This window comes from Onychomys torridus, chromosome 4, assembly GCF_903995425.1.
Source record: "Onychomys torridus chromosome 4, mOncTor1.1, whole genome shotgun sequence".
In the NCBI taxonomy this organism is placed as follows: Eukaryota; Metazoa; Chordata; class Mammalia; order Rodentia; family Cricetidae; genus Onychomys; species Onychomys torridus.
This window is the reverse complement of record NC_050446.1, coordinates 103,323,743-103,395,831: the sequence shown is the minus strand read 5'-3', so window position 1 is coordinate 103,395,831 and position 72,089 is coordinate 103,323,743. Positions and strand designations below refer to the sequence as shown.

Below are 72,089 nucleotides of genomic sequence, written 5' to 3'. Positions count from 1 at the left end.
CGTGTTCTGACAAACCAGGATTTCATAGCTGAGTTGCCTCCTCTATCCCCATGATGACCTTGTGAACGGCTGAGCAGAATCGCCCAAAACTCCAGAGGGCTTTTCCCAAGATAAAACTGACCCACACACACCACGCTTTTCCCCCTGCCCTTATTAGCCTGACTTCTTTTTTCTCATCAAAATGTCACTTCCACGAAAGGGAACCCTGTGACCAAGGTGCAACAAGAATAGCAGACACCATTCCCCTATGCTCTAGGCTCGCCTGCTCATCTCTCAGTCTTAGAAATGCAAATAGCTGTCAGGCTCCCCCTCCTCCTTTCTGGTTCTCCATAGTTGTTAGCATGCCAGCCACTCACTGACTTGCCTTCTGTTTCTGTCAGTGTACCAGAAGCATGTCCCAAAGCTGCAAGGCAGGGTGGCAGGGCAGGGTGACACTGGCCACCCAGGTCAGAAGGCTCTGGTAACAAGACAACTACACACGCTTTAAATCCCGCCCGCACTCTTGTCCATGAAGGGACACCTGCGGGAGGTGATTTACTCCAGTTCTGGAGGCTCTAATATACAATCCTAGGCCCACACTGAGAAGCCTGAAGTCATTCTAGGTTTGGATGCTTAAAGTGTCTCATAGGCTTTAAAAAGGCCATTTCCTAAGTTCCCTCTCCATACTAGTTGGGGTTTCTATTGCTGTGATAAAACATCAAAGACCAAGTCAACTTAAAAAAGCAAATGTTTACTGGGTGATGGTGGTGGCACACACCTGTAATCCCAGTACTCGGGAGGCAAAGGCAGGTGGATCTCTGTGAGTTCGAGACCAGCCTGGTCTACAGAACGAGATCCAGGACAGGCACCAAAAACTATACAAAGAAACCCTGTCTTGAAAAACAAAAACAAACAAACAAAAAAAAGCAAAGTGTTTAATTGGCCATATGGCTTCAATGGTTAAGGTTCATGATGGTGGATGAAGGCATGGAGGCAAGAAGCTCAGGGAGTTCACATCCTGATCTATAGTAGGAGGCAGAGAGAACACTGGGAATGCTGGGAAACTTTTGAAACCTCCAGAGTCACTCATAGTGACACACCTCCTCCAAGGCCATGCCTCCTTCCCCTTCCCCAAAAGTTCCACTAACTGGTGACCAAATATTCCAACACATGAGCTTCTGGGGGCATTGTCATTCACACCACCACACTCTTAGCTGCAGACTGCCATGTCCCTCCTCCGTGGCCTTTAGTCACTGCTCTTGAATTCTTGGTCAGTGAGTTCTTAATACCTTCTTTTCACTCACGCCTGCCTTCCTAGCTCCCAACAGGCTGGCCCGTGGTCATCTCTAGAAAAGGTCTCTGCCCTCCACTGCCAGCGCATAGGGCCATCCTGATTTAAAGTCAGGTCGTTGACAAAGCAGATGACATCATACATTTTCAGAAGGCGAGGATACCCTTAATTAAAAAAGTCAAGACAAAAACACCAACAAAGACAGGTGATTTGTGAGTACTAGCTTAGTCTCCTAGTCCACGCCACAGGGCTACTACAGAGCACCACAGATGAAGTGATTTGTAAAGGAAAGGAATTTAACTGGCTCACAGTTCTGGAGGTTGGGGCATATCTGGTGAAGTGAGATAACCAAGGATATCCTCAATTCTTTGTTATTGGGGTCACTTCCAAGTGCATGACAATCTGTCTTGATTCTGGAGTCAGAAAGAACGTAGGAAAGGCTCCACTAAAGAGCCACTAGAAAAACCACACAGCCAACTGTCAGGTCCAACCGACTTTTCAGATGTCGGGCGGGGCTGCTGTTTCCTTGGGGGTGGGGCAAAGATCAAGTTATCAAGAAAAGAAAAGCACAGTTGTTCACAGCAAAGTGTAAAGGCCTTTGGTATAGGATGGTGCGAATGTGTTCAAGTTTGGTATAGAAGGATGGGTGTGAGTGTGTTCAGGTTGAAACATTCAAGGATTCCTGAATTTCCTTTCTTTTTTTTTTTTAAATGAACTATCTTTTATTTATTCTTTGACAATTTTATACATGTAAATAATGGATCATATCCATTCCCAAATGATCATATCCATTCCCAAACATCACCTCCTACTTAGCCCCTAGGTCCCTGGTCCCTATCCCACTTCATGCCTCCTCCCTACTCCCTTTTGGAGACAAGGTCTCACTGTGTAATCCTGCCTAGACTGGGACTCTCTGTAGCCCAGGTTGGCTTTGAACTCAGCTTGTCTCAGCTCCCAAGTGCTGGGATTAAAGGTGTACACCACCATGTCCAGATTCCCGTTTTTTATTTTATGTGTATGAGGGTTTTATCTATCTATATTTCTGTGCATCACATACATGCAGCACCCTAGGGCCAGAAAAGGGCATTAGATCCCCTGGAACTGAAATTACAGATGGTTGTAAACTACCAAATGGGTGTTAGGGTTTGAACCTGGGTCCTCTGGAGGAATAGCCAGTGAGTTTAACTGCTGAGCCATCTCTCCAAACCCCTCTAACAAAAAACAAAAACCAGGAGGGTGGAGAGATGGTTCAGCAGTTAAGAGCACTAGTTGCTCTTCCAGAGGACCTGAGTTCAATTTTCAGCTCCTACATGGCAGCTCCCAACTGTCTGTAACTCCAGTTCCAGGGCATCTGACACACGCAGAATATATACAGGCAAAACACCAGTGCACATTAAATAAATAAGAACCCAAACCAAACAAACAGACGAAACTGAGTCCAATCATGCTGCCTACTGAAATGTTAACAGTTTGTGTTGGCTTGATTTTGTCCTGGTCACCATAGCTTCAGGGAGTCCGTGAGTGCAATGCCCTGTCCAGAAGACAGCATTTTCTAGATCCCCAGCTCTCTATTCTTTCTGCCACCTCTTCCTAAATATTCCCTAGGCCTCGCCGGGGCGTGTTAGTACCGATATCTCCCTTAGGGCTGAACACTCACTTGTCACTTATTCTCAGTACCTTGACCAGATGGGAGTCTTTGCAGTAACTGAGGGGGCAGCTTCCCTGGCCAAGGTTGAGGGAGGGGAGCACAAATTCATTTCTCCCTAGGCTGTCAGCAACCTAACACTTTATCTAAGAACCCTTCAAGAGGCTACATGTCCTTTCTTCTCCCTTGTAAAGCCTGAACACTCACAGAAAGGAAATACACTATTTTGCCTAGACTGAGATTCGAGGATGCCGTGTTTCAGTCTCTGCAAATTTCGGATAAATGGAGCACAAACTCAAAGGGAATCATCATGTCTCTCCTTGCTGTTTCCCTACATTTGGAAGATTGCTGAGGGCTTTGAGGACTCAAGAAATCCACCTGATACCTCTGTGCCTTCTTTTAAAATGATTTAAAGGCAATTAAGGGGATGAGGGGAGGGCTCAGTGGATAGAGCACTTACTGTATGTGGTAGTGTGAAAGAAAATGGCCCCCAAAGGGAGTGGTACTATTATGAGGTGTGGCTTTGTTAGGTATGGTCTTGTTGGGGGAAGTGTGTCACTGTAGAGGTGAGTTTTGAGGTCTCATATATGCTCAAGCCACACCCAGTGTCTCAGACCACTTCCTGTTGCCTGCACAAGATGTAGAACTCTCAGCTACCTCTCCAGCACCATATCTGCCAGCACACCACCACACTTTCAGCTGCCTTGCTCCCCACCATCATGATAATGGACTAGACCTCTGAAACCGTAAGCCACCCCATTAAATGTTTTCCTTTCTAAGAGTTGCCATGGTCTTCACAGAAATCGAAACTCTAAGACACTGTAGAAGAATGAAGATTTAAACTCTATTTCCAGATTAAAAACCTGGGTGTGCAGATGTGTTACACACTTGTAATCCCAGCCCAGGGGAGGCAGAAATGGGCAAATCTTTGGTCAGCTAGCATAGCCTGACCAGGAGGCTCTAGCCCAATGGTAGATTCCATCTCAAAAACCAAAGCGGACAGCTCCCAAAGAACACTTGCCTCCATATGTGTATGAACACACACACACACACACACACACACACACTTAACATCCTCACTGCAGTTTAGAGGCCCAAATGTCAGGAATTCTTGTTCTAAACTTGTAACCAGCTGTTTCCTTTCAGCACCAGAGTGGCAGCCCCTCTCTGCCTTCTGCTCAGATGGACCAGACTGTTCCAGACCATGGCAGTGCACACAGTGAGAGCAGAATCACCCAGATCACACAAGAGATGGCCAAGGAGATGCTCCTGATGGCTCAGAGCTTGAAGAAGAGAGGGCCAGGCCTGGTACTTGGTCTTCAGAGGGTCATGGTGGTGGGCGATCGGGCTTCATGTGGGAAAGTAGTGCCTTGGCCTCCCTGGACAGTGTCAGAAGGAAAGGTCACACCGAAGGTCCAGCCAGTACCCCATCTCTGTAAAACTCACTTCCCTTCCCTCCTCTTGCTGGCATGGCTACTGTGGTTTTAACAATTGTATCTGGGAAGATAATTTTGCCGAATCTGCACTATAGTAAAGTCAGCAAAAATCAAGGAGTCATTCATTCTCCAGAGCAATGAGTCAAGAGTGTTATTTATACCTTTTGAATTGTACTTTAAATTTCAGTATTCCTCTATGTGTGTGCATAAACCATGGAGGGGTGTGCGGTGGCATGCATATGGTGGTCAGAGGACATCTTTGTGGCATGTGTTCTTTCTATTTTTGTGGGTTTCAAGCTCAGATTGCAAAACTTGGGTAGCAAGTACCTTTTCCCTGGAGCCACCTCAGCAGCCCATTATTTATGTCTTTTAGAGCTGATTTTTGGGACACTGTCTCCATCCCCATCAGACCTTTAACTCAGGATCCTTCTACCTCAGTCTCAAGTGCTGGGCTAACAGGTCCCTGTGTTAGCACACCTTACTGCTTTTTAAATCCCCCAAACAGAGTTAATAGAAAGAGCTGAAACCTCTCGAAAGCTAGCCCATTGTGGCTGGCACAGTCTGGAGGAACAGAGCCTCTTTCCCACTAGTTTCTAGAGGCTGGCTTCCACAGTGAGCCTATTCCCACTCTCTCTATCCCTCTTCTTGGTTAAACTAAGGCAGATGTTGTTTGCTATCAACACACCAATATGGAAAATAAAGAAATCCACTTACTTTGTGTATGGACCAAAAGGAAGACACAAAGTGGCAGGTAAAAAAACTTCTAGTGTGGGCCTTCTGGGTACAGAGGGCTCCAAAATCCAAGACTGAGCCACAAAGGACCTGATTTTCCTATCAGGGACAGGACAAAGGGTTCAGAACAGGGAAGAGTAGCCTCTGGCAATATAACTACAAGGTCAAACCCAGAGCCTCCTTCACACCCAGACTCAAACTTTTCATTGTTGGGTTGTTCTTCCCAGCTCCCCCAGCCTGTCAATATCTGGCTGAACCAGTGACCCCCAAGGTCACCAAAACAGGTCTGGCTTCTCAGAGTATATTTCCAAATTGAAGTAAATAGGACTCAGGTGTCTGCAGTGGTGTGTGACTATGGACCTAGGGATTTGTAGCCTCTTGTGTTTCTGGAAAGATGTACATTTTTTTTTTTTTCCGAGACAGGGTTTTAGTGTCTGTCCTGGATCTTGCTCTGTAGACCAGGCTGGTCTCGAACTCACAGAGATCCACCTGGCTCTGCTTCCTGAGTGCTGGGATTGAAGGTGTGTACAACCACTGCTAAGATGTACATTTGAAAGGAAAATCCAAGGACCATTTTAAGAGTGGAGCTTGTTTCTGGTAGGAAGTGGCTGTGCAGGATTCACCTCTGTGTTCCCCAATCTCATATCCTGACTGTAATGCCAATCATTAAAAAAAAAAAAAAAAAGAACTGAAGTATTCTGCTCTTGAATGAAACAGAAAAAAAAAAATCTAGTTAAGACTGGGGTTATTTGGTACAGCTTATTTGGTAGAGCGCTAACGTAGTATGCACAAGGCCCTGGATTTGACCCCAAGCACCATTTAAGCCAGGCACAGTGGTACATGCTTGTAACCCCAGCACTCTCAAGCTGGAGAGAGGCCAGTCAGGAGTCCAAAGCTATCCTCAGCTATATAGTGAGTTTGAGATCAGCCTGGGATACGTGACCCTAGGAAGCTGTGTTTTCTTGCCTTCTGAGGCCCCCATACAAGAAAGGAGATTGTTCCTTGTTCAGTCAGGGTCTTTCTAACCCAAGAGAAAGCCCTTAGAGTTGGCTCAGGAGATGGTGGTTTAATCTAAAATATACTCCTTTCCAGGGGCAGAAGTAAGTTGAGCCAAGCATTGTAATTTATCTCAGGGACACCTATGAAGACAGTGTTTGCCTACTTCTAACATTTTCATCTCTGATATAGACCAAAGATCAGCTCATTGCCTCAGCCAAAAAAATCTCAGCTTCCGGAAAAAACGTCACCAGACTCATTGGCATCATTGCTAAGAACTGCATAGATCAGAGATGTTCCCACGAGCTTCTGTGTATGGTGGAGCAGATTCAAACCATGTGCAGCCAGCTCAGCATCATCTCCAGGTAGGAAGCAGCTTGGGGGAGAATGGCTGAGCTTTTATGAGACCCGGTAGGGATGGAGGGCAAGTTATTTGTATATGTTTAATGATTTACCCTCCTAGAGTTTACACTGGTCCCTTCCCCATTCAGAACACAGGCCCTTACTCTATGGTATTACTTATATGGTATTGTTGTACTTACAATACTTCAGGGGTAGTTAGCCTTTGAAACAAGCGACTGACACCCTTCCTTTGTAACCATTTGTAATTTTGACAGTTAGCCCTCTGTTTTTACTTTAATCATATCTAATGAAAAAGCCAACTATCTTTTCAAACATGGTGCATCGTGATGTGTTGGATGGTGAAAGACTGTGCATATGATGATGGTTCCCAAGATTAATCATGTAACGGCAGCACGGCCATCTTAGTTTGTGAAAGTACACTCTCTGACGCTCACACAATGTCATAGTTCCCAGATGGATGCCTGTCACTGACTCCCGACTGTACATCAATAGCAAGTGACTGGGCTGGGCATGGGGGCACATGCCTGTAATCTACTTGGAAGGTACAGGAGGACCAGGAGTTCAAGGTCTGCCTTGGCTCCATAGTGAGTTCAAGCCTAGTTCAGTCTACTCAAGACCCTGTCTCAGCAAACAAACAAAGATAGTGAGTGAAAACAGAACAATTATCAGCAGGGAACATGTGGTAAGGTTAACTCATTTATAAACTAGGAGTGGCAGTGTACACCTATAATCCTAGCATTCAGGAGGCAAAGGCAGGAACTCAGGGCCTTCCATGGCTACATAGTGAGTTTGGGGTCAGCTTGGGCCACATGAGACTCTGTCACACACCACCACCCCCAAAAAGATCAAGTCATTTCATATGCCTCCGTTCTGGAGCTGAATCAGTTGGATTCATCGCCTTCCTATAACAGCTTTCCTGTTGATATAGATTACACAACATCGTGATAGAACTATAAAAGTTTTATTTTGACTCAAGTCTGTTGGAACCTGCAGCCAGACACTAAGAAACTCCCAGTAGTAACAGTCTTCTATATGGAAAGGCTTGGCTGTTAAGACTACCAGCAATTGTGAGTGAAAGGTCTCAGATATGGTAGAGGACACCCAGACAGACATGGACAGACAGACAGACGGACAACAGCATGGTGGGGACTCTGAGGAGTGTTCAGGTTCTGCCATCAGAGACAGACAGCATGGCAAGGTTTCTGAAGAGAGGAATCAGAAGTTCACATGGCAGGAAGCGGGAAACTCTTCTTACACCTTTCTGAAGGGAGGGAGGTTTCACAGCCTAAGTCTGCAGCCAGGCTGATTCTCAAGCAGGGGCAGGGAAGGGAGTTCAGAGCAGGATGTGTTGTAGCGTGACTCTTAAAAGGTCTTATTAATAAAAACAAATCTGGAACCAGGTATTGGGGTGAATGCTAGAAGATCAGAGAAGCAGAATAAGCCACAGCCACCTCACCTCGCCAATTCCTCAGCTGACCTCATTTCCTCAGATTGGAAGCCTCTGTGTCCTCATCTGAATGGATCTCAGCTGACCTGCTGCTAAAAGCCTAAAAGCTTAACCAGCTCTAGTTCCTAGTCCTCATGCCTTTTATACCTGCTCTGCCATCACTTCCTGGGATTAAAGGCATGAGTCACCATGCCTGGCTGTTTCCAGTATGGCTTTAAACTCACAGAGATCCAGATAGATCTCTGCCTCTGGAATGCTGGGATTAAAGGCGTGTGCTACCACTGCCTAACCTCTATGTTTAATATTATGGCTGTTCTGTTCTCTGACCCCCAGATAAGTTCATTGGGGTGCATAATATATCAACCATAATGTGTGGTGCCAATACCCACTTTGATGTAAACTCATCTCTTTAGTGAGTGATCCAGATCCTAGCACCAGGAAGAGTATTAGCAAGGGACTCATGCAGCAGCTAGACTCTTACATTACATTCTCATGGAGAGAAATAAAAATAACATTGCTAAACTGGGGTGTTTTCACATTTATTTATTTATTTATTGTATACACACACATGTCCATGCCAGAGAACACATTGTGGAAGTCAGAGAACAAATTGTAGGATGGCTCAGTGCTGAAGAGAACTGGCTGTTCTTCCAGAGAACCGAGGTTTGATTCCCAGCATGCACATGGTAGTAGCCCACAACTGTAACTCCAGTTCTTGGTGATCGGCACCTTCTTCTGACCTTCATGGACACCAGGCACACACATGGTAGATGCAGGCAAAACACTCACACACATGAAAATAAATCTTTAAAAATTAATAATAAATGGGGCTGGAGAGATGGCTCAGAGGTTAAGAGCACCAACTGCTCTTCCAGAGGTCCTGAGTTCAATTCCCAGCAACCACATGGTAGCTCACAACCATCTGTAATGAGATCTGGTGCCCTCTTCTGCTTGCAGGCATACATGCTGTATACATAATCAATAAATAAATCTTAAAATAATAATAATAATAATAATAATAATAATAATAATAGTAATAAAAACTTGGCAACTGTTCTCCAGGAAATACCATTTCACATATATGATCATCTCAAGCTTAGCTGCCAATATTTTTACTATTTAATATACAGACATAAAATGACTACCACAAACAAACAAGTATTATAATCGAAAACAAGACCCCCTAGACACAAGAGGTATGGTGCCAAGCAGGGATGGCTACATGAAAAAAACTTCCCTGTGTCAGCTGGCAGAAGGAGCTAGGAGAAACAGGCAAAAGCTGTGGTTCTCCAAGGGACGAAGAGGCCAGGACAAATGCAGAGGCCGAGCATGTGCAGGATTGATTATTTTGAATTTGGAAGGTGTGTCTGCAGATAAGTCATTTGCTCTTTCTAGGAACTGGTGAGCCCTAGAAGAGGCAGTCCCTCCAACCTTAGCCATGTCCTGTGCACAGGATTTGTTCTCTTTCATGTTTTGATGGCAGTTGACATCTTTACTGTGGCCTCTCTTCAGCTGTTTCCATTAACAATATATTCTTTTTTGTTTTCATTGTAGATGCTAGAAGACTCACATTTTTCTCAGCATTAAAATAACATTTCATTGAAAAATGCTAAATTAAGCCCTTATAATAGTCTTCCCCCTTGGGGCTGTGGAAACAACTCGGTTGGTAAAGTGCTTGCCCGACACATGTATGAGACGGACCTGAGTTTGATTCCCATCTAAGTGCTGGGTGCAGTGGCACATAGGTCTGATCCCAGGACTGAGGAATTGAATACGGGCTTCTCCAAGGCTTGCTGCTATAGTCAAACCCATAAGCTCCAGGCTCAGTGAGAGGCACTGTCTCAAAGGGTGGTGAGGGTGAAAATTGAGGAAAATATTTTACCTTGTTTTCACACACACACACACACACACACACACACACACACATCCTCCTCTGAATATTCCTACCAAAGTATCTCAGCTTCCTATATGGGGCTTACTTGTAAATGCTGGTACTTATTGGTGATTGCCTCCTAACCTGGAATAAAGACTCCTTTCTTTCCCAACATCCCCAGTGTAAAGGCCTCCCTAGCAAGAAGCAAGTCCTCTGAAGAGCTCCTTGTGGAAAATGCACAGCGGCTCCTCCAGGCTGTCTCCAAGACAGTGAGGGCCGCAGAAGCCGCCTGTCTTCGGGTAAGTGCCGCAGGGATCTGGTAAATGGCAGGCAGTCACAAGGATATCTTCTCTTAGCTACTCAACTCTGTTCCTTCCATAAACCAGTGACCTCACTTCCTGTGCGTTTTTTATTTGCATGATTTCCATTAGCCTGGCTCTAATTTTATTGATTCTTTAGCAGTATCCAATCTTCAGATGAGACAACCATAGTGTTCTGCACACCATTTGCTGTGTTTTCTTCTGTTTCCAGAATTTCCCTTTGTTTGTTTAGTTAGCTGAATAAAGTTTTGGGTTTTTGAGACAGGGTTTCTCTGTGTAGTTTTGGCTCCTGTCTTGGATCTCACTCTGTAGCCCAGGCTGGCCTCGAACTCACAGAGATCCCCCTGGCTCTGCCTCCTGAGTGCTGGGATTAAAAGTGTGTGCCACCACTGCCCAGCAAAGTTTTGGTTTTTGAGATAAGAGCATAGGTAGCCCGTGTTGGCTTCAAACCCAGCATGTAGCTCAGTCTAACCTTTAACTCAGAATTTTTTTGACTCAGCCTCCGGAATGCTGAGGTTATAAATGTACACCACCACACCTAGATCGATTTCTTCTCTTTTGTAGGTTTTATTATTTACCTGTGCATCTTTGCCCACATTTCAATTACAGTTGTGAAGATATTAATTGTAGGCATATTTACTTTCTTCACTGATAACATGGCTCAGATCTGACTCTAGCTGATTTGGGAGATTTGGTTTTTGCCTTGTTTATTGACGATGGGTTGGGAGTGTTTTCTTTGTATATCTCATGACTTTCCATTGGAAACTTGACATTACATGTAGATTTGTCTTCTGGGCACCTGTGTGGGGGTGAGACAGTATTGCCAGGCATTGACCTGAGTTGGGGTTTTATTGCCTCCGTCACTGTGAGGTCATCAGACTTGTTGGCCTTAACTTGTGTTTAGTTTACTGTCCTTTTCTCAATGGATGGAGGCTCTTATTCAATAACAAGGACAGATATCAGCAGTGATCATGCCTATGTGACAGGGGTTGCTCCTTCCCCAAAGCCTGCATCTCAGAGAGGTGCTCTCAGTCCCTGTTCTGACCTGAGCCTTTCTCACGAGCATCAGGGGAGGTCTTAGAAAACTCTAAGGACACATGGACCTTTCTTGTAGATGGGCACTGTGTTCACACTATTTAATTTGGACATTAGCTATTTGTTAATTTTATTTTTCAGTCCTGGAGGTCAGTCCAGTGCCCTGAAGATACTAGGCAGATACTCTATTACTGAGCTACATCCATAGCCCTGTTAAACACCGCCCGGCCCCACCCCCCTGAACCTTATATTTGATTACATGGCTGCCCTGGCTCCCCCCCAGGCTGTCTTGTGCAAACCAGTCCCATTCCCATCTCTCCTCAGAGATGTCTACTTTCCAATACATCTGAGGCTGGAGAACTTCAAACTTAGCTTCGAATAGATTTGAGAACAGCACAGTTTTGTGCATTGACTGACTTTGTCTCCTTGGGGTGAAAGCAACGCTTTTCTGGTTTCCCATATCTTAAACAACAGCTGGCTGCTGTTAGAATGCCTAAAGGCACAACTCCCTGGGTGTGGTGCTAGGACTCTGGAGCTGGATGCAGGAGGATTGGAAGTTCAAGATTATCTTTAGGTACACAGCAAACTGGAGGCCAGCCTGGGCTACTTGAGACCTCATCTCAAAGCAAAACAAAACCCAAAGCAAAACCAGATTAAATAAATACGTAATAGTTTGCTTAGGGTCTTTCTGTGGGAGGTCTACCTCGGTCTGCATCGCTTCTTCCCAGGCCTGGCTGCTTCTCCTTCAGACCTGAACTTAACTCCCCTGAAGGGACGAGGCACGGCTACTGTATGGATGCCTCTTGACTCCTGATGGAGTTATGCCCCTATAAACCCACCATCAATTGAAAATGTGGTTAAGTAGGGTCATAAATGCATTTCAGGTCAGATGTAACTCAAACCTGTAATCCCAACAGTCAGGAGGCAGAGACAGGAGGACTGGAAGTTAGAGGCCAGCCTGGGCTACACAGTGATGAGACCTTGTCTCAAAAGGGGAAAAGGGGGGGGGGGCTAAACAAACCAAGAATTGAAGACACATTAATAGTTTAACCTAATTTTAAAAATGACTTATTTTTTATGTGTACAAATGCTTTGCCTGCATGTTTGTCTGTACACATGTGTGCAGTGCCCTCAGAGGGCAGAAGGAGGTGTGAGATCCTGCTGGAACTGGTGCTACAGATGACTGGAGCCAGCATGTGGATGCTGGGAATCTAACCCAGGTACTCTAGAAGACCAGCCAGTGCTCTTAACTGCTGGGCCATGTCTCCAAGCCCTCACACCTAATAGCAATAGCTTAAGACATAATCCTATTTCAAAGCTGAAAGACTGTAAATTGGTCATCATAAGTCAGGGACTATCTGTAATGTAGGGTCATCATAAGTCAGGGACTATCTGTAATGTAGGGTCATCATAAGTCAGGGACTATCTGTAATGTAGGGTCATCATAAGTCAGGGACTATCTGTAATGTAGGGTCATCATAAGTCAGGGACTATCTGTAATGTAGACCAAATCAGATCCAGTTGCACTTGTTCTAGTTGTGTATGACAGATGCAAACAGAGGAAGACTTTTCATGTTGTGTGGGTATTTTGGCCTGCATATATGTCTGTGTACACATGTGTGCCTGGTGCCCGAGGAAGCCGGAAGAGAACACTGGATCCCCTGGAACAGGAGTTGGAAGTGGCTGTGAGCTGCCATATGGGTGCTGGGAATTGGATCTGAGTCCTCAGGAAGAGCAGCCCATGTTCTCAACTGCTGAGAGAATTGAAACTTGGCCACATTCTCAGATCATTTCACAGGGATGAATACACACTTTGGTTTACTTTTCATCTCCTTTCAGGGTGGGTGGTCTCTACCCCGCTTCACACATGATACCTTGACGCTGAATAATGAGAACCGTGACACCAGCAAGGCATCCCTAACCCTCTAGAAGGAACCTCACCAGAACAAGCTCCAAACTGATGACCCTGAAAACATGTAGCCAGTGTTCCCAGTACTGAGCTTGATTGTCGTTTTCCTCCTGCAGGGTTTGAGATGGCCTTCTTCAGATCCAGAGGAGCTGGAGGTTGCTGCCTTTTGCTCACAGTGGAAGAGGAAACTCCTACACCACCGCCTTCAAGAAGCCTCAAGCAAAGACTGTGATGAGCTGGGCTTACGAAAAACAAGCACGAGGACCCTCCCCACGCTGGCAGCCCTGGTTCAAGAAGCCTTATAAAAGCTGAGGCATATTCTCCAACGCAGCCTGTGTTGAGCAGTCCTTTGGCAACTTAGCATGCCTCTTGGGTTGAATCCCAGACATAGGTATGTGTGGCCAGGGCTTGTGCTTTACAGAGCTTCCCTGACAGCATTCCTGGTTAAGAACACGGGGCATTGATGGAAATTTAACAGGGGATGTTCTAGTTTCTACGTGATACAAACATAGGGATTTTAAAAAGAGCAGCACAAACAGAAAATGAATGGCATGTACTTTGAAGAGAGTTAGGTCCTTTCCTGTCTGTCTGTCTGTCTCATCCATTCTTTCACTCTGTTCTGTTCACTCTGTTTTTAAAATCACTTTATTAATTCACATATCATAGCATTTATACATCTAAAGTTAATCTTTAATGGTTTTTAATGCTCATAGATTTGTGCAAGCATCAACATAATTAGTTTAGAATATTTTAGTATTCCCTGGGAGAATCCCTTTAGTGGTCTTCTCCTTTTGTCCTAGCCTAGTAGCTATTTTGAGAAATCCACAAAGTCTTCTTAAAGGGCAAAGGGACTTATTAAGAAAGGAAGACTCATAAAACAGAACAGAGGAATTGTCGCAGGGTCCTGGAAAAGATGAGGCACGGTCCACGCTGTTCTTCTGCACCTGAGACTGTCCCAGCATCCAAGTCCCATGAGGGAGCTAAGAGAGTGTACCTCTCAGGTCTTAAGGGTAGCCAAGAGGCCACACCCTGGGGGCATGTACTTCATGGTCATAGGCAGGTAGAGCAGTTACCTGCTTTGTCTCTAGGGCAGGGTCATAGAACAGATATAGGCTAATCCACCGAGTCTATTTAATGAGCAAAGGAATTTATTTGGGGGTTAACTCACAACCACAGGAGATTTATCGTAGGGTCCGGGAAAACTGAACTGTGCCCCACGCTGATCTGCCTGGTCCAAGATCTCAGCATCCAAAATGAGGTAGTCAAGAGAGAATGCGTTAGTGCATCCCAGGTCTTAAGAGTCCCCCAGCAGCCCCAAGGGCATGTACCTCAAGGTCATAGGCAGGTGTAACATTTACCTGCTACCTCACTAGGAGCAGTGCTTATGGGCATGGCTCAAACAATCATCCAGTACAATCCACTACAAGTAGCTGTTAATTACTTTCTGTATTTTGTGGTGGGTATTGTGTTCCCTGAAATATTGTGTGTTCCCTGAAATAAACATATCTGGGGTCAGAGAACAGACAGCCACTAGAACAAAGCCAAAAATGGTGGCTAGAAAATGGGTCAGAGCAAGCCATAACAGAAGTTGGGTGGTGGTAGCACACACCTTTAATCCCAGCACTTGGGAGGCAGAGCCAGGTGGATCTCTGTGTGCTCAAGGCCACTTTAGAAACAGCTAAGCATGGTGACTCCGAGCCTTTAGTCCCAGCAACCCAACCTTTAATCCCAGGGAGTGGGGGCAGAAAGAGAAAGGTATATAAGGCGTGAGGACCAGGAACTAAGTGAGTAAAGCATGTAGTTAGTTAAGCATTTGGTTGATTAAGCGTTCAGGCTTTGGAGCAACACAGTTCAGCTGAGATTCATGTGGAGGAGGACTCAGAAGCTTCCAGCCTGAGGAAACAGGATCACCTGAGGAACTAGCAAGGTGAGATAGCCGTGGCTTGTTCTGCTTCTCTGATCTTCCAGCATTCACCCCAATAACTGGCCTCGGGTTTGAGTTTCATTAATAAGAACTTTTAAGATTCCTGCTATAGTATTTTTTTATAGGTTTTCCTAAACTGGACACTTCCTGTAAATAGACTAATATAAGTGGTTCTTTGTGACTGGCTTACATTGATTTCATTGAAAGTCCATTTGTATTGGTACTTCATTTCTTCCTGCCAAATATTTCCCTTGTGTAGACATAGCACACCTTACTTAACTGTTCACCAATGACTGGATGTTGGGGCTCTTTCCAGTTTTAACTATTCTGAAGAAAACTGGTATTGAGCTTATTGGAATGATGTTGTGAATAATACTTTTGTATTATATATATTTGTCACACCTTTCAGTTTCTGTACAGTTTATTTGTGCACTGATTCCCTCCCCCCATTATTATGGCTAGTGATTCATTGGTTTTATTAAACTTCTCAAAAACCATATTTTAGCTTTGTAGATTTTCTTGTATTGTTTTTATTTCCTGCTTCACTCATAGCTGTTTAAGGCAGAGGATAAACCTTGTTACGTCATTACAATCAGACAGAATTGGGTGGCTTGATGTGTAGGTAAAGAGAGTGCAGAACTGAGGCTAAACACAACGGGAGGAAAGTTATCGACTATCACACCCGCCTGCAGATCCTGTGTGCTCCAATACTGATCACCTGGCATGGTTTACCCACTGCTGCAGTAGTGACATGAATGTTCTGGGGGTGACCAATCTTTCCTGACTGGATTTGAGGACTGTTCCACAGGATGGAGAATGTGCCTCCATTGCAGACCTGGGCAAAACTTTTGTCTATGTGGGACACAGGCCCTATAAGGAATGTGCTACTGATGTTTTGCCAACTTGTAGCTAAATTGCCTTATAAATACTTTTGTTTACACCCATAGACTAGTGCAGTTCTTAGCCTTTGTCAGAGAAGCCTATTTTGGCAGTGGGCAATGGTCAAAGCGGGGACTCATAACTTGCTAACTCATAACTAACTCATAGTTAGGGACTCATAACTAGTGTTGGAAATAAGTGACTGTTGATTTCTTGGCCCTAAGGGGGACATCTGTGTCACCTTCTCTGAGGCTCAAGGACACGAAGCAAGATGGGGTAGAAGGACTATAGAAACCAAGCATGGGGAAGTACGGTAGGGTACTGAATGAGTGTTCTGAATATAACACGGCCATTACATCAATTCAGCAAGGCCAACTGACCAGTGAGCTCCGGGGATCCTCCTGCCTCCTTCTCCCTGGTGCTAGGATTATAGGGGTGTACCATCATGCCTCATTTTTCACATGAGTGCTGTGGATTTGAACTCAGGTTCCCACACCTGTACAGCAAGTATTGAGTCCCTCAATTGTTCTTGAGCAAATGACTTTGCATCTTGTAGATGTGGCATGTGATACTCAGTTAAAGTCTGAATGATACTGCTCATCCAGGAGAGGCACCAGGACTAGACTATGCTGGCTCTCAATGCAGCAGTCTCTGATGATTAGACTAATTGCCCAACAATTAAATCCAGTAATCTTGTAGGCTCCCATAAGGCAATGGGCACTTGACTACCGAACAGACTAGGACAGAAACCAGAAAGCATCCTATGATGTTCCCTGACCTTGAAGGTCAATGAGCATCTGCTGCAATGAGATCCCATTTTGACCCTAATGAGTTCCTTCAGCTCATTTTCCAGCAACCTGTCAGATTCACATATTCTAGGCAGAGTCAACCTACAGCCCCTGTGTTCCTCATATCCCAGAGTAGCTATGAATGTAGCCCAAACAAAACCATCAGCTTAACTACCACGTCGTTTCTGGTTATATAGTCCCCCAGTGCAAACTCTGTAGATGGTATGATGTCACAGTATCAAAAGAATGCATGTGCCTGAAAGCTAATGTAAGAGAGGCTTCCTAGAATGAAAACAGAGCTGGGAAACAGGGCCTTACACGCTGCTAGTCTATACAGTTAGATAAGGCATAATTTTTCTGAACAAAGGATTTGCTGAAGGACAGTGTTCCTTTTTAAGGAAGCCTTGGGATGATCTCCATTTACAAACTCTTGTGTGTGCACAAGGCTCCTCTGCCTTGAAATGCTGAAATAAGAGCAAAACACTTTTAATTTAAATTTAATAGAGATTACAGAAAAAAATACTAGAGAAACTTGCAACAGCACCACTGCTGAGAATTTCACTCAGAAAATTAATTAGTAAATTAAAAAAACCCAACATCATACACCTTTTTCCAGGTGATTTGTTAGCTCTTAATGTTACAGTTGACCAATTCAACAAAGTACACTCTTGGTTGTACTCTCCCGACAAATTAACTAGTTAGTTAATCCAGTACACTGGTGTATATAAACCTTCCAAGGTGAAATAGTGAGGAGAATTTCCCAAAAATTTGACATACAATTTGGGGAAATAAAATAACAACCCTGGAAATGTCAAACCAAATACTTGATCCTGAGTAGGTATGACCTGGATTTTAGCCCAGAGAGATGGTGCCGGTGGGTCTGAGGGCAAACAGACCACCAAGTCTGGATACCTTGCTCCCTACAGCAGTCCTGGGGCACAGGGGCCACCAGATGCCGTAGCTTATGCAAGCACTTCAGCCCTCTGTAATCCCGAACCTCAGATCTATGCTGAGCCCCTTTCTGAGTGAGGTGGCTGGGGCGTCATGTGTAGCATAAACAATGTCAAAATGTTTTAAATTTTGTAAGTCAATATACAAATGATAACTTCTTGACTGTCATTTTTATATGTGAGGAACTATACTGTTTCTTGAAAAAAAAATCTATTTTAACTTCCCTTCTAAGCACCTGGAGGTATGAGACAAGCCCTTACCTGAAATGAATGGGTGATCACAGTCTCCTCTGTGTTGACTTAAGAAGCATGTAAAATGTGAAAGTGCATCACTGACAATCCCAAGACATGATGACAATGGAGGTCCAGGGAAAAACTGTTACTGTTTAAAAATTCAGTCTCTATCTTTATTTCTTTATAATAAATTGTTATGGATCAAACCTCTTTGACAAGATACTGTTTTAGGGTTTTTATTGCATTGAAGAGACACCATGACCTCGGCAACTCTTTTTTTTTTTTTTTTTTTTTTTAAGATTTTATTTATTTATTATGTATATAGAAGAGGGCACCAGATCTCATTACAGATGGTTGTGAGCCACCATGTGGTTGCTGGGAATTGAACTCAGGACCTCTGGAAGAGCAGTCAGTGCTCTTAACCTCTGAGCCATCTCTCCAGCCCTCGGCAACTCTTATAAGGAAATTTTTAATTGAGAGGGCTTACAGTTTCAGAGGTTCAGTCAACTATCATCATGATGGAGTGCGGCAGCACACAGGCAGACATAGTGCTGGAGACAGCTAAGAGTCCTACATCATGCAGGCGACAGGAAACTGACTGACACACTGGGCGGTGTCCTAAGCATAGGAAACCTCAAAGCCCACCCCTACAGTGACACACTTCCTCCAACAAGGCCACACCCACTCCAACAAAGCCACACCTCCTAAGAGTGCCATTCCTTCTCAGATTATGGGGTTACATTCAAACTACCACACTAACAAAACGCAAATTGTACTACTCCTTCCAACCTTAATATCCTTATACCTAAATCCACAGTGAAGGGCTGGGAAGGGTAGTTCAATGGTAGTTTTTGCCTGGTATGCTGAGGTGCTAGGTTCCATCTCTACCACTGTAAGAAAACAAAAGTTGTTTGTATAAAATCAGAAGTATGAGGCCTGATTACTTGAAGAGCTGATATTTTCAATGCATTAGTAGTACATTTTCATTCCTTCTTACACATTTTACATTTAAAACATGAACTACTCATGATTAAACAGTGTGGTCACATGCCCACCTGAACCAGTACCTCTGTTGTTTCTAAAAACCAATGGCTTTTATACTGAATAGATGTCCACCCCACCCTCACATGCTATTCCAGCAGACATACAACATGGCCCAGCGGCAAAGCAACTGGTGGCTTCTGTCAGCATCCATCCTGTATGAATTGGGCGAGTCAGATCCTTATGACAAACTATAAGCCAAACACTTTTGTGGTTAAAGAAAAAGTTCTGGCCGGGCGGTGGTGGCGCATGCCTGTAATCCCAGCACTCGGGAGGCAGAGGCAGGTGGATCTCTGTGAGTTTGAGGCCAGCCTGGTCTACAAAGCGAGTTCCAGGACAGCCTCCAAAGCTACAGAGAAACCCTGTCTCGAAAAACAAAACAAAACAAAACAAAAAAAAAAAAAAAAAAAAAAAAAAAGAAGAAGAAGAAAAAGGGAAAAAGAAAAAGTTCTGTAATTCTTACATACTAACACTTAAAAACTTGCTAACCTGGTGGGTTAATACTCTCTGAAACAACTTCTTCTCTTATGATTTCCATGCACATGTAAAGCTTTATAAAATTGGTAACCACAGGTCACTCCTGGTTGTTCTGGATCAACCATGAATAACTTAATAACCCAACAGGAATGTAGGAATTGTATCTGTGATGTACAGAAAGCGAGTTTGTATTTACAAGTACACCACAAAAACAATTCCCTCCCTACCTCAAGCCTATGAACAGTTGAAATGATTTATACATCACAGATAAGAAACTAGATGTTGAGATAAGCTCAGAAGTCAATTTAGAACAAGAATATGAATTCCTTTGTCCTTAAACTTTAAGATCTTCGAAAGGTCTCTGTTCTTCCAGCTCTGTAACTGTTCAGTTTACACAAGACTTAACTACTTGACTCTTTCTCTCTCTCTCTCCCTCCCTCCCTCCCTCTCTCCCTCTCTCTCTCTCTCTCTCTCTCTCTCTCTCTCTCTCTCTCTCTCTCTCTCCCTCCCTCCCTCCCTTCCTCCCTCTCTCTCCTCCCCTCTCTCTCTTTTTTTGGTTTTTTGAGACAGTTTCTCTGTGTAGTATTGGAGGCTTTCCTGGAACTCACTGGCCTCGAACTCACAGAGATCCATCTGCCTCTGCCTCCTGAGTGCTGGGATTACAGGCGTGCACCACCACTGCCCGGCTTCTCCCACTCTTAAACAGGACTAGCAGGAACACTAAGGTCTGGGATACTAAGGCAAGTTAGAAGACAAAACCCAAGCACACATCATTGCATAATGAGTTTTTTTTCATGCGGTCCAGTTCCAGGGGTTTCCAGCACAGGGTGGAAACATGGAGATTCCACATGGAAATGGGACCAAATACCTAAGAGTAAAACCATTTCAACATTGGTTCAGATACAGGAAAACAGTTGACAAATCTAGATTTTTATGATCTACGATTCCATTTTTGGTCGATTCATACTCTACTCAACCAGAGTAAATAGGTATGAATTCTGAGACCCAGCATGAAGGTTCAATCACAAGAGATGAGCTCATGCAGTCTTTTCAGACACCAACTGTCTCTGTCTCTGTAAATGTGAAGCTTCTAAGAATAGGACTTAACTTAGTTTCACTGTGATAGTATACACCAAGTTCCATGAATATTAAAAATACCAGCAATATTAGCTACTTTCCTGTTGTTGCAACGAAATCCCATGGTAAAGCAATGTACAGAAAGAGTAGTTTATTTTGGCTCGTACAAGAGCCCATTGTGGCAAGGTGGCACTAAAGCGGGTAGGCATGGTTGCAGAAGCCAGAGAGCTCACATCTTCAAAGACAAGCCAAAAATGGGCAAACTGGAAGTACATTGAGTCTTTTTTACTCTCAAAGCCAGCCACAAGAGACACACTTCCTCCAACCAGGTCACATTGCCTAAACCTCCCTCAAACAATGGCTCCAACTGGGTCCAAGTATTCAAATATCTAAGCCTATGGGGAAAGTTCTTTTTAAATCCCTGTGCAACCCACTTTAAAAAAGGGCTTAACTCACTGAGAGGTATTTGTTACATTTGTGTGTGTGTGTGTGTGTGTGTGTGTGTAAAAATAAGAAATGGGGATTAAGCAATTCTATATTGACAAGCTCTATACACCCTAAGTGAATATTTCAATCTCAAAGAATGGTGTAAGTTAAAAGCACTATTTTAAACATAAAGTACTTGCATATAAACTGTATAGTCAAACTTGAAACTAAGATCAAGTTTGCTTGTAAAATAGCCTTTAGGGCACTAGCTAATAATATAATAGACATCCAAGAATGAGTGTGAAGGTTTGAATAGTAATGGCCCCCATAGGCTCATATATTTGAATACTTACTCATCAGGTGGTGGCACTACTTAAGAAGGATTAGGAGGTGTGGCCTTGTTGGAGGAAGTGTGTCACCAGGAGCAGCCTTTGAGGTTTCAAAAGCCCGTGCCAAGCCCACTTTCTCTCTCTTGGCCAGCAGACCTGCTATTGTTCAGCTATTGTTCCAGCACCCTAAGTGCTGCCATGTTCCACCATCGTTCCTGCTGTGATGACACTGGTTCTGGACTAAACCTCTGAAACTGCAAGCAAGCCTCCTGTTAAATGTTTTCTTTTGTAAGAGAAGTCTTGGCCATGGTGTCTCTTCACAACAATGGAACAGTGACTAAGAAAATGAAATGAGCCAGGCGGCAGCGGCACACGCCTTTAATCCCAGCACTCAGGAGGCAGAGCCAGGTGGATCTCTGTGAGTTTGAGGTCAGCCTGGGCTACAGAGTGAGTTCCAGGAAAGGCGCAAAGCTACACAGAGAAACCCTGTCTCAAAAAACCAAAAAAAAAAAAAAAAAGAAAAAAAAGAAAAGAAAATGAAATGAGTAAACAAATATTCCACTGTTGGAACTAATAACTTTTATATTTTACTTTAAAATTTTTCATCTAATTTCCTTTTCAGTAATTTTAAAAAAGTTTCATGTTTAACAAGCCAAATAATCCTCTTTTGTATATTCAGAATTATTAATAATTCAACAATAAGGATAAATGCATGAGTTGAACTAACATTTGTTACAATTTTTGATTCACTAAAATTTAGGTATTTTATTGATTTTTTTAAAAAATTTTTTCAATAAAAGAGGAAATTGTACTTCTCTGGGATACATTTTTTTTTTGTCAGTTTTATCTATTTTATTGACTTTTCAATTAACAGTACAGTTCATTTGAACAGACGTCAAAAAATGGTTTCTATGGTGGCTCTAAACAGCATCTTTCAGCCTACCCTGTTATCCAGAGCCATTTTAGACCACAAACAGAAACAAACCATTTGCTGTGAACTGTGAAAATTGCTTCTGTAGGAGCGTTCTCTAAGGACTGGAGTTATGACCTCCTTGTCTCATAAAAAATTCTCCTTTCCAAGTGGTTTACTGGGGCCATCGCAGCAAACATTGCCATACACCAGCAGTTAAAGAGACCATGCCAGTGTGACACTGTGAGTTATGACTTATATCAGAAAACACAGGTGCCAGTGCCTATACACGTCAATGAATACAATGGATGAATACAATTTACTTTTCATAAAATACAATTTCTAATCAATTTAGAGTTCTAAGCTATGAAGACGTTAAATAATTAAAACACAGGTGATCTCTGTCGTAGAACCAGTCATGTGAGATCTAAAGACTGTTTATTGGTACCATATACAGTGGAATATACCTGCCATCTCAGTGGGAGTTTTTGCTATGCAAGAAAAAATACAGAATCTAGACATTAAAAACATTATCAGCTTCATATCTACTAGTCTCATTTGGAAAATTCTGTTAAAAATTGCCACAGTCAAGATGAGCACAATTATTGCAGTTACATCATTTGAAAGACATAAAAATTATGCTGCTAAAGACAAAACACTGAAATACATAATTATCACAATGTGACAGCAATAAACTCATAACTATTTAATATGAAAAATTAAAATATTAAAGTTCTGTTAGAGAACTTGGAAATTTTTTACTGTAGCAAAACATTTTATTTATATTCCTTCAGCTTCTATGATACAATGTACAATAAAATACTTTAAAAGATACACCATTCAAGTGCTTCATGTACACAAACAGTGTTGCCAGTGCTAATAAAGTGATGCCTTAAACATGAGCTAAGCTAATTATGGTTTTCAATGTTTTCACCTTGCATTTTACTTAGCAGTTGGCGCTACACACTAATCAGTTTTGTGCTGACAGAGGATCCTAATTAAAATACTGATTCTCAAAATTAATGTATATCATATTGCTTGAAACTAAACAACCATATAAAAGTGGTAATTGTTAACCTAAACAATGATTACGAAATACAACTGGCATATACTTGGGTTGAGTGTTGAGTTCATGATGGTTCACTTACAATAAAAGTACTTTCACTAATGCTAACATGATATGTATTTCTATACTATCTCTTGAAGTTATAAAAATATTATATAAAACACCACAGACTTTAGAGGATATAAGTTCATGTGGTTCTGATACTAGCAGCTGAAAAATGTTTATAATTTAAAAAATAAATAAACTATCGAAGTAAACCAGTTACAAAACTGCAGAGAACTGTGACAGCGTGAGAACAGCATAATTACACAACAGCTAACAAAATGGTGATGCGGTTGGATCAAATGTCTTAAAAACCTCTTTCAGAGATTTGTCATCTGTTTCTCTACTTGGATCCTCATCTGGGCTTGGGCTTGCCTGTCCTGGCTCTCTTGCCTGCCTTGGATCACTGTATGGAGGTCTCACTAGACCTGTTAAGGCCTGAATAGGAAGACTGTGCACGGCGGGGACCTGGACGGTATCATCACTCCTCAGAGGATCTGCCTGCATGTCGACTGGCCCCTCAACAGGGACTTCCATGTCCACAGGAGTGTTCTGTAGCATCACTTCTCCAGGGGAAGGCTCATTTTTATCACTATTTTTTAAACCACTTTTTTCCTGGTTCTCGGCATTTTCTTCTGAAGAATTGCTTGCTAGCTCTAATGAAGACATTGAATGCTTCTCCCTAGGATCATACAAACTAATGCCACTAAGAACTGAACTTGAAGTTCCCAGTGGAAGGCCAGCTGAAGAAGAGAGTTTGGGGGCATATGGAGGAAGAGCCACAGGGCCAGCATTGGTAGATAATGCTGTTGAGGGTTGTGACAAAGCAGGGTTTGATCTGGCTAAGTTTGGGGCATTCTTTGATACATGTGAGTCCTTTATAGTCACTTGATGTGACTCTGCATTGGGCAGTCTGTGAAGCCTAGGATCAAAATTCTTTTGCAGCCTAGGGTCTCCTAATTTACTTCCTGAACTATGTAAGTCTCCACATTGTTCTAAGTAGCCCTCTCTCTGTGTTACATTAATTTTGGCTTTGGCTGCTGATTTTGGATCAAGGGACAGGGCACTTTGATGGTCACTTTTTGTATTCCATAACCTACTGAGCCTCTGGTCAGCTATAAGTGGAGGCAGAGGTAAATTGATTGAAGATACCGGGTCGGGTTTAGGTAAAGGGACCGGAAGTAAGTCTTCTGGAGCCCACACGATGTGTTTTGCGAAGTTGGGTTTGGAGAGGATAATATCCATTTTAATGTGACTGAACTGTCTTAACTGTGACCTTGGATCCTGGAGTACTGCTCCAGGTAAAGAATCCAAAGGTATTAAGAATGCTTTTTCTCTCAGTTCTCTTTCTGTACCTTCTTCATCATCGTCGTCCCTTCTCTTGAGTTTGCGATTTGCCCCAGTGTTTACATGATGTAAGTCAAACTTTGCTCCACCAGCAGAAGAGCCTCCAGAAGCACTTCCATTCCCTCTTAATTTCCTGGGATCCCACGCAAGTCTAAGATCCACAGGGACAGACTCATGCGGCTTCCTAATGTCTTGCCTTGGGACAGTCCGAAGCCTTGGATCAACCACTTGACTTCCTTTCCTCTTCTCTCTGGCAAGTCTTGGATCAGTAGGAATGCCAAGCTCTGTGGGAGGGTGTTGCTGACTTCTTAGAGGTCCTGTTTGTTTCTGTAATGTTCTCAGTATTGACCTGACACCACTTCCTTCTTCCTCTTCACTACTGGAGTACCAGTTAACTGGATCATCTAAATACAGACAGAAGCTTGTGGTTAAAAATAAAGCATTCATATTTGACCTTAATTAACACTAAAAGCAATACTATTTCTGAACTTAGTATAATCACTAAAAGGGATTCCCACCTACTTGGCTACATGTACTCTTGCCTCTGAACAATAGTGCTGATTCCTCTACTTGTAGTAACAATCAAATTTAGACAGCTTCTAGCCAAGTGTATTCTCAATGTTTAATAGGAAAAATAGAAGGGCTGATCCTACATCAGCTGGTTTTAGGTACATGCACAGTAAGGCAAATTGTGACTTCAAGTAAGCTTTTAGGAAGGATACTCTTATCCGCCATCCTTTTTATGCTTGTACAGAACTATAACCTTTGCAACTGTTAGTTAAAGCCTGTCACCAAAGCAAGAAGCAGTTCTAAGACGAGGGCTACAAGGTAAACTGGAGGGACGGTGCAGAGGAACTCATTTTCACATCTTAACCTATTTCAAAAGGTAAGAAGCTATTCAACCTTCTTCCTTGCTTGATGCTCTCTGAGGCTGGCTGCCAGCTGGTTCTTCATCTTCTTGGTATCTCTGAGTCAGTCGGATGAAAAGAGCTCTCTGCACTGCAGGAGGGAGCCCCGAAGCAGGCAGAGGGCAGTGACCAGGCACACTGCTGCTGGGGTCAGGCCCAGTCCCAGCCTTAGGTGAGTCATGAGCCGTGGGAGGCTGCTGCTGCTGTTGCGCAAACTCTTCATGCCACATCTCATCTACAGACACACCAGAAGAGACACTGTGAGCTCAAACTCCACCTAAGTGTGAGAGACTGAATCTCTCCTAATCACCACACTGGATTCCTAAGTTGTTGTATAATTAAATATTTTTAAAAATTTAAATTCTAAGGGACTGGAGAGATGGCTCAGAGGTTAAGAGCACTGACTGCTCTTCCAGAGGTCCTGAGTTCAATTCCCAGCAACCACATGGTGGCTCACAACCATCTTTAATAAGGTCTGGTGCCCTCTTCTGGTCATACATGCTGTATACATAATAAATAAATAAATCTTTAAAAAAAATTAAATTCTATTGTTTTAAATTTTGTGTTTTTAAATATTATCAAAAAATCTATTGCATCAAAGGTTATCTAAAGTTTTGTTTCTATAGTTTTGAAGAACTCAAAAACATTTCAAAGTTTCAATTTCATCAATTCTACTTAACTTAAAAATGCATGTTTTTAATGAAACACAAGTCTTAATATTTTAAAATAGAAATGAGTTGCTTCCAACTTACCAGCACAGTTATCAGGGGGTTGAAAATTCTGTGCAGCCTGCTGTGAGTAGTAATCATCGTAAAACTCAGCTGGGACTTGCATGGACTCAGAGTCGGTGTTAAGCTGCATCTCTCCAGGCATTTGCTGGTACAGTGAAGCTGGAGAGCAGTGATTCTCTCTAGGGACTTTCATCACATGTCCTGGAAAGCTTGGGGAATGATAAGCTCCACCCACAGCTGGTAGTGTGTCCAGCTGAATAAGCCCTCCAGCTTGACTATGAGGGCCTATACTTTCAGACGGACCATGTGGCAAAGGTGGGCTCTCTTGCATTGGTGGACCAGGAGGTCCCACACATGGGTGATGGCCAGGGGAGCCTGGGTGCCTCACAGGACTATCGCATCCTTGAGGCACATTAGGTCCTGGGCCTGGACTTGACTCAGAACTATACATATGCTGTGGACAGGGACTGCCTTCCTGAAACTGTGGTCCTGGTGGTGAGGCACTGTTGTAAAATGCTGGTGGTCTGTATATAAAAACAAAACAAAATAAAAACAAAAAACAGTATTTCAGTTCAAAGCAAAGAGACAACAAAAATGTTATACTCTCAAATAGACACTAGCTAAAAATGATCTTTTATGTCATATTAGAATCCCGTGTATTTAAGGGATTACTTATTCCATATCATTGGCAGGTTAAAAACACGTGTATCTTGCTTTTGTTTCAGATACGGTTTTCTTTTTTCCTTTCTTTCTTTCTTTTTCTTTCTTTTTTGGTTTTTCAAGACAAGGTTTCTCCGTGTAGTTTTGGTGCCTTGCCTGGAACTCACTTTGTAGACCAGGCTGGCCTCGAACTCAGAGATCTGCCTGGCTCTGCCTCCCGAGTGCTGGGATTAAAGGCCACCACTGCCTGGCTGCAGATATGGTTTTCTTAATTGCTGCTCACTACCAACTGTTTGGAAAATACAGAAAACTGCAAAGATAAATAAAAGACACCTTGAAACCCAGCACTAGGATACATTTCTCTTTTGTTTTTACAATCCTACTAACTAAACTTATGGCTGTGACAGTGATTTCCAATGGAAGGTTATTATGTTGATAGCATACAAAAGACTTCATTTTTAATGCTGACTTTATCATTTCTAATAGTTTTGTCAGTTCATTTTTTGGAGAGAAACTGCCCAGTGATGAGTCTCCCATATACTTCTAATCTTGACGTATTTGTATCTTTCCTTCACTTCATTGCTTATGATATATAACACTGGCAAAATGGTAGGTGTTCTTACCCTTTTTAAACTTGAGGCAAAGACTCACTACATGGCCTTTAGCAGCGACTTTAAACTCATAACCCGCCTCCTTCATATCCTACCCTAGTTCGCTTCCATCTCTGTGATGAACCTGGGAAAGAAAGGGCTCACTTCATCTGATAGCTCAGTCCATCATGAAGAGAAGCTGGAGCAGGGAGGGACTCAAGACAGGAACTGAATCAGACCACGGAGAACATCACCAACTACTGACTTGCCCCATAGCTTCCTCAGTCTGCTTTCTTGTACAACTCAGGTCCACATGCCCAAGAGAGTATCATCCTCAGTGGGCTGTATCACCCCACATAATCAAGAAAATGTCCCTTCAGTCTTGCCTAAAGGCCAATGTGACAATGGCATCTTCTCTAAGGTTTCCTGTTCCAGATGACTCCAGCTTGTGTCAAGCTGGCCAAAAACAACATACTTCAAAACTCCCAAGTTCTGACATTACAAGCACATTTACCACCATGTTGGTTTTCTTCTTAACTTTAAATGAAATACTCTTACTGGCTCACATTAGTTGTGATGTTTACTCTAGTTTCTTATTCGTCTGCTGAGATGTCATTGCCTTCCTGGGTATTCAGGATTAAAAGAGTAATAAAAGCAGGGCCTGGGTATACATTCACTAAAGGATAGGAATCAGGACTGTAATGGCCTTGCTAGAAAATGAAAATTGGACGTGGCTTATCCCGGGTCTTTCCTCTAATATCCTAAGGAAATACTTTCAGAAAGAACCAAATGTACTGGAGACACAGTATCAACCATTTGAAAATGCAGGCTCATCCCCAGGTAGAAGGAATGCCAAATCCATCCTGGCAGTGCCCCTCGGGGGTTACTATACAGCAAAGCTTCTCAAGTTGTGCAGGAATTCTGCAGAGAAAATCACTAGGGCAGGAAAGAAGGGTAAAGGCAAAGAGAAAAGGGAAACAGCAACCCCCAACCAGGTCAGGTAACTGCTTCTCTGCCAAGTCCAACCATGCGAGTGACCTGGAATACTCCTTGGTATCTTAATGTGGAGCTTTAGGGGGAAATGCTGCCTTATTGATGGTTTTAACTTACTTTTTCCCAATTTTATGTGCTAAATCCACAGTAGGTTTTACAACTATTTCAAAAAGAGATGGAATTTTCCTCAAATCATCAGGAAGATCTGTCTCAAAATCGTCTTCAGGGTCAGAAAAGGGGAAGTGCTCCGATGGGGTTGGCAGAAGGCCGACTCCTGGGGGCGGTTTGGGGAGAGGAGTGATGCCACGCTTCCTAAGTTCTTCTAATTCTCTTTTGTCTTCATTTATAAGTTCTTCATCAGCATTCAACACCTGGACAATTTATGAAGTTAGTACGTCAGAACAAGCTTTAAAACTGAAGACCTTAGTAAGCTACTTTTGTTAAAAGAAAAAAATTAACATTAACATTAAAGTTTCAATGGATCAGAGATTTTCTATGTAACTATTTTCAATATACAGAATGAGGTTCAAAATGGTTTAAAGCAGTCAAACATAGAAGGTAATTTAGTCTGGAAACCTCTGGTTTTTGGACACATCAGACACAGACACACAGATAGACAGACAGACACACAGACAGTCTACACACCTCTTTATACAATGCACTTGGAAGCCTAGTTACTTTACCTGCATGTACAATACATACACAACCCCTCTCCAAATAATGTACCTAGCAACCTCAGAACCCCCTAGTATGCCCACATGCTTGGCTACATATACTCTGAACAATAGTACAGATTTCTCCACTCCAATTAACAAATTCAAACACCTTTTATTCAAGTATATTATCAATGTTTAATATGAAAAATAAAAGTGCTGATCTTGCATCAGCTGGTTTTAGGTACATGCTTAGTAAGACAAACTATGTCTTTCAAGTAAACTTTAGGGATAACTATTTACCATCTTATTTATGCTTATGCATAATTGAGTATGTATATGATTAAAATCAGGTGTATTATAGGAAGAGACATGAGCAATAAAAAACTATTATATGACTAAACTACCAATCAAAATAGAGAACTAGGGGCTGGAGCAATGGCCTAGTGGTTAAGAACACTGGCTGCTCTTCCAAAGAATCCAGGTTCTGTTCCCTGCCTCCACAGGGCAGCTCACAACTGTCTGTAACTCTAGTTACAGAGGATCTTGACACCAATTTCCTGGCCTCCAATGACACCAAGCACACCTATTGTGTATTTATGCAAAACACTCATACAATAAGAAGATAATAATAACAATTTAAAAACCAGAGAACTACCATGTGCTACATCTGGCTCCTCTTGAGCCCCACTCATGTAACTCACTGTTAGTCCTGACAAGTGCCCTCTCCAATTCAATTCTGCTCCCAACAAAGTTATCTTGCTACTCTGGCAACTTTGTATGTGCCCTTATTTCCTTTTTCTCTTTTTAATTAATTTATTTATTTATTCTTCTCTCATATATTATACCTCAACCACTGTTTCCCCTTCCTCCTCTCCTCCAGTCCCCCCGCTTCTCCTCCAGATTTACTTCTCTGTTTCCCTTCAGAAAAGAGCAGGCCCAGCAGGGATATTAACCAAACATGATACAACAAATTACAGTAAGACTAGACCCCTTATTTTCAATCTTTAGATAAAAGGCCAAGAATCTAGAAAAACCTGATCCCTAGCAAGTTTGTGGAGTATTGCTCAAAGTAAAATTATTTCTTAGTGTCAGAATAGGGATCACATTAAAAAATTCTCAAATTTCTAGACCAATAATTCTATTTTCTGACAAATGATATTAATAGAACAAAACCTACAAGAGTTCCTCAATTTCTTAGCAACTTTATAAAATACTCCTTATAAGTTATGATTCAAATAAAATCTGACAAAAGATCTAGCAAGCAATCAATGCAAAAGCACTACTCACTTTGTCCAGAAGTTTCTTTGTCTCTTTGGTCAGATCATCATGGGAAAACTTACAGTTGTCTCCTTGGTAGCACTTTGCTCCACTATGATAGAACTTGCAAGGAAATTCACGTAAACAAAAATATTAAGGAACAGACCAAGTAAAAGCAAGGGTAATTGTGTGTGTGCTGATCTGTTCGTGCACATGTGCACACACACGTGCCTGCATACATACATACACACACACATCATATATATATATGGCAGAGGTCAACATTGTGTGTCTTCTTCTATCATTCTCAACCTTCACCTCTGAGACAGTTTGTCACAGAACCTGGAGATCACCATTCAGCTACACTGACCGCTGGGGATTTGTCTGTCTCATCCACCCTCCAGCACTACGTATACATGCCACTGCTGGAGATATGAACTCAGCTCCTCATACTCGAATAGTAAGCACTTTACTGAGCCATCATCTCAGGTTCAAGGTCTAGTCTTTTTCATTTGAAAAAGTAACTGATATATAGATGATTCATTTCCAGATATCTGCTGTATAACATTGTACCTATAATCAACATTTATGTTATACCTTCTTAAAAATTGTTAAGAGACTCTATCTTATATTAAGTCTTCTTTTTTAAATTTATTTATTTTCATTTTATGTGCATTGGTGTTTTGCCTACACATATGTCTGTGTGAGGGTGGGTCCCCTGGAACTGGAGTTACAGACAGTTGCGAGCTGCCACGTGGATGCTGGGAATTGAACCCTGGTCCTCTGGAAGAGCAGTCAGTCCTCTTAACCGCTGAGTCATTTCTCCAGCCCCATATTAAGTCTTCTTACCACAATAAAAAATTCTAAATCAGGGGCTGGAGAGATGGCTCAGAGGTTAAGAGCACTGAATGCTCTTCCAGAGGTCCTGAGTTCAATTCCCAGCACCCATATGGTGGCTCACAACCATCTGCAATGAGATCTGGCACCCTCTTCTGTATACATAATAAGTAAATCTTTAAAAAAATGCTAAATCAATACAAACTTGCTAGTATTTGCTATACTGAAGGACTTGTAATCACTTCTAATAATATACTTTAGATCAATATTTTAATAATGTAGAAACATTAAAAAATTAAATTCTTATTCTACAATTACAAATGTACTTTTTTCATTTTTAAAGATATTTTTATTTTATAATTAATTTAATTTAACATATCAGCCACAGATTCCCTTGTCCTCCCTCCTCCCATTCCCCAACTCCCCCCCCCCAATCCACCCCCCATTCCCACCTCCTCCAAGGCAAGGTCTCCCCTGGGGAGTCAGCCCAGCCTGGTAGATTCAGTTGAGGCAGGTCCAGTCCCCTCCTCCCTGCACCAAGGCTGAGCAAAGTGTCTCAGCATAGGCCCTAGGTTCCAAAAATCCAGCTCATGCACCAAGAATAGGTCCCTGTTCCACTGCCTGGGGGCCTCCTGCACAGTTCAAGCTGTCTCACTTAACCCGAGGGCCTGGTCCAGTTCTATGGAGGCTCCTCAGCTATTGGTTCACAGTTCATGTTTTCCCACTAGTTTGGCTATTTGTCCCTGTGCTTCACTGGATCAGAGTTCTATCATGACAGTTAGGGTGTTCGGCCATCCGATCACCAGAATAGGTCAGCGCAGGCACCCTCTCGACCACTGCCAGTAGTCTACAGTGGAGGTATCTTTGTGGATTCTTGAGGAACTCTCTAGCACTCTGCTTCTTCCTATTCCCATGGGGTTCTTCATTTATCATGGTCTCTCTTTTCTTGTTCTCCCATTCTTGATCCAGCTGGGACTCCCGATCCCCTAAGCTCTCTTTCCCCCTACCCTTGCCCTCCATTATCCCCCTCACTCCCAGTATCCTCATGTAGATCTCATCCATTTCTCTGTCACTGGGTGATCCCTATGTCTTTCTTAGGGTTCTCTTTACTAGGCAGCCTCCCTGGAGTTGTGAGTTGCAGTCTGGTTATCCTTTGCTTTACATCTAGAATCCACTTATGAGTGAGTACATACCATGTTTGTCCTTCTGGGTTTGGGTTACCTCACTCAGGATGATATTTTCTAGTTCCATCCATTTGCCTGCAAACCTCATGATGTCATTGTTTCTCACTGCTGAGTAGTACTCCATTGTGTATATGTGCCACATTTTATTTATCCATTCTTCAGTTGATGGGCATCTAGGTTGTTTCCAGGTTCTGGCTATTACAAATAATGCTGCTATGAACATAGTTGAGCATGTGTCCTTGTGGTATGATTGAGCATTCCTTGGTATATGCCCAAGAGTGGTATTCCCAATTTTCTAAGAAAGTGCCATAATGATTTCCAAAGTGGCTGTACAAGTTTACATTCCCACCAACAGTGGAGGAGTGCTTTGAAAATTCCATTCAGAATGTTTTGATAATATTCATCCCTCAACTCCCCTCAGATACATTCCTCTCTCTATCCATCCAACTTTGTGCTCTGCCCCTGCCCCAAATCATAAACATCAAGTCTAATTTGTGCTGTCCATATATTTTTGGGAGTGTGAGCATAGTCACACTACAGGAGCATAGTCAGCCTACCCAAAGAAACACTTTTAAAGGAAACTGACCCTTCCTCTCCCAGCTGCTTTCAACCGCCCATAGCTCCTAAGTTAGGAGTGGGCTTCCTGTCTACCTCCCCTCTCCATGCTGGGATTCTGTCACACTGTCCTAAGGTCATACATGCAACAGTCCTGCTATGTCTGGAAGACACATTTCCTCGAATCATCTACTGCCTTTGACTCTTACTATTATTCTGTGTTGTGGGATAATCTTTTTGTACAATGTGAAGATGTGTCTTTGCCAAGGCACCTTCTGATTGGTTTAATAAAAAGCTAAATGACCATTAGCTAGGCAGGAGGTTTAAGCTGGACAGCCAGACACAGGATGCTGGGAAGAAAAAAGGCGGCCAAATGAGACACAAAATGAGCAGCATGAGTGCTACGGAGATGAGGTAATAAAGTCATGAGGCAGAAAGTAAATTAATAGAAATGGGTTAATTTAAGTTATAAGGGCTAGTTTGAAGCAAGTCTAAGCTATCAGCCAATCTTTTATAATAATAAGTATCATGATTTGGGAGATCTGTCTACAGTTCTGCCCATTCTTACAAAACTTATCTGAGCCTTGGGTGAGGAGGTGACATACATGTTCCATTCAGGCCTAGCATGTCAGTCTCTTATTCTCTGCACCTGGACTGGTTGTGGGTCTCTGTGCTAACCACCATCTACTGAAAATAGAAGCTTCCTTGTTAAGTGTTAAGAGTTGTACTAATACAAATGAACTTTTAAAAGGAAAACATTTTAACAGTTATAGAAAATAGTATTGATTTTTAATATATAGGTACCATCCCTTTCCAATAATTAAATATTATAGAGAACAAAAAATTGCATAAGAACTTTTTTTAATCTGTGAAGGAAATAAAGGGATTTTGATATGTCATATTAAAAATAAAAATCCTGGGGTTGGGGATTTAGCTCAGTGGTAGACCACTGCCTAGCAAGCACAGGGCCCTGGGTTTAGTCCTCAGCTCCGAGGGAGGAAAAATCCCAACAATTAAAGCCACAGACTAGTTTTACTTGAATTTTTAGAGACTAATTTCTAAAGAAAATACAAAATTTATTGTATAGAGAAAATGTACTATTTGGGAGGCATGCATTTGGGGAATACCTTGTGGCTTTAAAGCCATCTGACATGTTTGGCATGGTGGTGCACACCTTTCATCCAAGTCCTTGGGTGGCAGAGATAGGTGGGTCTTTGTGAGTTCAAGGCTGGAATAGTCTACATCCTCTTGAGCTCTAGGGCAATGCAATGTCTCAAAAACAACAACAACAAAACCCAAAACAAAACAGAATGAAAAACTCATGGGAGAATAATCATATGACTAATTCTGGCTAAAGCAAAAAACATTGCTAAAATCAAAACCTTCTTTAAAATTAATAAAAATCTTAGTAAAATATACTTATTTTGATTTTTAAAAAATATATGTTAACACAAATATTATGTTTGCCTCAATCACTATTAACATTACTGAAAATGTATACTGACTATAATTAAAATTATAAAAGTCATGGTGGCAAACATTTGTAATCTCAAAAGGCCAAGAGAATTTAAGACCACCTTGGGCAATACAGTGAGTGTAAAGACAGTCTGGGCTAAACAGTGAAACTCTGTCTCAAAAACAGAAAACAAACAAACAAACAAAAACCCCAGAACAACCACAAAGTATAATGAAATATAATGAAAGTGAATGAAATAAAATATCATTTATTTACAAATGAAATGAGACCCTAAGAACATAGAAACTCAGATTTTGCTATCTGGTTTCTAAAGAATGCTATCGAATTTGAAAACAATATACTTGTATTTTCTTGACTAAAACAAATTATATTTTAACAAAAAATGAGGTGTATTTGCCAGATTAAATATCAAATACACTCTTTTGTGGGGGAGGGGGTACGAGACAGGGTTTCTTCGTGTATCCTGGCTGTCCTTGAACTCACTCTGTAGACCAGGCTGGTCTCAAACTCACAGAGATCTGCCTGCCTCTGCCTCCAGGTTGCTGGGATTAAAGGCGTGTGCTGCCAAAACCAGCTCAAATACACTCTTTTGGAGGACAAACAGCACAATAGATAAAGGTGTGCCACCGTGACCTCATCAAAAAAATTCTAGTGTCTCTCTCTCTCAAAGCCTTGCTAATAACAAATGGGGTTTTTGTATATCTGATGGCTGTTAGCTTGCTATGGCTTTAATTATATTCCTCTTAGTATGACCAAGATAAAGCATCTTTCCATTTGATTTTTCACCATTTATGTTTCTTTCCTGTGAATTATCTTTCTCTCCTTCTCCCAATCTTCTCAATTTTTAGGAAACTCTTATAGAAGTTACAGAACTTTTACATATTTATTTATATAAGTTATATAAATAATTGCCATGTTTTAATGTGTTTACTTAGCTTGTAGGTTTTGTTGTCGAATTTTTAGTCTTTTCTCTTAGTGATTCTGGATTTGAGCCACAATAAGGTTTTCCATTCTCCTGGGTTATAAAGAAATGCATTCCTGAGCACTTTGCCTGAAATATCAGTGTGATGGTTGATACACAGTTTCTATGAAGGATATCATGCATATAAATGCAATTCTCTCCTTTGGTACAATATCCCTGTAAATAGTATTTGCAGATCTCCTTTTTCTTCTCCAATTCTGCATCATGATCAAATTTACAGTGATCTCCCTGTTTAAACAGAAGGAAGCAAAAGAAAGAATTCAGGTATGCTCTCTCCGTGTGTCCCGGTAGGGCTCTAGTCATCATCCTTAGTGTGAGATACTGAGCTACTAATGATGCAGACAATCCCTCTGAAGTCCTGCCCAAGCAGTGTATGTGGCCTCAGGATTCTGCCAGTGTCCCACCAGCACCCACCATTTCTAGATGTAGCATGGGAACTTACTTAACCTCTTGGTGTCATGTCTAAATCAGAGCTAATAGCAACAAGGAAGCAGTGCATCTGTGAGATGCAACCACCGTGCACTAGTTAGACCAGTATGCTTTCTTTCCACTTCACTGTCAGACAGCCACAATTGTATGTGTCACAAACGTTAACACATCTGCAAGTGCAATCTGTTTCCTACCCATTGTTGCTGTCCCAGAATGTAATTAAATAAGTTTGGATACATATAGTAATTTCATGCAAGGTACCTTTTTAAAAAAATCTAGCGTTATTGCAACTATATGAGTAATGAAAGAAAATAACCACTCCTCAAAGGACTAAATTCTAAAGTTTACGTTGAAAGTTAGAATGATCTGTCATACCCTTCACAGGAACATTTACCTTAATACACCTCCCTTCCAGGAAGTATTTACAGATCTGTTTTCCTTTGTGCTCCACTGTGTGCTGGTTAATAAACTCCTGAGTCATAACTTTCCACTTTTTCCCTGGTTTACTGTACTGCAAGAAAAAAATTGCCATGAATGTAAGATATGAAATATCAATACAGGTTAAGACATACTTACATGGAGCTAGAAAGCAGTATAACTTGACTACTAATAGTAATCAAGATTAGCCATGCTGAGTCTATTCATTTAACTGGAGAGAATTGCTTCTGGTGGTCTTGTTTATTGCTCCTACTGGCTGCAAGGAGGCCTTTTGTCTTTTAAAGGTCTATTTTAAAATAACAGTATAAAAGGCCTGAAACTTTATAATAATACTCAGGTTTGGTAAAGGTGCTATAAAATATAAACTCTCGTGAACTGCTGACAGATACAGGATAAGCAACTTTAAAACATCCACCCTGATGCCAAGGCTGCAGCTCGGCATGTCAGTATTTGCCTAGCACTGCACAAGGTCCAATTCAATCCCCAGCACCACAAAAATAAACAAACATGTAAGTGTTAAACACAGAATTTTGACTTTTCAGAATTAGTCTAAGAATGGGGAAGCACACACAAAACTTTATTTACAGTAATTACTGCAAAATTACTTAAACCTGAAAACACTGGCCACACACAACGAGGATACAATAAATGATGGCACGCTGCACTAAGGTGGCAGGATATTATGCAGTGAATAATGAAATCAAGTTACAGAAAAACAACTTTAGGAAAAAGAATGCTCACAATCCTTATGGGACGAAACCTGACCTAATTTACAATAAGATGCCAAAGGTAATGACGAAAGCGGTCTCTCTTCCCACTGGTGCATGTTTCCAGACGGTGGGGATGACAGGCTTTGTACAGTGTGGTTTCTGTGCACTTTCTCAGAGAAGAAAGAACAGAAGTCACAACTTAAGGTGAGAGAAAGAAGTACGTTAAGTGAAGAAGAAACTTCACAGCCCTACTTCTTTCCATAGTTCCCACCTATTCAACTTTGGCCCTACGTATCAGAAGGAATAAGGAGGCAGAATACATCATTGAAGCAGGCTAACTGTAATGACTTACATTCACAAGTTTTATATAAATAAATAATCTTTTTCAAGCATGAACACAATATGAATCCAGTAACTATTTATTCTTTCTAATTGGATTAGTTTGCCTTTTCCCTTGGGTGTTATGTGATATATATATATATATGGTTTTTTGAGACAGGGTTTCTCTGTAGCTTTGGAGGCTGTCCCGGAACTTGCTTTGTAGACTAGGTTGGCCTCGAACTCACAGAGATCTGCCTGCCTCTGCCTCCCGAGTGCTGGGATTAAAGTCGTGCATCACCACGTTATGTGATATTTTGATTGTGTTCTGACAAATAAAGCTTGCTTGGAGTCAGAGGGCAGGGCTAGTCACTAGGTGACCATAGAAGTTTGGAGGACTGTAGAGAGAGGAGACAAGAAGTGGTAAGGCAAGGCTTTTGGACTAAGTAACTGAAGAGGTAGGAAGCAACTGGTGGCTGCTCCTGGTTCTCTGATCTTTCAGATTCTTACCCCAATAATTGACTCCTGATTTTTTTATTGGTAAGATTAATTAGATTTACGCTTTCATTTGGGCTCTTGCATCCTAAGTATCTCTGGGCTGGGGAGGTGCTCAGTCAGCAAAGAGAATGGGGCACAGGCCCCATAACCTGTGTAAAAAAGTCAGACGTAGTGGCTTGTGCCTGTAATCCCAGTGTTGGGAAGGTAGACAAAGACAGATAGATTCTTGGGGTCCCTAGCCAGCCTGCCAGCCTAATCAAGGGGCTCCTGGCCAAATGAGAAACCCTGTCTCAAAGAAGGTGCCCAGATCCTGAAGAACACATACAAGGTGCTGTCTGGTCTTCACATGCATACACATGTGCATCATATATAAACACACACTAACACATACTTGCATACATACAAAATTTCTCTCATTACAGCCAATTAACTGACACATGATAATGTATTTTTATCTTGACTGTCCTACTAAATAATAATGAGACTGAGTTAGTGCCTGTATCTAGAGGCATTTAAATGTTAGTATTTGTAGGCTTCCTCAAGAGTTAACACCATACACCTTCATTTTACAGATTCAAGTATAAACAGACAGTAAGCTGCTTGAAGGCACTTTTTTGAGAACTAATTATTTTTAGGCCTATTGTATAAGCATCAGGAATGGAGCAAACTTACTTAAGTTTACCTTACTTAAAAGCAAGGCATTCTAGAAATCTCTTACGTCTAAGAAAATGAACAAATATAACAGTGAAAACTATAATAAGAAAGCTCTTATCCATGGAACAGGAGAAGCTCAGTAAACATTAGGTGAGGAAAGGAGGAGGAGGCTGAGAACGATGGAGGAACAGAGTAAAAGAGGCCTCTTTATGCCTAATCTGCTCACCACTTTTCATACATGAAATGCTGGCTTATATCCCCTAAAGCAGGATGGTATTACTGCATCTTACAAATGAATCTAGATATGAACTTTAAAATTTTCACATTAACTTATTTTTATGTATGACTGTTTTGTCTGTATGTCTGTATGTATACCATACTTACAGTGTCTGATGCCCAATGTCAGATGAGGGTGTCAGATGCCCTGGAACTGGATTTTTGAATGGTTGTGAGCTATTGTGTGGGTGCTAGGAACCAAACCAAGGTCTCTGCAAAGACAAGTACTCTTAACCACTGAGCCATCTCTTCAGCCTGAACTTTTAATTTTTTAAACTTTATATAAAAATCTTGCAAGTAGGGCTGGAGAGATGGCTCAGCGGTTAAAACCACTGGCTGCTGTTACAGAGGACATGAGTTCAATTCCCAGCAACCACATGGTGGCTCACAATTGTCTATAATGAGATTTGGTGTCCTCTTCTGGTGTACAGGCACAACACTGTATACAAAATAAATAAATCTTTAAAAAAAACTTGCAAATAAAATCACACACTGAAATTAACCAGACCTAGTCTTCACTATAGTGAATAAAGTAGCAATAAATATGGGGGTGCAAATATCTCTATGGCATATTTTATTTTTAGATCAAACTTGTGAATATATCCTTAAATAGTATTCTAAGTAGTATACATTAAGAAACCTCTGAGCCAGGCGATGGTGATGCACGCCTTTAACCCTAGCACTCAGAAGGCAGAGCCAGGCAGATCTCTGTGAGACCAGCCTGGGCTACAGAGTGAGTTCCAGGAAAGGCGCAAAGCTACACAGAGAAACAAAAACAAAAACAAAACAAACAAAAAAACCTCTGCCCATTATCTAAATACCCACCAGAAAATCAAGCATGTTCATTTCTTTTTAAAGATGTATTTATTTTTATTTCACGTGTATGAGTGTCCTGCCTACAGTATGTATGTACATCATGTGTGTGTCTGGTGCCTGAAGAGGCCAGCAGAGGATGTCAGGTCCCCTAGAACTGGAGTTATAGGTGGCTGTGAACTGCCATGTGGATGCTGGGAATTGAATCTGTGTCCTCTGAAAAACAGTAAGTGCTCTTAACTGCTAAGGCTTCTCTCTAGCCCCAAACCAAGCATTTTCAAACTACAGCCATGTAGTGTACTCAAGGTTGCTGTTTTTAAAGTCAACTCGAGGGCCTATGAGATGGCCTGCTGGTGGAGACACCTGCACCAAACCCCAGGACCTATGGGATCCACCTGGTTGTCTTCTGACCTCCATGTGTGCTGTCCCTACATAATCACACATGAGCACAAAATTCATAAAATGTAATGAGGATATTTAAAAGTCCACTCTTGCCTCTGTGTGACTGAATCAAAGCTAGAAATAGGACAGAATACAGGAACTCAATAACTCCAGGTCAGAGCTGCTGAAACGTACAGTTCAGAATGCAGCTCAACTGAACATGCATTTGCTGAATAACTTAGATAAAAAGTATTTAAGTTCATCTCTCTGGCCATTTATATTCCCTTTCCACCATTTCAGTGCTTTCAGCTCTGATAAATAAATAAACTTACCAGCACCTTCCTTCTTGGCCCACTGAGCTATATCACCCTGTTATTGCTGTGTGCACTGGGGAGAAAGGCCTCTAGGAGAGGAGAACACAATGAAGGAGGAATAGGCGATATGGTTTTGCTTAGAAACAGATCAATTTTATTTTGAGGCTTTTCATATACACCTTATTTTATTTCTAAATCTCTTAAATGTGTAGCTATATACTAATATCATGACTAACTTGAAATTTTCTTTGGAGAGGATTTTATTTATATTCATTGGATCTTAGTGGTAAATTTTTCATTTATTCAGACAGTAACATTACAATCACGATGTATTCTTTGCAACCAAATGATTTAAAAAATGAAAAAAGGCCTTCCCCTCCTTACACATAAGTTCTCAGTACCTCTTGAAAGTCATCCATTCCTGAAAAGACACTAGGCCCTTTAGTGACTCTTGCCCCACGGTGTTCTTTTCTTTTGATTTTCTTCGGCAAAACACGTCCATGACTAGTATTAAAATTTTTAATCCGGTATTCAGAACCTAAAAAGTTAAAATGTGCTTTAAATATTACAGAAAAAGCAATATAACTAACATCAATTAGCTTACAAATACCAATATATTTTTAACAGTCTACAGTAAATCATCCTTCTTTCTCCTAAGAGCCAGTGAGAAAGTTAACCCATCTCCACCTTTTGAGTACTGCTTCTTTCTCAAAAGATGGAGGTGTTAGCTACATAGGACACAAGGCTTAAGAGTCTAGAGAAGCCACTTGTCTCCCCATCCCCATCTTGGGATAAGATGATTAACAAGCCTCTGTTTTTTAAGAGAACTAATCATTACAGTTATATTTTAAGAAAGATACAGGTAACAGTAGTTCATCTGTAGCAAGCCAGATTTCTCATAATAATGTTGTTTCCATATATCTTCATTGGTTGTTTGTTTTTGAAAACACTGGTATTTTATTTTATTTATTTATTTTTGGTTTTTTCGAGACAGGGTTTCTCTGTGTAGCTTTGCGCCTTTCCTGGGACTCACTTGGTAGCCCAGGCTGGCCTCGAACTCACAGGATCCACCTGTCTCTGCCTCCCGAGTGCTGGGATTAAAGGTGTGTGCCACCACCGCCCGGCCAAAAACACTGGTATTTTAAAGTGCCTCCCTAGCACTGCAGAGGCTGAGGTAGGAGGAACACATGTTTGAGACTACACTGGGCTACATGGCAAGATGCTGTACCCAACAGAAGTATCTAAAAGGGTGCTCCAGGGATACAGCTCAGTGGTAGAGTGTTTGCCTGGCATACATGAGACCCTGGGTTCAATCTTCAGCACCGGAAAAAAAAAATCTGAAAAGATATCCAATTTAAAAAATTGTATGTTGGAACTTGGGAGGCATAGGCAAGAGGATTACCCTGAGTTCCAGGACGGGTAGGATTACATACTGAGACTATCTCAAAATAAACAACACAAACAGGATACTGAATTACAATACAATGCAATTGTTACTTTTTATCAAAGTTATACAAAATAAGCTTTTTTAATGACCTATGAAACAACCAATGAATATGTGAAAAGTTTCACTTTACTACAGGAAATCAAGAGGGCTACAGAAATGGCTCAGCAGTTAAGACCACACACTGCTCTTGCACCCACATTAGGCAACTCACAACCATCTTTAACTCCAGCTCTAAAGGATCTGATGCCTTCTTCTGGACTCTGTGGGCACCTGAATTCCTGTGCACATACCCACATGCAGATACACACATACACACACACACACTTAAAAATAACAAATCTAAAAATAAAGAAATTAAATAGCAAAAAGAGAACACACTAATATCCATCTCAAAAAATGTAAAAAATGGTGCGGATAGGAATCTAGAGGATGTTACACTTTTAAATGCTGAGGAAGTACAGTTATAAAGACTGGTATATCATATTTTCAGATGTCAACCTGGCATACAGATAAAAATGTATGTGTGTGGCTATGTCTTTAAATTGTGGAAGTTTGTTTTTCATAATGAACTATTTTCATCTATCTTTGTTTTGAGGTAGGGTTTCACCCTGTCGCCCAGGCTGGCCTAGAACTCCCAGTGGTCTTCCCATCTCAGCTTCTCAAGTGCTGGGATTATAAGCATGAGCCACATCATCTGGTTCATAATTCATTTTGTTTTGTTTTGCTTTGCTTTATTTTGAGACTGGATCTCTATGTGGTCCTGGCTGAGCTAGAGCTCACTATGTAGATCAAGCTGGCATTGAATTCACATATATTCTCCTGCCTCTACCTCCCTGGTGCTGGGATTAAAGGCATGCACAACCACACCCCTTTTAAAAGCTACACCTTTTTTAAAAATTAGATTTACTCTAATTTAAAGGAACTAAGAAATTCATTATTGTAAACCTATATGGTTCTCACATTTTAAGATAGACTAACTTTAAACTCACCTGGCGGGCTTCCTTTAGTTCTCTGTTTTTTCCCTGAGGATTCCTGAGATTGTCTATAATATTTCAGCTGACTGGAAAAGTCATCTTCTTCCTCGTGGTTATAATTACCAAAGTTGTCATCACTGTAGTTACCAAAGTTATCATCACTGTAGAAACTAGACTCAGCATATTCTTTACTGTTGTATTTTTTGTTATGTTGACTCTTCTTTGATGTCATGTAACTTCCTGATATATGTCCATGCTAGGTAAAAATGGACAATCATTATCAGAAATGTTCAACTAATAATAGCAATTGATAGTAACACAGAGTATCTTTCCCCCCTGAAAGTTGGGAGAACAAAAGATAAAAGACAGTTATTAGTTCTGACTACATTAGTATTTCCTTATTACCATATTTAACACTAAATGCAGTACACTAAATGCCACTTACATTATTAAACACTGTACTTTTATTCTTAGCTTTTATTTTCCATGTTCTGTGTCTCAATAGTCATAGGCATACAAATATTTTAAAATTCATGCCAACATATGTAAATTCCTTTTCCAAAGAAAAAGGCATGCAAGTGACCAGGACCCACCCCTGAGGATCTCCAACTGTCAGGCTCCACCCACAGAACCAGCCCCTCCAGACACAGGCAGCTAAGCTCTTCCCTTTGTATCCAAACATATGCTAGCATGACAGATTTTCAAGTATCCCCCTCCCCCCCAAAAAAAACCATGCAACTTAAACTTGTATTTGACACCTTTAAAAGACAATGCGAAAAACCACAACATGAATGCCACTTAAACACCCCTTTTCTACTTCCCACGGCCAGTGAAAACAGAAAAGAACAAGCCCTCAGCAAGGACACCAAGAAGATGCCTCAAGCATATTCCTGATGGAAAGGTAAAATAGGACAGTCTGTGAAAATGGCTTGCTGGTTCCTCAGAAAGTTAAAAAGGAGAACCAAGGGTTGGGGATTTAGCTCAGTGATAGAGTGCTTGCCTAGCAAGCACAAGGCCCTGGGTTCGAGCCTCAGCTCCACAAAAAAAAAAAAAAAAGCACCAATAATTTCACTATTAGGCATATGCTCCAAGGAAATGAATGAAAGGTTTTGAAGACAATTTTACACCCATTTTAATAAATTGGACTATTCACAACAGGCAAAAATGCAAACAACCCAAAGGTCCCTCAACAGATAAATGGATAAGCAAAAATGGAGCATATACAAGAATGGAGTGTAAACACGTTGAGTGACACAGGTCAGGTCCTAAAGGACAAAAGCACAACAGAGCCCAGAAGAGGCCGCTTCATAGACAAAAGAGAGGCAGCAGTTAAGAGGAGTGAGGCGCAGGGCTGGTCCCCAGGTACAGGAGATCTGTTTCAAAAGAATAAGAAGTTCTGGAGATGGAGGGCAGTGATGATAAATACTGCAGATATATTTAATGCCACTAAATCATACTCTGAAAGGCAGTTACATGGTATATTTTATGCTGCACATGTTTTATCATAATAAAAAAGACAATACCTGAGAAAATGGAATGTCATAATCCCTGTAGAAGCTCGTTCTTCTCTTATAGGAACTTTCCATATGTTCAACATCTGAATCCAGGCTGTAGTCAGAACTGTCATCACCAGATGGAGAGTTACGCTGAAAGGAAACAAAGAAGCATGTGACATTCACAAGAAGGAAACTAGTTCATCACCACAGAAGCTTGTTTCAACCAGTGGTGTTAACCAGTAGGGTATGTTATTCCATAGACCCTTGAGTGATATGGACAAATTCTTGCTCTAGGCTGGAGAGATGGCTCAGCTATCGAATGACTTACAGCTCTGGGTTACATGAGACACTGTCTCAAACAAGTGAGCAAGCAAACAACAAAAAGGAATGGAAAGCTGATGTTAGCTTAACTAACCTTATGTTTCTCGTGTTTTCTCCTTTTGGATTTTTTCTTTTCTCTTTCTTTCTTGTGTTTTTTTCTTGATTTTCTGTAGGCTTTCTCATCTTTCTGCTTTTCATTCTCTTTTGCTTCCTGATCTTGTGTTTCTTCAAATCCTGCATCATCTATCTCACCATCCTCTAATTCACCATCTTCTCTGTAAAAAATAAAAATTTTACACTTCAAATGTCAGTTCTAAAACAAATTTAAAAAATTAGAAAAAAAAAAACCGAATGTGTCAAGAACTTAAATTACATTCATATAGATAAGAGACTAGATTTCTCAATATGGGGCTAGCAAGTAAGTATTTTACTTTGTAAGGAATATTTTGGTGGTTGGGGATTTAGCTCAATGGTAGAGCACTTGCCTAGCAAGCGCAAGGCCCAGGGTTTGAGCCTCAGCTCCAAAAAAAAAAAAAAAGAATATCTGTTACAAATTCTCCCCTTAATAAAAATGAAAATATGGGCTGAAGAGATGGCTCAGTGGTTAAGAGCACTGGCTGCTCTTCCAGAGGACCTGAGTTCAATTCCCAGCAACCACATGGTGGCTCACAATCATCTGTAATGAGATCTGATGCCCTCTGCTGGCCTGCAGGCATACATGCAGGTAGAACATGGTATATATAATAAATAAATAAATCTTTTAAAAAATGTAACAATCATTCTCAGCAACGAAAGTTTGTCAATCTCTAATTTACATTCAGATCACTGGTTCTCCCAATGTATGAATGAATATAATGTTATCACAAACTATTACAATTATTAGTGACTACACTACTTAGGAAGAAAAACTAAATTATTTAAGAAAACTCTCTAGTTACAAGAAAGTCTTTTTAATTTGTGGCCTGTAGGTAGCTTTAATTGGCTTTAAAATAAAAGCAACCTATAGTATTTTTTTTTACCATCATAGTAAACTTCAGTAAGTAGACGGATTTAATAAAAAGATGACAAAATCCAAGCCACAAAAGATTTACAAATTCCTCAACTTTCATTTATAAAATATATAAAATTATACATCTAATCCACTTTCCAGTGTTTATTGTCTTTGCTATTATCAAAGTTAAATCCTAGAAACTAACTTTTAATTCTGTCACATTTTTAGTTATAGAAGTCAAAGTTTTAATTCTATTTTAAAATTCAAACCAAATGATAAGCACCAAATTATGATGTGAGCATCTTAAAGACAAGGTGGAATTACTAGGAATGTTTAATGTATAAAATATAAATTGTTCATGTCATTTTCCTGTTAAAAATCTTCAATAGTCGGGCGGAGGTGGCGCACACCTTTAATCCCAGCACTCAGGAGGCAGAGGCAGGTGGATCTCTGTGAGTTCGAGGCCAGACTGGTCTACAAAGTGAGTTCCAGGAAAGGCACAAAGCTACACAGAGAAGAAACCCTGTCTCGAAAAACCAAAAAAAAAAAAAAAAAGAAAAAGAAAAAAAAAACAACCTTCAATAATAATATAGTAACTCAAAAGTTTATCTCCTTTTGAGAGAGGAAGTGATCTTCTCAAGAGGACTGTGAATTGGTAGTTAATGAAACTGGTTTTTATATATTCAAAGTCGTCTTTAATAAACAGTCTTCAGTGGCTCCCTTCTGGCCTGAGGCTGATATCAAATCTCCTTGATATTTATTATTCAAAGGCTTTTAAAAGTTGAACCCCCACTTGGTCAGCTAATTTTAGTATCTGAAAATGTCATCTAAAATTTCTCATTAACTTACTCACCTCTATGACAATTTTCACTGTCACAGAGATAATTTCAATTTGAAGAGATAATTTCAATATTTAGAATACAAATTAGATGCCATTTCTCCAAGATGCCTCCTCTTCCTAACTCTAGTTTAGAGATACTCCAAGTACTACCCTGTTTGTTCTATTATTGCATTTTTAACATTATGTTCTGATCACTTGTTCATTGCTTGGTGAGTAAAGAGTCTGTCTTTCATTTATGTATCTTTAGCATCTAGCATAGTACCTACTATTACTCAACCACTGAACATGTAATTCCCATACAGAACAAGTATAGGACACCATCCTAAATGGTCATTGTTATTTCCCCCCCAGCTCTATTATAAAAAATTGAAATGGTATAGTATTTGAATGAGAATGGTCACCCTCCCACCCCCCACCCCCGCTGCCCCAGCTCATATATTTGAATGCTTATTCACCCAATGACCCAGGCTCATGTATTTGAATGCTTGTTCAACAGTTGGTAGAATTGTTTGGGAAAGATTAAGAGGTGTGGCCCTGTTGGAGGAAATACGTCACTGAGGATGGGCTTTGAGTTCTAAAGGCCCATGCCATTCCCAGTGAGCTCCTCTGTCTTTCTGTACCTTTCTACCCCTCTCCTTTCCTCCCTCCCTTCCTTCCTCCCTCTCTCTTTCTGCCATACACCTCACTGTAACAGCCATGGACTCACCATCTGAAACTGTAAGCAAGCCCCAATTAAATGCTTCCTTTTCTAAGTTCCCTTGGTCATGGTGTCTCTTCACAGCAATAGAAAAGTGACTAAGATAATGGTGTATTTGCACTAACATGAACTTAAAACTTTCTATGAGACAGGCTTGGCATTCTATCTTAATGATGATGATGATGGCAATGATAATGGATTTATTATTGTTATGTGTGTGCATGATACAAAGGGGAGAACATTATGCTGCAGCACGCATGGAGAGATCAGAAACCACTTTGTAGACTCAATTCTGTCCTTCCACTTTTGAGTGGGTTCCAGTATCAAGCTCATAGCTTCACAGCAACTACTTTGCATACTGAGCCATATAACTGGCCCCATTCTGTTCAAATTAATTTTTCTGCATTTGAAAACAACTATAGAATTCTTTGGCCCAAGAAAATTAGTAAATATATTAACTAAAAGGCAAGTATAAAAACGTTTTAAATAACTTTAGTCATAAAAAATAAAAACCTGGGCTGGAGAGATGGCTCAGAGGTTAAGAGCACCAACTGTTCTTCTAGAGGTCCTGAGTTCAATTCCCAGCAACTACATGGTGGCTCACAACCATCTGTAATGAGATCTGGCACCCTCTTCTGTATACATAATAAATAAATAAATCTTTTAAAAAAATAAAATAAAAAATAAAAACCTGCAAACACATAAATCTCTACATGTGAACCAATATATAAATTGATTTATGTAATACAATAAAGAAAAAATTGCTGATAGAAAACAATATGACTGGATCTTGTAGACATAATGATTAATCAAACAAGCCTGACACAACACTACTGTGTCATTCCATTTATATGTATTTCAAGAACAGACAAAATCTGTAGTGACAGAAGCCACAATAGTTCTTCTAAAGGGGTATACATGACAAAGGGGCTACGTCAGGGTCCTGCAATAGTCAGAATACTCATTAGTTCTGTGATCACTGCATGGAAGTGTAAACATATGTGTGTGTACGTATGTATGTATGTATATATATATATATACACATATATATATATATGTATGTATATATAAATTTACCACATTGTGTACTTGACAATTGTGTACTTCATTTTAAAATAATCCCTCAACTCTGTGGGTATGTATCCCTTTTTTGCTATCTTTCTATTCCAATTTGAGCTCTCTAAAGCATCAAAATTTGTATATGTAGAATTCAGTAACTCATCTGGCATTTTGACTACAGCTACTTAAAAACATAAAGTAAACAAGCTGAAAATGCTATATGAGTCTGTTCCCTTTTTTACACAAATTCTATACCTGTGAAATATCGGATATTTGCTGTAGGATATCTTTCTGTATGCTGTGAATATTTTATTATCATTTATTAATAAAGAAGCTGCTTTGACCTATAGCAAGACAGGATAGAGCCAGGTGGGAAATCCAAGCAGAGATACAGGGAGAAGGGCAGAGTTGGGGCAGATGCCAACCAGCCGCCAGAGGAGCAAGATGTGTTAGAATACAGGTAAAGCCACAAGACACGTGACAAAATATAGATTAATAGAAATGGGTTAATTTAAATTGTAAGAGCTAGTTAGTAACAAGCCTGAGCAATAAGCCAAACAGTTTGTAATTAGTATTATGCCTCTGAGTGATTATTTGGAAACAGCTGCAGGATGGGGCAGGACAGAGAAAGTCTCTGTTTACAGATACTGGAATCACTGAAAGTTTTTCTCTCTCTCTGCTCCTTTAGCCTATTTATGATTTCAGCTTTCACATAAAAACAGATAAAAATTTGTACAGTTCTGTTTGGTTATAAAAATGAGAGAAAGGGGGAATAATTCACATTCCTATGAACTGCTTCCAAATACTTTAAGAAGTCATCAATGGACACATATGAAAAATGTGTGGCATAATGTAAAGAGGAGAGGCTTAATGGGAGGAAAGCTAGATTCCTCCACTGTGATAGAAATAAAGCTTTCCTGACTGAGCACCAAGTAATATATCAGACACTATCCTGTTTCCATGGTCTTGAGAAAACCAACAGTTGAAAACAGAAGTAACTAAGAGTGTGTGACATTCTCTAGATCTTGAACTATGTCAACACTTGTATTAGAGCTGGTTTGTTTACTAAATGCAAGATAGCTTTAAATCTTGAATCAGCATAATAACCCTAAGGGGCAGCAGTGACACACATCCCTTAGTGGTGACAACCAACTCCTCTCCAATGTAAGGCCCGCTCAACAAGAGGGAAACCATGCCTAGTACTAGAAACCTAGCCAACTACTCAGTGCTGGCAAAGTCATGGATCTTAGAAAAGGACCAACAACTAGCATTTCACTAAACCAGCATAATCCCTAAATACATCTAAATATTTGTCCTTATACTCAAAGGTAAGTGTAGTCCTCATCAAGAAAACTTCTCTGCAACAGATAGATACCATTAGAGAAAACCACAACCAATCCAAGTGCAGAGGTGTAGAGCCCCACTCAAATGGATACATCTACAAAACACCTTGGGGACACTGCCGAGGGGGGGTGTAGATTATTATAAGAGCCAGAGAATCTGGGAGTTTGCTGTGAGACTGTGTCTCCTATTAATGTCAGATGTTACATCATAATGTCTCACCAACATGACTGCCTAAACATGAGCTGAAGAAGGGCAACAAGAGACCTGCTGAAAGGCCATGAGGCCTCAGTCCTGCACAAAGAACTACAGCAACTACAAAATGCTGAGAGTGGGAGCCAGTTTTCCTCAGGAAAGAGCACACCAACTGGTTACCCAATACCAAATTGTCAGTCCTGGAAACATATATTTGAGTAACATTACACAGACAGAGCAGGTTACATTTAGAAACATTTATGTATATACATATACATACATGCATGTAACAATTAATGAGAAAAAGATGTAAATCTTGACAGAGGGAAAAGGAGGAGTATAATGGGAAGAGTTGGAGGGAGGAAAGGGAAGGGAAAAATAATGTAAATATATTATAATCTCAAGAATAAAATAAAAAAGATATTCTTAAAAATTAATATATAGTGATTTATTAATATGGAAGCATTAGCATGATAAATGTTATTTTCACCAAAATGGCATGTTTATGTACAAAAGCTTGGTAAATAGCTGTCCAATCTTTAAGAATTTGTCTTTTAGGCAAATCCACAAGGACAAAAAATAAGAATAGGGATTGCCAGGTAGATTAGAAGGGAAAATAAAGAGTAATTATCAGTAGGCCTCAAGTTTCTCCATGGAATGATAAAAATGTTCTGAAATGACATAGTAGTGCTGGTTATACAGCCCTGAATATACTTAAAACCAGTATGTATACTTAAGATACTAAACTGTATCTCAATAAAGGTATTTTTAGAAGACTAAGTATTTTGTAGATCTGGTGTGCCATACACCTTTCCTGGTTAAGTGTAGCTGCTACCCCTCATCAAAGAAACTTCTCTTTACGGCTGCTGGAGGCCATCACAGAAGACTACATCTGGACATATGCAGAGATCAATGGATCATAGGAGCCCTGCCCCAACAGACACATCTACAGCTCCTGAATTTATGGCTCAGAGAATATCCCAGAAGAGCAGATGGAAAGGGGGTAAAAGATCGTAAGAGCCAATCTGGGTGTGAAAGAGTCTCTTCTAGAAATGGCTTCATAAACATTTGTGCATATATATATGTGTGTGTGTGTGTGTGTGTGTGTGTGTGTGTGTGTATGTGTGTGTGTGTATGTATGTATGTACATATATATGTATATGTTGTGGAATAATCTTTTTGTACATTGTAAAGATGTGTCTCTGCCTAAGGCGCCTTCTGATTGGTTTAATAAAGAGTTGAATGTCCAACAGACAGGCAGGAGAGAACAGGGGGAGAGAGAGAGGAACTCTGGGAAGAGGAGAAACAGGAGATGCCAGGGAGATATGGAACAAATCCGATATACAGAATGGGAGAGAGGTATAAGCCACGTGGCAGGATGTAGATCAATAGCAATAGGTTAATGTAAGTTATAAGAGCCAAGCTTTTATAATTAGTCTCTATATCATTATTTGTGAGTTAGTGGCCCAAAGGGAAGTCCAACTACACATACTTCTGTAGTATGTATGTAATGATAATAATCAAAGAAAAAGAGGCTAACAATTTGAGAGTGGGGGACACTGAAAGGGCACTGAGGGAATATCTGGGAGGAACTGGAGAGAGGAAATGCAAGAGGGGAAGTGATGGAATTCTATCTTAACTAAGAGTGCATTAAAACTCAAACAGTATTTCTTTAGACTTAGATGTCTAAGATCTGGGAACATATCTGTAACTGGGAACTTTCCCAGCATGTACAAAGTTTTGGAATCGATTCCCAATACCACCAAGGTGAGATGTTTAAATATCTAAACTGTAAACTAGTGGAGAAAAATCATAATAAACCATCGCATAAATTAAAGACTTAGGTCTTCTATGTTCTCATTCTGAATGTAACTGTTCAGGAACTGGATATGATGATGCATGCCAATAATCCTGACACTTGGGCAGCTAAGGCAAATGAATTATATATTTAAGGCCAGCCTAGGTTATACATTTATATCTTACTTCAAAAAAAAAAAAAAAGTTATGTCCAGGCGGTGGTGGTGCGCACCTCTAATCCCAGCACCTGGGAGACAGAGGCAGATAGATCTCTGTGAGTTCAAGGCCAGACTGGTCTATAGAATTAGTTCCAGGACAGCCAAGAAACCCTATCTCAAAAACCAGTTATGTCTCATGCCTCAATAAACTTTACTTTCTTCCATTCTGACATTTTTACTACTAGGATAAAGTAACCTGAATCATTTTGCCTTAACTCCACAGACAGTTTCTGTCTTTATGATGTTTAAAGGCTCATTCATGGGGTTGGGGATTTAGCTCAGTGGTAGAGCGCTTGCTAGCAAGTACAAGGCCCTGGGTTTGGTCCTCAGCTCTGAGAGAAAAAAAAAAAGGCTTGTTCATTACAAGTAAGATTAGAAATTGAGTATTCTGAAAGAAACAAAATCCTCAATAAAACACTAGCTAAGCACTCCTAACAGGCATTACCAACATTACTCAAGACTCCACACATTCGTTGATATAAACACCACAAACATTCCTTAAATGAACTAAATGACTGCCAGGATGTCTTCACAGTGTACAAGCAGAGACAAAGGCTGGATCTTCCCTGAACCCCATCCCCCAACAATGGGAATCTTCTCGAGACTTGACACTTCCACTTAACCAACATTTATCTTTCCCGCTTTGTATTAATCCATGCTGTCATTTCTCCCTACCCTGAATGAGAAGGTAGGACACTGCTCTGTGCTGGTGTCGTTGACCTTCCGTGTCTTCAGAGACTATGACACAAGAAAGGCTGAACTATAGGAAGCCTGAACTTCAACAGCATGTCCTGTGATCCCCTAAAATATGGAAAGACAGGCAGTGTTGGGAGATGATGCCAGAGAGCTTTTTCTCATCCACCTCCAGTTTTGAGGGAAGTTCCTATGAGGCAGTTTCTTAGCTACCTTCCAAGGTCCAATCAGGTTTAATTTATTACCTTCCCTGCTCCTTAGATTGTAGCTTCAGGTTAAAGAAAAATTGCTTAGCACAATATTCAAACAGTTACTCAGCTACAACATGCCTGCCCCACCCCCAGTGCTGTTTCCCATCAGGCTCCTTCTGTCTCAGTGCTATCCTGGGGACAAGGGGCATGAGCACAATCAGCTGATTCTACCAAGGACAGAATCTGTCAGCAGGCTTGGCACACTCCTTTGTGTCTAAATGCTTTTCTCAGGCCTACTCTCACCTTTTGTCTCAGCCTAGACAAACTTCGGATTAAGTTGTGGATTAGCCCCCTGAATTACACACCTAGATCAGTTCTTTCCACTCAGGCAAAACCACTTGACTGGTCATCCTGAAGCTGCTGTTACCAGGCCTTATATTGTATAATCCTAGATTTGGACCTTAGAAGTTTATATCCTGGATAGTTCATCTTTTAAGTTACTTTTTAAAAGGCAGATTTAATTATTTACTTATTTATTTAAGAGAGAATCTTACTACGTAGCTTTGGCTGTCCTGGAACTCACTCGTAGACCAGGCTGGCCTTGAACTCCACAGAGATCTATCTACCTCTGCCTCCTGAGTGCTGGGATTAAAGGGGTAGCTTTTTTGAAAATTAGGTGTTTGTATGGGAGTTAATGCATATTTTAAGTGCAGGTGCTGTGAGTCCAGAAGAGGATGTCAGGCCAAACTTGTGTCCTCTACAACAGAAGGATATACTCTGAACTACTGAGCCATCTTTCCAGCTCTTATTTTCTTAAAAACAATAAGAAAAAAAAAAACCAACAGTTAAAAAAAAATGATTTTGTGTATGTATGTGTGCTAGTGCAAGGAGGTTAGAAGACACTTTTCAGGAGTTGGCCAGTTCCCTCCTTCCACCAACTGGGTTGCAATTATCAAATTTCTCTTTACAAATTAGCATAGGTAAAATCTGGTGAACACCTACAACCTGTCCATCCTTATCCTTTATCCAATGTATTCTTATACCTTTTCAAAGTCATTTAGTTTTCAGGAACTCCCTTTACCACCTTTTGTTTGTTTTTGTTTTTTTGTTTTTTGAGACAGGATTTCTCTGTGTAGCCCTGGCTATCCTGGAACTCATTTTGTAGGTCAGGCTGGACTCAAACACAGTGATCTGCCTGCCTCTGCTTCCTGAGTAATGAGGTTAAAGGCGTGTGCCACAAACACCTGTTTTATGTTGTTGTATTTAATTTTTTATGTATGAGTGCTCTATCTGCATGTCCACCTGCATGGCAGAAGAGGGCATCCAATGCCATTATAGTTAGTTGTGAGCCACCATGTGGTTTCTGGGAATTGAACTCAGGACCTCTGGAAGAGCAGACAGTACTCTTAACCACTGAGCCATCTCACCAGCGCCCTTTTACCACATTTAAAACTATGTCTATGGAGTTTTTAATTTAAATTTTTAAATTTACGATTTAATTTTATTTTATGTGTAGAGATGTTTTGCCTGAATGTATCTATGTGCACATGTAAGGTCTGGTGCCCACCGAGAGCAGAAGAGGGTGTTTCTCCTATAGAACTAGAGTTACAGTCAGTTGTGAGCTCTTAGATGGGTGCTGCCAACTCTACAGTGCCCTGGGGCAATTTTTATGTTTTTCTTTTTTTTTACTTTATTGTTTATTTTACTCCTCAAGCTAATCTCAGAATCTGTTAAAGCCTACGAGTGGAACTTAGTACAGAAACACGACCACAAAATGAATTTTCATTAATCCTAAGCTCCATAGTCCTAGGACAACCTTTGAAAACTTCACTTAACTCTATGTAAAAGTATTTCTATACCACAGATAACTGAGAATTCCTTTCTTGTGTTACAAATAATAATTTTTACTTGCTCAGTCAGTAACATACTTACTTACTCAACACCTAACCTGTACAGTAATTGTTAAATAAAAACACTATGTAACAATTCAATAATTGTTATCCACCCATGGTTCTGGACCTCTTTGAGGGTCATATATCAGCTATCCTACATATCAGATATTCATATTACAATTCCTAACAGTAGCAAATGTATACTTATGAAGTAGCAATGAAATAATTTTATGGTTGGCAGGGGTCACCACAACATTAAAGTCTATTAAAGGGTCATAGCATTAGGATGGCTGAGAACCACTAAATGAGACCATTTTAAATTATTTCCTTCTCAACTCAGAAAACCATGTTTTTCTGGGAGTATCTGAAAGGACATTTATCTTTTTGGATGGGTCGTGTAACTTGAAAAACTTTATTAACTAAAACCTTACTGACTAAAAGTGTAAACAGAATTGTGAAGCACTAGAAACACAACAGACCAATCTGAAGTAACTGATCTAATGCTTACAGGAAACAGTGCAGCCCTAGGGCTCTTGCTGCCCGCAGAGGAAAATCTGCAATGCAGCTAGCGCTCTCTGCTGTGTAGCTTAACAACACAGGGAAGGTTACCAGTGGATGGTCAAACCAAAGGAAAAGACAGCATGCCTATCAAAAGCAGACCAAATTCTGACACCTGACCTGTGCTCAAGATGGGAAATCTTGGTTGGGGATTTAGCTCAGTGGTAGAGCGCTTGCCTAGCAAGCGCAAGGCCCTGGGTTCAATCCTCAACTCCAAAAAAAAAGATGGGAAATCTTCCTTTGGTCATCCATGATATTTGTAGTTCTTTTTAGTATTTGTTAATTTTTATTATCTCTCTATATGTGTAATTGTGTAAAAGTATGTGGGGTGCCTGTGGAGATCAGAAGAGGGTGTCAGACCCCAGCTGTGACCCAAACTCTGGTCCTCTGCAAGAGCAGCCAGCACTCTTAACTGCTGAGCATCTCCCCAGCCCACTCATGGTTATTTTTGTCTTATAGTTTGGCAATCCCTGCTCTCCAGAGTCACATACGCTACCGTAAGCTGTTATTTAATTTATGATACAAAAAAATGTTTTGCAGAAGATATGGCTCATCAGTTTAGAGCACTGACTGCTCTTCCAGGGGAATAGGGTTCAATTCCCAGCATTCAAATGGCAGCTAACAACTATCTGTAACTCCAGTCCCAAAGTGACCAGGCACCTTCTTTTGGACTGAGAATACTGCACACATATGGTATACAGACACACATGCTAACAACACACACACACACACACACACACACACACACAATGAAACTGATAAGTAACACTGAGAAAGTTGCTTCCTAATATAAGGAAACAAAAAGGCTGGGGCTCACCAGTCAAGACTCTAAAAGCAAGGCTTCTTAAGTCAGAATTCCTACAAAGGTTCTAAGTCATAAAACAGCAGGTGTGTAAGTTTCTTTTCTTTATCTGTATGGCTGAGGATCAAAGGGGTTGAAACTATTCAAACCAAGTTCTAATGTATATACCTCAGATCTCTTTGTTAAGCCAATCTTGTGATTTTTCAAAATAAACTGGAAAAAAAAAAAAGACAATGTTGTAATCCCTAAGTGAACCAACTTGAATTTTAATACCTAGACTCCCTTTTGGTATGAAATACATTTTATTTTTCTATTTCTAACTTCAATGTGGAGAGACACACTGAATTTGTTTTACTATTTTATTTTTTATTAAAGCTCTAATGACATTTGTATTATTGCCAGAAACGTATTTATAAAGTCAGAGTTAAAACTCCAAAGTTTAAGATAAGACTAAACAAGTTTACTGTACACTGAGGCTAAGTAGTAAGGTTAATTATCTGGGCCTGATAGTATAGACCTGTAATCCCAGGTACTCACACAACTGAGGCAGTTTTGCAAATTTAGTGCCTGCCAGAACTGGATTTAATTCAAGAATGGTTTGGTCAAAGTTGGGCGGTGGTGGTGTACACCCTTAATCCCAGCACGCCAGAGGCAGGTAAATCTCTGTGAGTTCAAACCTGGCCTGGTCCACTGAGTGAGTTCCCGGACAGGCGCTAAAGTTACACAGAGAAACCCTGTCTCTAAAAAAAAAAAAAAAGCCTTGGTCAGGTAACAAAACCTGACAACAACAACAACAACTAAGTTTCAGCTGTAAATTCAACCCTGAGCTTCAGAAAATAAGATCAAGCATAAGATAGCAATGCTTCCAGGACTGAAGTGGGGTGGGGGTAGGGTGGGAAGGATCCAGGATCCACTTCTTTCTTTTTCTGAGAATAAGATCAAAGAGAAATTTTACCTGAGATAGTGGACAATACCCAATACAATGGACACTGTCTTCAAAGGTTTCATAAAACTAGCATGACAGCTTATTGCTTACAGCATCATATTCCAGTCTGAACAAGAACAAGATGCCAAATTCAATTAAGTAAAAGCAATTACATTGGGAATCAAAGTAAACTGTCTAAGTATACAACTGTCTAATAGTTGGATTTAATCAGGGATGAAATGTACATCTGGAGCAACAATTCTTAAAAACTATATAACATTTTTTTCCTCTCCAGCTTAAAAAAAACAAAAACAAAAAATTTTCAATCATTTAACGTGTACTTATCTAGCACCTTCCAGTAGAACTACAACAGAAAGCAAGATGCAGGTTTCTTTTTCTGCTCTGGAAGGTGTGTGTGTGTGTGTGTGTGTGTGTGTGTGTGTGTGTGTGTGAGAGAGAGAGAGGAGAGAGAGAGAGAGAGAGAGAGAGAGAGAGAGAGAGAGATAGATTGTGGAGATCAAAGACTGGCATCAGGTGTCTTCTTCCATGACTTTTTTCCTTAAATGTTGAGGCAAGGTCTAACTTAAATCCAGATTCAGCTAGCCAAAAGCTCTGAGGATCCCATCTCTGCCTCTCAAGTGTAGATATTACATGTAGGTGGCTAGGCCCACTGGGCATTTTCTTGGATGCTGGGGAGCCCAAGTATGGTCCTCATACTTACATGGCAAGCATTTTATCCAACCCTCCTCATAAAGTTTTTAATTTACTGACAGGTGAGACAGGCAATTAAAAAAACCACACAATAGATAAAACTATCTGAGTATATGGAGGAAGTAAACAGTGCTGTAAGCGTGTGTGCTCTTATAGGGTAAAGCCATCTGTCAGGGCAGTCTGGATGGCATTGTAGGAAGTTGTGAAAAGTGTTAGCCTGAGAGATGGGCATAGTAAGGATCTCTGCAGACAGAGAACAAGTAAAATTTCTGTGGAGAGAGACCATATAATGGAACTGAAGCCAGCTTAGTGTCACTGGGTCATACATATCCTTTCCTCAAGTGTTTGAATATTTTAGTGTTTATCAGGAAATGCCTCCAAGGTAGACCCCTTGGGCTAAAAAAAGACTGAGTTATAAAAGCCTATGGAATTTTCTTTTTTATTTATTTTCATTTATTGTGATTGCTCTGAAATATACATATCTGAATAGAAAATATTATGTTAGACTATATGTATTTTCACAAAAAGAAATTAAGAGAAGTTATAAATTCAAGCAGCAAGGATTCTAACAAAAAATTTCCCTTGTTTTCCTTCTGAAAATAATGAAGTTATCTGGAATAGATAAAGCAGCAATGAAGCTGAGACACACCAAGCTCAGAGTCTTTGCCTGAAGATATTTCTATTTTATTCTATACAACCTCAGCAGCAGTCTGTCTGAATGACTATCTTCCCAGAGTCTCCCCAAAGTAACCAAACAGAAGATAAAGTGTTCATCAGAATTATAAGGATGTTTACAAAGACCCAAAGAAACTAAAAGAGATGAAAGTATCTTCAGTAAAACAGGAAAGGAAGGCACACATTTTATTCAGAGTTCTTTCAATGTGTCAAAAAAATGGCTTCTGGATAACAAAGTATCTGTTAATGCCAAATTCTCAAGTGTTATTCCTCAGGCACCATCTACCTTTTCTTTTGGAGACAGGGTGTCACTGGTCTAGAACTCACCAAGTAGGCAGGCTGGTTAGCAAGCCATCCCTATCTCTGTATCCACAGCACTAGGATTACAAACATGTTATCATATCCATTATGTCCCTGGCCCTATCTTCTGTGGTTTTTATTGTTATTTTGATTTGTTTGTTTGTTTGTTTGTTAAAGCCTATGTACCCTAGCTGCCCTGGAATTTGCTATGTTGTTCAGTCTAGCCTCAAACATATAGTAATCCTCTTGCCTCTGCTGTGTGCTGGGATTACAGTTTTGTGCCACCATACCTAACAAGCCTTTAAATATATACTTAAGCTCAAATCTTTAACATCATGAAGGAATACAGTTACATTCCTCAAATATTTTTTGAAATAAGCAGAAACAGGGTAGTATATGAATAAATCAAAAATTTTAATTGCCTTGCTAAGTTCTTTGAGACTTAATAGTTTTATATATAAAACATAAAATATCTATAAAAATACACATTGTGTTTTTATATTTAACTAGATATACAATTAAACTAGATTTGTTTTCATTCTCCATTTTATCGTTTTCATTAGACTTGATGAAAAATGCAGAAATCCACAGAAAATATTCATCAAATAATATTCCCAATTTTCACACAGCAATTCTTCAGAAATCTTTTTTGGATAGCTTTAACAATGAACCAGGGTGAACTACCTGTCATCTGGTAACATACCCAAAGGGCGTTAGTTCTATAAGTATCCAATACCCCAATCCACCATCTGCTATTAGACTGCAAATTTGAGGTGCTGAGACTATAGGATCTGAAGGTGTGATAAGAATGCTTTTTTGTTTGTTTGTTTAAGGAAATGTTCTACTTTATTATACTTTGGCCCAAGTTTTCAACTAAAATGTACTTTTTTCTAATTCTGCTTTGGTCAAGTCATTTCTTATATTCCTGGATGTCACATGATCAGAAACTGCCTGAGCATTTTACTATTTTAACTAATCAGTATAGTAAGGTAAATCTATACATATGCATGACATTTAGATCTGCTGTACATATGTGAATATTCCAAATTAAGAAGGTGTTTTAGGTACAAGTTGGAAGGAAAATCTGTCTTATTTATTGAAATTTTACCAATTAGATGAAGTATAAATGTATATTAATGAATGTGGAAAATGTTACAAGTAATATTTACGAAAGCTATTTTGTGTAAAAAGAAACTAACCACTAGATAATGATTTTGCCTCTTCCTCAAAATTTCATAAGGAAACTTCTAAAGTTTTGTTTAACCCAATAGTTTCTGTTCTGTGTCTAGATGACTAGGTAGAGAAACAAGTTCTTCCAACTGTCTGGTGTCCTACTACCTCAAGTGAAAGTGACCCTAGTGTATGAATTAAAGCAACAACTAGACTAATCTAGCAATGAGCAGTGCTGAAAAATATCATTACTGTACTGTAATGACTTACTGTTACTGAGACCACTAAAACTTGTAACAAGGACTTCAAGTGTAACTGTTCCTACTTTTTTACATATGCTGGAGGTTTGTTCAGATGATGATGATGATGACATTGGCTTTGGCTCCTGCTTTGGTTGGCTGTTGTTTTTCAGACTAGGCCATTTGACATTCAGAAAAAAAGTAAAGAGGCATTTGGTACAACATATGCACAACCAAACCATGAAGGTGTTTCTTATAACAGTGGAGTATGCATTTGCACTTGATTTGCTTATACAAAATAAAAATTTAAGATAGAATTAATTATATATCTTAAAGTCATAGCAATCAAGTCACAACCTAGAACTCAAAGCTCCACAGAAGTACAAGTGTTCCAAGACATTTCTCAACTGTCTGTAGAGATTAAAAACTTAAGCTAAAGGAGAATTAGGGATCTTTGTGCATCAATTAATTCCCTTAAGAAACTGAAATGTATATGAAAGAGCAGAATTTCTATTTTCTATAGCTAAAAATGCAGCTTTGTTGGCTGACTTTCTTTAAAATGTAATATGAACATAAATAGTCCAAGTAACTGGAGGTTTTAATATTTTAAGATTTAGAAGCAGGGGTTGGGGATTTAGCTCAGTGGTAGAGTGCCAAGGCCCTGGGTTCTATCCTCAGCTCAAAAAAAAAAAAAAAAAGGTTTAGAAGAAGGTCTATTTGGGGATTTAGACAAAGGTATGATAAAGGATGAACTCATAACTGAAGCAGAATTATCCATAACTCAGTGACTTCTATACATGATACAGATGATCCCAACTGTAAAGCAATGGACAAGGCAGTGGCACTGAAGGCAGTGACTTCTATACATGATACAGATGGTCCCAACTGTAAAGCAATGGACAAGGCAGTGGCACTGAAGGCCAGACAGGTAGTTCTTCTCCCTCCGCCATCCAGTCTGCTCCTCAACCAGGAAATGGAGTGAAATACAGATTATAAACTATGATCCAGAAAAAACTTTGAGGATCATTAGAATTCCAAAACTAGGTTTTCTATCAACTTTGTGGGGAAAAGCTGTGCTCCAGTTTTATGTTATACTTTTAATGATAATTAACTTAATACTCTTTAAAAGCTACTTGTGGGGCAGCTGTGGCGCACGCCTTTGATCCCAGCACTCAGGAGGCAGAGCCAGGCAGATCTCTGTGAGTTCGAGGCCAGCCTGGTCTACAGAGTGAGATCCAAGACACACACACACACACACCAAAACTACACAGAGAAACCCTGTCTCAAAAAACCATTGAAAGAAAGAAAGAAAGAAAGAAAGAAAGAAAGAAAGAAAGAAAGAAAAAGCTACTTGGGGACTGGCTTTAATCATTTATTTTCCACTCAAAAATATACATATGGTGAATGAAAGTTTAAGTATTAAGAAAGTATCAGTATCTGAAGTATTAAGCCAGAAAATTAAAAACAAAGCACATACAAAATCAGTTACAGCAGAAAAAGCTTACTTTGCCAAGAGTAAACAACCTGTTAAAACTGTCTTTGTTAAAATCATGTAATTACTATTATCTTGGTTGGTATGTGTTCACACTAATCAAGTAACACCTCCCAGAACCCAACCATCCTCCTGTGTGTGTGTGTGTGTGTGTGTGTGTGTGTGTGTGTGTGTTTATAATAAGAATGTTCTTTAAAAAAAAAAAAAAAGAAAAGAAAAGAAAAAGAAACCAACCATAAAACCAAAAGATTAAATAATACCAGATTAAGGAGGACCAAATGGAAAAAACAAACAAACAAAGAGAACTAAATTTAAGATATTAGTGCTCAATGCAAAGAACTGTTCTTAACAGAAGGAGCGGCTGTCAACAACAGAAGTGATGAAAGAGAAATGCAATGACAAATATGGGCAGTGTCGTGTGTCCAGGAGAAGATACCTTTAAGAGAGATGCAAGTGTGTACTTGACAGGTACATTATGGAGATGTGAATATCACATCATTGGGACTTACTACCATTAAACTATCATTTACAACTAAACCCTTGTCCTAATACCATGCTCTTGTTCATTGGACAACTCCTGATACTGAGTTTTCTACATAGCATTCTAAATGAAGAACACACTGATGCAGACATCTAGTCTTCATTACACAGGAATCAAATGATACTCTCATGAATATATTCCCTTGATATGCAGATAAAAGTGTAGGCTCTGGAGTTAGATTACTGGGGTTCCTACTAATTTACTTAGTGCCTTTGAGAACTTTTAAGTCTTCATATTTGTTTTCTCACTTCTAAAAGGGAAGACCAACAATAAGACCTTCTACTTGGATTGATGTGAGAATTAACTGATTCATATGAAGCAATGAAGACACTAGCTTTCCCACAGAAAGTGATCAATGTTACTAGGGTTGAGCCTAATTGGTATGTCTGAATCTAAACCGCTGAGGTGAGTCCACTTCTGAACCTGAAAAACTGATTATGCAGGGTCACTCTGGAAAATTACTCTGGAAAAATCACAAGGCAATTGGCAGCCCTGGCATGAAGGCTTGATCTGGTGAATTCAAGGTCAACCATCCCTGTGAGACAGGTATCCCATCTGTCCAGGAGGAAACCTTGTTTAATACATAGCAAAAGGTTACAAACTTCAGTTGTCAGCCCATGCCTTTTATACCAACACTAAGGAGGCAGATCTGAGTTCGAGGCTAGCCTGGTCTACATAGTGAGTTCCAGGTCAGAGAGGGTTATACAGTGAAACTCTGACTCAAAAAACAAACAAACAAACAAAAAACAAATAAATAAAAAAGCAGAAAACAAACTCCAGCTGTAACCAGATCAACTACATGAATGAGGCACACACTGAATGAGTCTGCAGATGCAGAAGTGATAAGACTGTTCAGGGTAGAAAACATTAAGTCAAATCTTTTCTTTCCTTTTTTTTTTTTTTTTTGCCAGAGCTGAGGACCAAACCCAGGGCCTGCAAGTGCTCTACCACTGAGCTAAATCCCCAACTCCTAAGTCAAATCTTAAATGCATTCAAGGAAGCCTATTTTCAAACAAGCTGGGCTCAATTCTGTATGGTAGAGAGCATACCTAGCATGTGAATGTTGGTTCAATCTCCAATAAAGAAGAAAAAAAATCATCTAACCAAACACGTGTGTGTAAACTTTCAGGCTGAAGGCCATCAGTTTACAGCACCTTTTAATTCAGTACTAAAATGTTCTAATTTAGAATAATGTATATCAAAGGACTTTAAAAACAAAAACAGCAAAAACAAAAAAACAACAACAAAAAACTCTTTCCTTCAGTGCTTTGATCTTCACATCCTCCTTTGGTTTTTAAAACACTGTTCTTTTCTTCATGACCTATTACAACACATATCTCAGTTAATCTCAATCATTTCAACTAACATCTCAGACACTCCTAATTCTACCAAGCATTAACTGAAAAATAACTCATGAATCTTGCTTCATGTCCCAAGTCATTGCCGATATCCAGTCTTCACTGGACAATGACTAAATGTCTATCCTAGCTCTGGCGCACTTTCTCCCACTCCATTTTCAACCACAGCCATCCATCACAGCTATCATCACCTAGTACCTAGATTACTGCAGGAATTGCTTTTCCTCTCTCCAGTGCTGCTCACATCAATCAAACATCCTCACAATGACTAGAGGGCTCAGACAGCACCCAGGTAGGTACCCTCTAACTCTACTTCTACTACTATCTCCTGTGCTCACTTTTCACGCTTACATGCTGCTTCCACTTCCCTGCTTTTCCCGTCCTCCTACCAAGCTCATTCCTGAGTCCTGGCCTTTTCATCTCCCATTCCCCGTCTGGAATGCTTTGCTCCCAAATGTCTTGGGTATGGACTGCTCTCCTATTCTAGTTTTGAGAAATGCTACTCTTTTAGTAAGTGGTTACCTAATAACCCTACTGAAAACAGAAACATTCCACAGGACTCTCTCACTTTCTGCTCTAATATGTAAGTTGCTTATGTTATGTCTCTCCCAAGAAAATATTAGTCATGTTTTACTGCTGTATACTCCATGTCTAGAACAATAAATATTACATGATTAATGTTTACCAAAAACGACTCAATCGTCTTCTCACTTTCCTATAGCCTGTTTTTTTTCTAGACCTGAGGCAGCATACCAACCATATGCAGCAGATTATTGTCCTACTTGTAAATCTTGATGTGGTCCCCATATCCCATCAGGATGGGTCTGGCCCCAAGTTTATTTAAGCCTTTTCCTCACTTTTCAAAATAATTCCACAATGTCTACACATTAACATCTTAATCATGTCTGAACCTGCTGTTTCACTTCATTTCTTGTGCTTTCTACAGATGCCTGTCTGTACTTGGCCAAACTCTGGTGCAGTCTCTTAGTCAAGTTTTCAATCCACTGAGAGACTGTAAAAAGTGGTTAAACCACAACTACACTTCTGACTAGCTGGAGTTTTGCTGGTGGTGCTTTAGAGGAACGAAAGCAGAAGGGGAGGGAAATAAAAGGTGAAACTGTTCATAAAAACAAAGAATGACCTCCAACTCCAGGAAAATAGCCATATCTCCTATTAACTAAAAAATAAATGAAGAAATAATAAACTTTAGGAATCACAAGGTCTTATACTAGGATCATGTTCAAATCATCTTTTCCTCCACTGTAGGTCCTGAGTAACTTTTTACCATTAGCATATTTCAGAAAGCTGTGATAGTTATTAGGGCTCTGTTTATCTTTTTCTATTCTGCTACTTAAGTATTGGAGGCAGAACTAACATTTAACCTTTAGAAGCTGCTTGTGGGGTTGGAAGTGTAGCTCAATGGTAGAGCTCTTACCTAGCATGCATGAGGCCACAGGTTTGATACCAAGCATCATACAAAGTTGTTTTAATTGGGTTAATATTCAGCTGAAGGCTAAAGAAGGGTAAAGTTGTTCATGAAAGAACTGAGTGGAAGGGGGACTATACCTTTCTTTAACTTCCTCAATTCCTTCCTCTTTGTCTCTAATTTATGTCTTGAACTAGGCTCCAGACTTATGCACAAGGCCACATAAGAACATTCTACATATCTACAATACTTAAATTTATAAGTGTTATTATATTAATAAATCCTTATAAAAATACTTTTTGCTCCAGGCATGACATAATAAAGGAAAGTACACCAACTGGACAGTTTTATTTCTTTGTTTCAGGGGGATTGTTTGTTGTTTTGAGACAGAGTATCACTATATAGCTCAGATTGGTATTAAATTCATGCCAATGTTCCTGCTTCAGTGTCCAGAGTGCTGGGAATTATAGGTGTGTACCAATAACACCAACTCCCAAATGGATATTCTCAAAAGGTGATTTTTCAAATACATGTTTTTTTCAAAATATAGCAAACAATTTTACACAAAGCACTCACCATATAAAACATATATGAGAAAATAATTTTAAAGCAGAAAGTTATACATTTTATGAATTTCACTTACATTTAGAATTTCCTTCTCCTGAAAATTATATTTTAATTTATATAAAGTCAAAGCAGTTATGAGTTTTCACTATTTTCCTGAATGTGTATTAGTTTTCAAGTGATATAAAATAATCTTTGTGAAAATAACTAGTCCTATGCCAAATTTTACATATTCTCCACATAATTCATATAAACTTGTATTACAGTATAAAATAGTTATAATTTAGAAGCAGAGAAATAGTTGAAGAATCCATAGATTATTTCCTACCAGGCTTCTTAAGAATCAACTAGAAACCTATAAAAATACAGAGAAGCACAAACCTATGTAGAGATTTCTATGAAAGTTGTTCTGGGGAGTACACAGATCTTCATTTTGGATCAAAGCAGGTCAGATTAGATAAGACTGAGAAACATTTACCTAACAGTTCATAATTACACGAGGCGCTTCTAAAATTTAAACTTGGACCCAGGGCACATCAGTGGAAATGCACTAAGCTCTTCAAGGCAGACTGAAAAAAAACGCTGTCAACTAAAAATTCAGTTGTTCAAGTTCACAAAGTTAGATGGTTGCAGTGCTGGAGCAAGGTCTTTCTTTAGATGCCCTGCTCTGCTGGTTTTCTTCCTTCTTTCCTTTAGCCCAGGCTGCCCTCAAATGGCAATCCTCCTTGGCATCCAGGATATCAGAATCACAAGAATAACCCCCACACTGATAGTGCCCTTTCTTGATGTAGTTCTTTTCACATAAGTGGTTTAGAAAAAATAGCATCTGTTTCATAGCACCACTTAACACTGGAAATACTTTTGGGTCCTAATTTATAACAAAATCATTGCTAAATTCTTAATCTATATCCTTCAAACTTAAGTTTCATTTTAACTTCTAAGTCAGTATTTTAAAACTTCAGTTTTTACTTTTTTAAAAAACAGGGTCCTGTTGTTTAGGGTAGGCTGACAAGAACACACCATTTTCCTATCTCTGACTGAGTGTTGGGAATTCAGGTATGCACTCCCACACAGGGTCCCAAATTCTTCTCAAAGTCTGATAGCAACCAGACATAGTGATGCACATCTTTAATCCAGCTCTCTGGAGGCACAGGCAGCCGACCTATTTGAGTTTAAGACAACCTGGTCATATCAAGTTCCAAGCCAGCTACAACTAATGAGACTGTGTCTAAAAAGAGAAAGAGAGAGAGAGAGAGAGAGAAAGAGAGAGAGAGAAAGAGGGGGGAAGGGAGGAAAGCAAGCCCTTATACCATCATTCTTTAGTAGAGCATTATTTTGATTTCTATATTTGGTGATTTTTTTTCATTATATAAAATGAGTTACTCTGGCCACTAACAAATGAGAACAAATTTCCTTTCATATTAATGAATTTTAAGTTCATTAACAAAATCTTATCATTGGCTTATCAATAGACTTTTCAACATTACTAGTTAATTCTAGGAACTTTCTTTATAACTTTTTTTTAAAAAGGGTAATATTGGATTATGGATGTAGCTGAGTGTTAATGAATATTTGCCGCCAGGTGGTGTTGGCGCATGCCTTTAATTCCAGCACTCAGGGAAGGCAGAGCAAGGCAGATCTCTGTGAGTTCGAGGTGAGCCTGGGCTACCAAGTGAGTCCCAGGAAAGGCACAAAGCTATCCCAGAGAAACCCTGTCTCGAAAACCCAAAAATAAAAAAATAAAAAAAATAATATTTGCCTATCATACCAGAGTCCCTAGGTCCATTTGCCAGCATAAAAACCACAGAGGTATTAATTTTAAAAATTATGAAAAATGTGTCAAGTACAAGCTTCTGCACTTATAATTTTAAGGGTGCATTTTATTATCTAAAAATTGCCTGATTGATGTCTTTCTGAAGAATTTTTATTACATTATTGAAGTTGTTCGACTTTTTTAATCCCTTTGAAGGTCATCATATAGTTTGATATTTCAAATTTCAATGAAATATTTTGTTTTGCTTTTGTATTACTCAACAATTCTTAAGTCTTATGGGCCACACTAGAACACAATGTATCCTTCTGCCTACTTCTACACACAAAGCAATGTGAGCTTGTGGATTTTCAAGCTAATATTCTAAGTAGGAATCAGATGCATAAGATTTGCACCGGGAATTTTAATAAAAGTCTTCCTCTGCCCCCTTTAGAAACGATTTGGCTATGAGTGTAAATTTGAAGTCTAACTAAAATTTAGGTAGGCTGGAGTATACTCTGTAAACGCCACCTAATCATTGCATGGCACCAAGCTCATGCCTCTCGGAGAGCACAGCAAAACTTACAAAAATAGAAAAATCAGACTCTCAGCTAGATGATCGAATGGTATTTAGCATCTAGGAAACCAGGTTAAGTTAAAAATCTGTAGTCTGTGTTAACGTTCTCTTTGAAAATTGCCATTTCACGTTCGGGGGGGGGGGGGGGGGGGGAGGGTAGAGGACTGCGGCAGACACATGGCCTGGGGGGGGGGGATGGGAAGGGAAGCGGCTGGGTTTGGTTTTTTTTGTTTCTTCTTTTTTTTTTTTTCCCCCTTTCCTCCTAAAAACTAAATATGTGTATTTTCAGAGGTGGACTCGGGTAGGAGGCACACATCCAAAAGGCCTACTAACTGAGCCTTCGGGGCCGGTCCCCACGGGGCTGCCGAGGCCGGTTACTGGCCCGGCGGGGCCGACGCCTGAGCCGGGCCGGGGGCGGGGGGCTCGCACGTGCCCGGCGGGGGCGGGGCGGCGAGCGGCGACCCCGGCTCCGGGAGGCGGGCGCGGCCGGGTCGGCCTCCCTCCCCCGCGGCCCGCAGCCAGCTGCGGCGGGGGACGAAGGTTGCGCGTCACGGAACCGATGGAGCCACACAGAGACGTCTAAGTCATGCAGGAGGCGCCCGGCCCCGGCCCGCTCCCGCCGCCCCGACCCCTCCTCTCATCCGACAGAAAGACAGACAAGAAGGGTTCCCGACCTGTCGTGCCCTGCATGTTCAGAGTCTGTCATGTTTGGTCAAGAACGGGGCGGGGCTGGAGGGCAGGTCTGGAGGCCGGCGGCGGCGGGGCGCGGGGAGGACCCCTGCGCCGCCTGCGGGCACCTGTTCCCGGCCGCCGCCGACAGGTGACGAAGTGGTAAAAACTCACGGTTACTAGTGAGCGACACAGACACAGACTTTCCAGTCTATTAACAACCACGCCAGAGAGATGGGGCTCTAACTGCAAAGACTGGGCAACGGCCCCGCGCTGCCGGCGCTGCCGCTCTAGTCTGTATTCGCCGCCGGAGGCTGAGGCGTGGGAGCCGGCGGGTGGCGTGCAGCGACGCGGGGATTTGGACAGTGGCCGTAACGGTGATTTCTCCTCACCAACATGGCGGCACCCGGGACAGGCGGCTCAGAAAATGGCGCCGGCCGCAACACCGTGCCCGGGACTAAAGGGCAAGTGAGATTCCTCCGCGAGCCGCAGCCCTCTCCCTGCCCGCCGGGGGCTGAGCGCATCGGCCATTGGTGGAAACTGCCCGTCAATCACCTCCAGGGGCGGGCCTTTAGTATCCCCGCGGCAGCCGCGGAGGCAGCAATCTGATGGCTGGGCAGGGTGGCGCCTGGAGTCAGAGCGGGAGGGGCAGGCTACCCCGCAGTGCTTGCTTGTGTTCAGCAGGTCTTCTGTGCCCGTTTCTCGGGGTTCCTGCTAGACTCGCCGTTCCAGGGCTTCGGGGTTCCGGACGCCTCACACAATCTCCTCTCCTCCGCAGCCGTTAGCTGCGTGAGATAAGAAAGGAACTGTCAGTTATCTTTGTGAAAAGAAAACCTTTGTTGCCCAAATAAGTTGGAATCATCGTTAGGCCCTCAAAGTTGCTGCTGTTAGCTGCGTAATGTTTAGTGCGCGTTGGCATTGTAAGGGCGATTAGTTGGCATGCAACTTTTTCTGATGATACTAAATTCACTCAATCATTTCTTGACAGAATTAAAAATAGCTGTTGAGGTCATGAAAATGTGATCTTAGTTTTATATATGGGATACATACAAATATTTCATAAAACAAGAAAGACAGTGTAACTTTTCATACATACGTGGCCTCCAGAATTAATCTTGAAATTATGAGTAGTGTGCCCTTAGTTCTGAAGGAAAGTTAATTGCCTTTTATTAAAATCAAGTTAATGGGCTTGTAGTTGATACCCTTTCTCATGTTCCCATTACCCTGAGTGGGTCTTGTCTCCTTGGCTGGTGGGTAGCCCCTTGGAGTGTTAAGTATTGTTGCTTGTGGTAGTGGTCATTTCTGTTTAGTCATAGAACACAAGATGGTTTATCCCCTACCTTGCCTAACAAAGAAATTGTCCTTTCTAGACATGTGTGTACTTGACCTCATTGTGTGGCTGGGATGCCTGAGCAGTATACATCATCGCACCCATGGGAGTCATTCCCTTTTCCCTACTGATTCATGGGCCTGGTGAGCCCGGCGTGGACAAATGTAGTCTCAACCTGAAGCTGTGGGAAACTGTCATACCCTTAACAGATACCTTCCTGCTTTGGGAATTGATTCATCTAGAACCAGTGCCTTTGGACTAGGGATGACTCTCTTCCGACCCCTCTCCATATTTGTCAGAAATTTCTGCTTGCTACACCTCTTATGTTGGTATTTGTTTACTGTCTAGACCTATAAATGGTTATGTTGCATTAATCCTAGCAAAGTTTTAGGCTTTTCCTCAATCTTCTCTCAACAGCCTGTCATTTTTGATGTCAGGAGCAAGTACTACTGACATCTAGTGGTAGAAACAGCTTAATCTACTTCAATGCACAACTGTCCTCCATAGCAAAGGATTGTCCCACCCACCAAAAGACAGCTGTGCTGAGGTTGAAAGACCGCTTTAAAATCTGCAGCTATGAGAAGGAAAGTAAACTGTTTCCCGAGGCATTACAAGGAGCCATGCAGAGCATCGACGCCCGTTTGTACCCTAGATTCCCAGGATGGTGAGGATCGCAGCAGCCTTTGTAGCAGGATCTTGAAGAGTCTTATTAATAAAACCAAACCTGAGGCCAGTTATTGGGGTGAATGCTGGAAGATCAGAGAAGCAAAACAAGCCACAGCTACCTCACCTCACCAGTTCCTCAGCTGGTCTTGTTTCCTCAGACTGGAAGCTTCTAAGTCCTCATCCAGTGGGGTCTCAGTTGAACTGTGTTGCTCCAAAGCCTAAATGCTTAACCAGCCAAATGCTAAACCAACCAAATGCTGCTAGTTTCCGGTCTTTACACCTTATATAATCTTTCTACTTTCTACCATCACTCCCTGGATTTCTGGCATTAAAGGCATTTGTCACCATGCCTGGCTGTTTCTAATGTGACACTTGAACTCAGAGATCCAGAGGTATTTCTGTCTCTGGGATGCTAGGATTAAAGGCATGTGCCACCACTGCCTATCCTCATGTTTAATATTGTGGCCATCCTGTTCTCTGACCCCAGATAAGTTTATTAGCCTGTACAATATTTTTGGGGAACACAATACCACCACAAGCCTTTGTTGATTACATACACCCTCAAGACAGTGTACCTAGCAAATGCTGGAACAAAGTCTTCAAGGGGTCGTTGCACCCACTCTTCATTCATCTTGTAAAATGTCATAAAACTGCCCTTCCATCCATTTTGAACCACACAATGCAGAGCTATTAGTTACACTCACTGTTGTGCACCAGTCACTCTTCCCTGCTTCCAGACTCTTCCATCACCTCAAACAGAAACTGTAACCACTCTACAGCATCTGGAGTCCCCATTTTACTATAAAGTAGAATATTCTATAAGTACTCAATCTAGATATTTGTCCCCTTGAGATTTGTTTATTTCATTTAGCATACTGGTTTATTTGGGTGTGTGTGAAGGTCTGAAACAGGGTCTCATGTAGCTCAGACTGGCCACAAACTTTCTAGAGTCAGCTGACCTTCAATGCTCTCTCTCTCTTTTAGATATATTTATGTTGAATGTATGTTCAGCACACCACTGAATGTATACAAACCAGGTGCCCTCAAAAGTCAGAAAAGGGCATCAGATCCCTTGGAACTCAAGAGTACAGAAGCTTGTAAACTGCCATGTGGCACTGGGAATTGAACCTAGGTCCTCTGGGAGAGCAGCCAGTGATCTTAACCACAGAGCCATACGGGATCAATCCACTGCATACATATGTAAACTGTTCTAACCTTTATTTGAGAATACTAATATCTATTGCTTTTGCATGTCAATTTTTATGCCCTCTCCCATTTGATTTCCTTTGTGTCTGATTATCTTTCAATCTATTATGGGCATTAATTTTCTTAAAAGTTTTTTGAAACAAGGTCTCTCTACATAGACCCAAATGTCCTAAACCTCACTAAGACCAGGGCATTTCATTTTTCAAATCACATTTATTTTATTTATGGCAAGTATGTGGTGATGAGATGACAACTTTGGAGAGTTAGTTCTGTCTTTCAATCAACTTAGGCCACCAGATAGGCTTGACAGCAAGTGCCTTTACCCACTGAGCCTTCTTACCAGCCCAAATTCTGGACATTTTTTAATATATGAAAAAGCATGTATAGAAATAATGATTGTATGACTTAGTATTTTCCTCTAAAGAAGGGATATTATTAGTTTTTACCTCCTTAATTTTCTCTCATAATTTTTAGTAACCATTCTAGTGCAAAAAAAGGTGACTGTCCATATAACTAGGGAGGTAGAATTGTCCTCTGGAAGAAGTCGGACCCAAATTTTCTTCATTTGTCTGTGGAGTGGTCCACAATTCATGTTAGGAATCAAATAATCCCCCCAGTTACGGCCGAGTCAGGTTTTCTGTCCTAGCCCAGAACATAGTTTGAGTTTTTCTTTCTTCTATTTACTTCCATTAATTTCCTGTTTTCCAAACATGATCTATTTTCCGACCTTTACAGTTCTCCTTGGGGAACCAATTTAACTCCAACTTCATCCCTTCCTTATCTCAAGACTGAGCTCACCC

At 40.6% G+C, this 72,089-nt stretch overlaps 2 protein-coding genes across 2 annotated transcripts in view; one reads left to right on the top strand and one right to left on the bottom strand.

Moving 5' to 3' along the window:
• Window positions 1-13,331, top strand: part of LOC118581386 — a 30,758-nt gene extending 17,427 nt beyond the window's left edge. Inside the window, exons 4-7 of the mRNA XM_036183436.1 lie at window positions 4,062-4,223; window positions 6,272-6,444; window positions 9,944-10,061; window positions 13,143-13,331. Of these exons, the coding sequence (XP_036039329.1) occupies window positions 4,062-4,223; window positions 6,272-6,444; window positions 9,944-10,061; window positions 13,143-13,331 (642 nt within the window). The remainder of the gene's footprint in view (window positions 1-4,061; window positions 4,224-6,271; window positions 6,445-9,943; window positions 10,062-13,142) is intronic.
• A 9,128-nt stretch (window positions 13,332-22,459) lies between these two features.
• Window positions 22,460-68,554, bottom strand: Zc3h6 (zinc finger CCCH-type containing 6). Its single transcript, XM_036184663.1, has 12 exons — window positions 68,093-68,554; window positions 44,510-44,690; window positions 44,122-44,244; window positions 42,614-42,854; window positions 40,579-40,715; window positions 36,170-36,286; window positions 35,463-35,574; window positions 30,342-30,451; window positions 28,516-28,769; window positions 26,177-26,679; window positions 25,420-25,659; window positions 22,460-24,920 (listed from the first exon to the last, which is right to left on the bottom strand). The coding sequence occupies exons 1-12, from the start codon at window positions 68,122-68,124 to the stop codon at window positions 23,443-23,445; spliced, it is 3,528 nt and encodes a 1,175-aa protein (XP_036040556.1). The 5' UTR covers window positions 68,125-68,554; the 3' UTR covers window positions 22,460-23,442.
• Window positions 68,555-72,089: the final 3,535 nt, after the last annotated feature.

Bases quoted from the DNA above. Each gene is read 5' to 3' on its own strand.
- Zc3h6 (XM_036184663.1), bottom strand. From the start codon at position 68,124: ATGACAGACTCTGAACATGCAGGGCACGACAG. The intron at 40,716-42,613 runs GTGAGTTTAAAG...TTAACTTTTTAG, and splicing joins AACTAAAGGAAGCCCGCCAG to GTTCTGAATACCGGATTAAA. The intron at 26,680-28,515 runs GTAAGTTAAAAC...TTTTATATACAG, and splicing joins GCACATAAAATTGGGAAAAA to ACCACCAGCATTTTACAACA.